The sequence below is a fragment of the Macaca nemestrina genome, chromosome 17, assembly GCF_043159975.1.
Source record: "Macaca nemestrina isolate mMacNem1 chromosome 17, mMacNem.hap1, whole genome shotgun sequence".
Taxonomy (NCBI): domain Eukaryota; kingdom Metazoa; phylum Chordata; class Mammalia; order Primates; family Cercopithecidae; genus Macaca; species Macaca nemestrina.
The window spans coordinates 38919947-38991200 of record NC_092141.1 but is presented as its reverse complement, the minus strand read 5'-3'; the positions used below and the strand labels follow the sequence as shown (position 1 = coordinate 38991200).

Genomic DNA, 71254 nt, shown 5'->3' with positions numbered 1-71254 from the left:
TAGCTAGAGGATCCTGTGGGGAAAGTGCCAGGCACACAGTAGGGCCTCACTCTATTCCAGACATGTTATCTAAAATCTGGTTCATCTGTCCTTCCTGCCAGGGCCTAGGGGATGCCAAATTCCAGGGTCCAGAAAGAGCTTGGGATAAAATGAAGCTTCAAGGGGTGAACTTTGACCTGGACTCAGTCTGCCTGTGCCATTCAAACGGAGTCTCAAGTCCCAAGATAGGGCGTCCAGATGCCTCAATGCAGGGACCTCTGATCGACAGCTGCTCCCCTGTACTCATTAGCAACCTCACCCACCCTACTCTCAAAGCACACTTGGCCCTCATATCTGGGAGCTCTGCATCTCTGGATTCAGCAACAGCAGATGGAAAATATTCAGAAAATAAATTGCATGGTTATGTCTCTACTGAACATGTGCAGACTTTGTTCTTGTCATCATTCCCTAAAGAATACAGTATCCCAACCATTTATGTAGCATCTGCATTGTATTACATATCACAAATTATCTGGTAATGGTCTAATGTCTACTGGAGGATGTGCATAGCTTTTATGTAAATACTAGGCCATGTTATATCAGGGACTTGAGCATCCATGGATTTTGGCATCCCCGGGACCCTAGAACTAATCCTCCATGGATACCAAGGGACAATTGTATAAACTCACTCAGGAAGGCTGCTCATTGGAGGAAGGGCCCAGGTCAGTACAGACAGGGACATCATCCCTGGACTACTGTCCATCCATCCATCCATCCATCCATTCATCCATTGCCACCACCCTCTAGTGCTGTCCCAGTGACAGCCCTAGCAAGTGGAGACATTTAAAAAGACCGGATCACGTTGTCCAGCTTTGAGGTCTTGGAAGAAGTTGCACCAGTGAGAGAATAGGGGGTCAGTTTCCTCCAGGATCCAAAGAGCGTATCAGGGCCCCTTGGGGTGAGGAAAGGAGCGTGGCCTCTCCAGCAGCCACACGGGCTGCGGTAGGATGGGGCTGTGACTGGCCCTGTTTATCACTTGGCCCTCATCAGGGGAACAGAAACACCAGGGGGCAGAGGAGGAGCATGGGGCAGCTGGTTGCCTAAGCAGAAGGCACCTCAGGGAAGGGGTTTTAGTTTGTTTTCACACTGCTGTAAAGAAATACTTGAGGCCGGGCGTGGTGGTTCACACCTGTAATCTCAGTACTTTGGGAGGCTGAGGCGGGTGGATCACCTGAGGTCAGGAGTTCAAGACCAGCCTGGCCACATGGTGAAACCCCGTCTCCACTAAAAATACAAAAAAAGTTAGCTGGGCGTGGTGGCGGGCGCCTGTCATCCCACCTACTTCGGGAGGGTGAGGCAGGAGAATCCCTTGAACCTGGGAGGCAGAGGTTGCAGTGAGCCTAGATGGTGCCATTGCACTCTAGCCTCGGTGACAAGATTGAAACTCTGTTTAAAAAAAAAAAAAAAAAGAAATACTTGAGACTGAGTAGTTTATAAAGGAAAGAGGTTTAATTGACTCACAGTTCAGGGAATTACAATTATGGCAGAAGGCGAAGGGGAAGCAGGCACCTTCTTCACAAGGCGGCAGGAGGGAGTGAGTGGAGAATGAGGAAGTGCCACACTTTGAAACCATCAGCTCTCCTGAGGACTCCCTCACTCTCAGGGGAGCAGCACGGGGGAAACTGCCTCCAGATCCAATCACCTCCCACCAGGTTCCTCCCTTGACACAGGAGGGATGAGTTTTGGGGGAGGACACAGATCCAAACCTATCAGGGTCTCAGCCTGTCTTGTAGCTCCCTGGGGCTGAGGCTGAGTACAGATCTGCTGGCCCTTCTCTACAGCACTGGGGGCTCTGCCTGTGCGTCCCCATCTGCTGCTTCCTGGGGTGGTGGCTGCTAGCTCAAGAGGAGGTTGGATCTGCTCTCCTACCTACCCGTCTCCAGAGCCTTGTGGTGCCCTGGCCACATCCTCCCAGGGAAAGGGCAGGAAACTGGGCTCCTTGCCCTTCTTGTTGCTTGGGTAACCATCCTGGGGTCATTCGTAGGCCCCATCACTGTTCCTCCTTCTAAATGGAGAGCATTTTGGCAAATCTTCCTAGTAGAGGCCGGGGGCTCATCCCTGTTATCTGTTCTAGCTTGGTAAAGCCAGGTGAAGACATCTGGGCAAGCAGAAAGTAGAGTGGCCCCCAGGAAGGGTGGGTGGAGGGTACTAGCCTTTGGGCTTGCCTGGACCAGCGTGTGAGGGGCAAGATTATCAGCAAGTAGGGTTGTCAGGGCTAACATCAGGAGGCAGTAATAATGCTGGTGGGGGGACGGCGGTGTGGCTGGCTTGGTGTGGGGCATGAGAGCCAAGGTTTGTCAGCTCGCAGAAAGGCGCCTGACCCATGGACTAGCAGCTGTGGAACCCAGTGGTTGCCCTTAGTTCCTGGATCCTGGGAGATTTCTGGAACCTGGGCCTGGGGCAGCCTAGGGGTGGAGGTGGTGGGTGACAGGTGTAGGGGTCTCTGCTTCTCTCTTTCAGTAAGAGGGAGAACCAAGAAAGGCACTGAAGCATGGTCTGCAGAGAAGGCACTTGTGCAATCACCAGGAGAATGAGGGGCCTGAGTTGTCTTCATTTCTCCTAAAAACATGCATTCTCTCCCAGGACACCCTGATGAGGGCATGAAGCACAGGGTATGTGTGTGCGTGTGTGTGCATGTGTGTGCATGCGTGTGTGTGTGTGTGCATGTGTGTGTGTTGCAGGGCTTTACAGTGGACAGGATGTGAGAAGGCAGCTGCAGTTCCAAGCTACAAGTCTTTCTGATAGAATGGTTAAGATTCCCTGGACCACAGAAAGAGTGTTTTCATTTGCACCCATTTTTATTAGCATTTAAATCTGCATTATTTGTAGCAGGTAAACCTTATGTTGCTTAACTATTTTTAGAAACATTTACACCAGCGGTCCCCAAACTTTTTGGCACCAGAGACCAGGTTTCTTGAAGACAACTCTTCCATGGACCCGGGAGAAGGGGAAGGGATGATGTGGAGATGATTCAAACCCATTACATTCATTGTGTGCTTTATTTCTATTATTATTTCACATATATTTCTATTATTATTTCATTCCGCCTCTCCACTATCTGTGGGCTAACAGGCTGCGTTAGTTTCCTAGGGCTGTTTTACAGGACCACAGACTGGGCACCCTCAACAACAGATCTTACTGTCTCGCAATCCTGGAGGCCATGAGTCCACCCCCAAGGTGTCAGCAGGGTGGGTCCCTCTGAGGCGGTGCAGGAAGGCTCTGTTCCAGGCCTGTCTCTTGGCATGTGGGTGGCTGTCTTCTCCCTGTGACTCTTGGTTAAGGGTGACTCTGGTGAGGGCTCAGAAGAGGAGAGCTGGACAGAATGTCGGTAGCATATGGAGGGGGTCAGGCCTGGTGTCTCATGCCTGGAATCTTAGCACTTTGGGAGGCCACGACGGGAGGATCACTTGAGGATGAGACTTCAAGACCAACCTGGCCAACATAGGGAGACTCAGTCTCTTAAAAAAATAAAAACATGGAAGGGAAAAATCATCCAGATGAAGTCTCAGATGGCAATGAAGAACATGTTATTGGAAACTGGAGGAAAGGTGACACTTGTCATAAAGTGACAAAGAACTTGGCTGCATTGTGCTCCTAGTGTTTTCTGGAAGGCAGAGCTTGCGAGTGATGAACCTGAAATTTGGCAGAAGAAATATCTAAGCAAAGTATTGAAGGAGCAGCTTCATTCTCTTGAATGTTTCTAGGAAAATGAAAGAAAAGAGGAATGATTTAGAGACAGAACTTATAATCAAAAGGGAAGTAGAACTTAAACATTTGGGAAATTTTTAGCCTTCTCAGCCTGTCCATATTGAACAGATAAGAAAGTGTGTTTGGGAGAGAACACGAGGGTGTGGGTCAGGAGGCCTGTGTGGATCAGGGCTGTGCTCTTCACCAGGACAATGGAAGAGAGACCTTGAAGGCAGTTTGTAGATCGCTCAGGCTGCACTCTCACCAGAGGACCATGGTGTCAGGGCACTGATGGCCTCCCAGAGTGCTGGGATTACAGGCATGAGCTACCACGCCTGGCCTATTTTTTGTATTTTTAGACAGAGTCTTGCCCTATCACCCAGGCTGGAGTGCGGTGGCCCTATCTCAGCTCACTGCAGTCTCTGCCTTCCAGGTTCAAGCAGTTCTCATGCCTCAGCCCCCTGAGTAGCTGGGATTACAGGGGTGTGCCACTGTATCTGGTTAATTTTTGTATTTTTAATAGAGATGGAGTTTCACTATGTTGGCTGGGCTGGTCTTGAATTCCTGGCCTCAAGAGATCCACCTACCTTGGCTTCCCGAAGTACTGGATTATACGTGTGGGCCATGGCACGTGGCCCAACTCTGCTGTTTGAGCGAAGCTCCCGTACCCTAGGTCATCAACGACTTCCCAGTTGCTGAATCCAGTTGTCTTTACTGAGTTCGTCCTTAATTTAACTTTCTTTTGCATTGAAGCTGCTGACCACAGCATTTTGAAACTCTGTTCCTTTTATTACTGTGATTCTACTTTACTTATTTTTCATCTTATCTCAGTCTGTGGCTTCTCAGACTTCCTCACGATGGATTGCTTATTTTAAAAACAAAAATTTAAACCTCCTGAGTAGTTCAAAAATTATATACCTTTGACATTTTTTAAACTTTTCAAATAGTTGCAAGAATAGTTCAGTGATCACCAGTTGTTACCATTTTGCCATATTTTGTTTGTCTGTGTGTCCCTCCCTTTCTACCTGTTCCCACATATATGTGTATCTATGAATATTCGTGTTTTTTAACTTTAATAAATTTTCTTCCTGTACAATTTGAGAGTTAACGGCAGATTTCACAGCATTTCACCCCTAATTTCTTCTATATATCTCCTAACAATAAGGGATTTTTTTTTTTTTTTTTTTTGAGAAGGAGTCTCAGTCTGTCGCCCAGGCTGGAGTGCAGTGGCGCAATCTTGGCTCACTGCAACCTCCATCTCCTGGGTTCAAGCAATTCTCCTGCCTCAGCCCCCCAAGTAGATGGAATTACAGGTGCCTGCTACCACGCCTGCCTAATTTTTGTAATCGTAGTAGAGATGGGGTTTTGCCATGTTGGCCAGACTGGTCTCAAACTCCTGACCTCAGGTGATCTGCCCTCCTTGACCTCCCAAAGTGTTGGGATTACAGAGGTGAGCCTCCATTCCTGGCCTCTTTTTCCTTTCGTAATTAACAAGCGATCTATAGAATGATAGAAACATTGTGAATATTCTGTTGCATAATAATCTTTACTTAATGGTTTCATCTGGATTGCTTCTTGCCCAAATCATATATTACTATAGTGATTATAAAATGGAGACTTTTCTACTTTTTCTGTATTTTTTCTATATTGTCATTCTTCTGTAAAGATTTTTTATACTCTTTTTTTTTTTTTTTTTTTTTTTTGAGATGAAGTCTTGTTTGTCGCCAGGCTGTAGTGCAGTGGTGTGATCTCAGCTCACTGCAACTTCTGCCTCCCGGGTTCAAGCAATCCTCCTGTCTCAGCCTCCAGAATAGCTGGGACTACAGGCATGTGCCACGGCGCCCAGCTAATTTTTTGTATTTTTAGTAGAGACGAAGTTTCACCATGTTGGCCAGGATGGTCTCGATCTCTTGACCCAGTGATCGGCCACCTTGGCCTCCCAAAGTGCTGGGATTACAGGCATGAGCCACTGTACCTGGCCCTATACTCCTTTTGTAATTTTTTTTTTTTTTTTTTGAGTTGGAGGTTCACTCACCCAGGCTGGAATGTAATGATACGGTCTTGGCTCACTGCAACCTCTGCCTCCCAGGTTTAAGCAATTCTCCTGCCTCAACCTCCTAAGTAGCTGAAATTACAGGTGTGTGCCACCACACCCGGCTGATTTTTGTATTTTTAGTAGAGATGGGATTTCACTATGTCAACCAGGCTGGTCTTGAACTCCTGACCTCATGATCTGCCCGCCTCAGCCTCCCAAAGTGCTGGGATTACGAGTGTGAGCCACTGCACCTTGCCCTTTGTTGTTTGAGACAAGGTCTTCCTCTGCTGCCCAGGCTTGAGTGCAGTGGTGTGATCATGGCTCATCACAGCATTGGACCCCAGGCTGCCTCAGTTCACTGCAACCTCTGCCTCCTGGGTTTCAGTGATTCTCATACCTCAGCCTCTGGAGTAACTTGGAGGACAGGTGTGCACCACCAAACCTGGATGATTCTTGTATTTTTAGTAGAGATGAGGTTTCACCATGTTGGGCAGGCTGGTCTCAAACTCCTGGCCAACATGGTGATCCGCCTGCCTTGGCTTCCCAAAGTGCTTCGTATTGTTAGCCCTAATTCTAGCCCAATTCCATAGCATTCGTCTTCTTTATTTTATTTTATTTTTTTTAATTTTTGAGACGGAGTCTCCATCTGTCCCCCAAGCTGGAGTGCAGTGGTGCGATCTCGGATCACTGCAGCCTCCACCTCCCGGGTTCAAGCAAGTCTCTCCCTCCGCCTCCTGAGGAGCTGGGATTACAGGTGCCTGCCACCATGCCCAGCTAATTTTTGTATTTTTAGTAGACATGGAGTTTCATCATCTTGGCCAGGCTGGTCTTGAACTCCTGACCTTGTGATCCACCCGCCTCGGCCTCCCAAAGTGCTGGGATTACAGGCGTGAACCACTGTACCGGCCACATTCTTCTTTCAGTTCATATTTGGATCTCCTTTTATTCTGCAGTGAGAACTCCAGTAACAACATAAATGAATGCCCTCATTTGTTCAGTTGTACAGTATATGCATAATGAAAATTTTAATACCAATAGTATTTCCAGCTACAAACCTACTAAGTTTGATTTAATATTTCTTTGCAATTTCTTGTGTGCTTACACATAGGCCACTAAGGGCGTGCAGTCTAAAATTACTTAAGCATCTTTTTCTCGCCAGGCACAGTGGCTCACACCCGTAATCCCAGCACTTTGGGAGGCCAAGGCGGGTGGATCATGAGGTCAAGAGTTCGAAACCAGCCTGGCCAACATGGTGAAACCCCGTCCCTACTAAATACACAAAAATTAGCCAGGGGCGGTGGTGGGCACCTGTAGTCCCAGCTACTTGGGAGGCTGAGGCAGGAGAATCACTTGAACCTGGGAGGCGGGGGTTGCAGTGAGCCAAGACCACGCCACTGCACTCTAGCCTGGGTGACAGAGTGAGACTTCATCTAAAAATATATATATCTTTTTCTCTTATGTATTTTTTCTCTTTCTCTTTCTGTGGTAAAGCTATTGGTGTAATAGTCAATTAAACTGATGTATTCCTACTGTATTTAGTTGTACTTCCCACCCTTCATCTTTGTTGATTTTATTTTATTTTTGGAATATATTAAACATTAATATGGTTCAAAAAGAAAAATCTACATTTTACAATTGCAGTAATATTTGATTTAGGAAAGAAAAAAGTGGATGATAAAATATTTTACCCAGAAGTCATACTCAAAAGTCTTATTTCTTGTCTTTCCCTTCCATTATCATTAGCTTTTAGTTTATCTTAGTTGTCTTCATTTTTGCAGGTATAAGCAGATACATATTTTATATATGTATTATATATTTTCTTTTCCCCTTTCTTGTACAAAAGATAGTGTAGTATCCATGCTGTTGTACTTTTAAATATTCTTTTGCATCTTGTTTTTATAGAGATGTTTCTGATTTTTATAGCTTTGTTACATGTTGTGTAGATTCCATAGGTTTTCAGCCAACATCCTGTGTCTGAGTATTTAGGCTGTTTCCAGTGTTTCACTTTCACAGATAATGTTGCAACCAATAACCTGTGTATTTGCTTTCCATGTTGCTTATGGAGATGTACCATTAGGGGAACTTCCTGGAACTTACACCTGGCATGTCTAAAACAGGGCATCGTCCTCCCAAAACTTTTTCACTTTCATTTGCCGATGTTGAGTGGCACCATTATCTATCTATTACTTACACAGAAATAAAGGGATCACCATTTCCTCTCATATGTAGTTTGTCGGCAAATGCAAATTATGCATTCTTAGCCTTTCGTTTTTTTCTACCTTCATTTTCTTACAGATCTTCTTAGTTGGTTTATTATAATAGTCTCCTAACTAGTCTCATTTCTTTCCTAATACTCCCTACTGCTACTAGATGTGTCTTTTGTAAAGCCAAAGGTTTGTTCATTTCACCCAGACCTTCCTTTGCCCAGACCTTCCATTTCCTGGCTTCTACCTACTTCTCTAGCCTCCTCTCTAACTACTTCTAACCATACTGAACTACTTGCATATTCCCCAGACATATCCTGTTCTATCAAGCCTCTTTTGCACTGGAATGCCTCTTTTTTACCTTCTACATTTCTTTCTTTCTTTGTTTCTTTCTTTTTTTTTAAACCATTTGTGTGGACAATGGAGTCATGCTTGCTACCAGGCAGATCTTGAACTCCTGGGCTCAAGCGATCCTCCTGCCTCTGCCCACCTAAGTGCTGGGATTACAGACATGAGCCACCACATCCAGGCCACATTTCATTTTAATAAGTTTCAAACAAGACTTTTTGCTAGGTCAGATGTAGTTCCCCTGTTTACCCTCACCATCCTGCGCTTACCTACATTGACTTGTCTTTTTTCCCCTGAGGCTTTGGGCTCCTATGGACTTTTGGGCTCCTATGGACAGGGCATTCCTTCTGTTCTGCTTTCTTGGCACAGCCTGGAGCATAGCAGACACTCAATAGTTTGTGAATATATGAATAAACTTGATCTGATTACAGATTTCTTTTTTTAAAAGTCTCTTTAGGTATTCATTTACATGTTCACTGCAAAAAATCCAAACTGCTCAGAGGCATATATAAAATGAACGTTTTCCATTACCCCATCTCACTCTCTAGTGGGAACTATGGTTAATAGTTCAATATTGGCAAGAAAAACACAAAATAGATTTTCCAGTTACTATAGAATAAAAGTATTCACTATTTTGTTCTTATAGATTATCTCTTTTCCTTTAGGCAATGATAGTAAGAAATGCCAAAGACAGAGCTCTCACAAAAACAGAATGGAATATTCTGGAGGAAGTAAAGTGAATTTAATATATGCCTTTGAGACTGGTGGAAAACTCTATCTCATCCTTGAGTATCTCAGTGGTCAGTACACAGAGTTTGGTGTAATTATTTGCATTGACTCCAGAAACTGGGTCAAAATGTTATTTTTCAATGGAAAAATACTTTTTCCCATTATGAGCAAATAGTGCTTAAAATTGATGAGTACACTGAAGGACAAAATTCAGATGTGACCACATGTTTCTATTGGCAGACAAATATGGAGGAAACTTAAGATTTTTTCTTTCATCTGTAAAATTTTATTTTAATTCCTTTATAATCATTCACTTAACAGAAAAACAAATACCTAAGTGATGCAGAGCCATCAAATTGTACTGGGGTAAGATACTGTAATTTAAATCATTGGGAGGATTATTTAACATACTGACTATTTTTGGAATTGGATCTTTAAACAAGACTTTTTAGTTTAATGTAGCCTTAGTGATGGGGTATATAGCTTACAATGGAGATCATCCACATTTCCCAGGGCCTACCACCTCGTAGGAACTTGTTACTTCCATATCATTTCTAGATCACAGGTATCTATTTCTTTTTTCCTTTCTTTTTACTTTTTTTTTTTTTTTTTTTGAGATGGAGTTTTGCTCTTGTTGCAAAAGCTGGAGTGCAATGGTGTGATCTTGGCTCACTGCAACCTCTGCCTCCCAGGTTCAAGCGATTCTTCTGCCTTAGCCTCCCATTTAGCTGGGACTACAGGTATGCGCCACCACACCGGGGTATTGTTTTATATTTTTAGTAGAGCTGGGCTTTCACCGTGTTGGCCAGGCTGGTCTTGAACTCCTGACCTCAGGTGATCTGCCCACCTTGGCCTTTCAAAGGGCTGGTATTACAGGTGTGAGCCACTGTGCCTGCCCGGAAAAACTTTATGTTGACATAATTTCATACTTAAACAGTTTCAAGAGTAGTATAAAGAATTCCTATGCCAGGCTCAGTGGCTCATGCCTATAATCCCAGCACTTTGGGAGGCCAAGGCGGGTGGATCATGAGGTCAGGAGTTTGAGACCAGTCTGGCCAACATAGTGAAACCCCGTCTCTACTAAAAATAGAAAAATTAGCCGAGCATGGTGGCCTGCTCCTGTAATCCCAGCTACTCGGGAGGCTGAGGCAGGAGAACTGCTTGAACCTGGGAGGTGGAGGTTGTGGTGAGCCGAGATGGAGACACTAAACTCCAACCTGGGCAACAGAGTGAGACTCAGTCACACACACAAAAAATAAAATAAAATAAATTCCTATATATTTCTCACCTGGATTCCCCAAATGTTGCCATTTCACCACATTTATTTTGTTTTATCCTTCTTTCTATATGTGTATATGTGTATACATATATATACGCATGCATACATAATTTTTTTTTTTTTGAGACAAAGTCTTGTACTGCCGCCCAGACTGGAGTAGGTGGCCCGATGTTGGCTCACTGCAAGCTCCACCTCCCAGGTTCATGCCATTCTCCTGCCTCAGCCTCCCAAGTAGGTGGGACTACAGGAGCACACCATCATGCCCAGCTAATTTTTTTGTATTTTTAGTAGAAATGGGGTTTCACCGTGTTAGCCAGGATGGTCTCGATCTCCTGACCTCGTGATCTGCCCACCTCGGCCTCCCAAAGTGCTGGGATAACAGGCATGAGCCACCATGCCTGGCCAATTTTTTTGAACTGTTTAAGAGTGTTACAGATATGATTTCCCTTTACCCCTAAAATTTCAGTGTATGTTTTCTTTCTTTCTTTCTTTCTTTTTTTTTTTTTTTCAGTTGGAGTCTCACTCTGTTGCCCAGACTGGAGTGCAGTGGCGCAATCTCGGGCTCACTACAACCTCTGCCTCCCGAGTAGCTGGGCTTACAGACACCCACCACCAGGCCCAGCTAAGTTTTGTATTTTTAGTAGAGATGGAGTTTCACCACATTGGCCAGGTTGGTCTCAAACTCCTGACCTTAGGCAATCAGCCCACCTCGGCCTCCCAAAGTGCTGAGATTACAGGCATGAGCCACTGTGCCTAGCCTATTCAGTGTATATTTTCTAAACTCAAGGACAGTATCTTACATAACTATACTAAAATAATCAGAAATAGGAAATTAACATTGATGCAATTATAACTCTCCTTAGTTTCCTTTAATCTGGAACATTTCCTCAGTTTTTCTTTAACTTTCATGATCTTGACGTTTTTGATTAGTACAGGCCAGTTCATTTGTAGAATGCTTTGAGTGTAGCTGATGTTTCCCTAGTACTAGATTCAGGTTATACAATTTTGGCAGGACCATTGAAGTGACATTGGTCTGCCCGCCTTAGCTTCCCAAATTGCTGGGATTACAGGCATAACTCACCTCCACCCCCCCACCAGAATCAGTTTATTCTTGCTGTTTATTTGCAACAACAAACATAAACATCAGAGAGACTGATAATCTATACAACTGCAGATCCAGCACAGTGAGCCTTGACTACAACCGCATGCTGCTACAGACAGCTCAATTTACGCTAATCTGGGCTGTGGGTAGACTTGGCAATTCACACCCCAGAGGAGCAACCAGCTGACCCAGGGTATCTAGAAGGTGGTAGCAGCTGCTAATCCTTAGATGTCTGCAGAATAATCCATGAGGTAGTTAATTGCTTCAAACTCTTAGAAAATGATGTATGAACAATCGAGGCTCATAGAAACATTCCAGATTATACTCCTCCACCCTTCTTTTTTTTTTTTTTAAGGAGAAATGATATACTTAACTAAATATATCATGGGAATCAGTGTCTCTTCCTTCCTCTCATCAACACCTTGTCACTCCCCAAAACCTGGATTCTGATCTGAATTCTAAGTCACAGGATAGAAAAGAGGAGCGATGGAATAGTTAACTTCTTCTTTGATTTATAAGGTTGAGTGTATCAGATGGTTCTGTGAAAATAAAGGCCATACTTCCTCTGTATCAGAGTGTAGTATATATTTACATTTGAATCAATATGTCATTGTGCCTTTTCTGTGAAATGAACCTCAAATACTAGAGTCCCTGAGGTTGTTGAACCACTTGTTATGACAGTCCAGTAAAGAAAGCTAAACTTGAACTGAAATGATCTTTGTATAAGGTGGTAAGTTTTTTACTTTCTGGGTCAGCGATGATTGATTCATACCGTCTGGCAATTTTATTTCTTTCCTCTAATCGGTAGCATTGGGCAGAATGAGTTACCTTGTTGTAGTGACTTTCTGAGACCATTTTCAGAACTCTTCACAGTTCACTGTGATAAAAGCTAGATATTTGAAGTACTATCCCACACCTTTGTTTAAAAGGTACAGAATATGTTTATTAGTGTCTGTGTACTTAAACTAGACTTCATAAAACAGTTTTCCCAGGATTTTTCTTTTTCAGGATGGTAGAGGATTCTGTGTATACTTAAAGCTAGAGCCTTAGACGGGTGATTTCACTTTTTTCTCTATCTTTATTTTCTCTTTACTAGATAGATTATATCATTGGCAAAAGGTGACTTCACCCTAACCTTAAACAGTTAGCGTCCCATTTCGTGGATGGTACCTTGTTCTTGACATCTGCGAGAAAAGTTTGAGGCAAGAAAAGTTAAATGAAAGGATAGATTAAGGTGTTATATGACATGTCCAAACAGTGCACGTACTTGGAATTCTGAGAATAATCGCGCTGTAATCTTTCACTGTAAGTCATGTGAAACTAACAGACTTCGGGCTATGCAAAGAATCTGTTCATGGTGGAACAGTCACACACGCATTTTGTGGAACAATAGAAGACATGTGAGCTGCATGTTAAACATAATTGGTTTGAAGGTAATAGCTAATTTTACCTGTTTTAAGGAATAGTATCTGTTTTCTGTACCCTCATTGACTCTGTATATTGTTTTTAGAATTCTAATTCAGATGATATGCAGATGGGTGAAGTTTTAAGCATATTATTTTTCTCGTTGTAGGGCCCCTGAAATCTTGATGAGAAGTGGAGCCACAATCGTGCTGTGGATTGGTGGAGTTTGGGAGCATTAATGTATGACATGCTGACTGGAGTCGTAGGTGCACAGTTAAAAGCTGCGTGTATTATGGTCTGTGCTGAGTCACTGTAGCAAGAGACCTGTCCTGTGCTTTCTGAAAATGTTACCAATGGAGTTTGCAAAGCCCAGAGATTTGTTATTAGCAGTTTAACACTAATAATGCTGTATGATTATATGGGATCCCATACTTTCAGAAACATTTTCATTTAAATGATCTATGTCATGGCAGGCCTGTGAAATAGATGTTGAACAGATAATGCCCTCATTTTATAAATGGAGAAATTGAAGCATAAAATCACATAGCTCACTTATCACACAGCAAGTTAATGGTGGAAACACAGGCTTCCTTCCAGGACACTGCTACTTCCTCTGTCCTGTTGCTTAAAAACTGCACGTCTGCCGGGCACAGTGGTGCGTGCCTGTAGCCCAAGCTACTCAGGAGGCTGAGGTGGGAGGATCACTTGAGCCAAGGATTATTAATAGAATCTAGCCTTGACAACATAGCGAGATCCTGTCTCTAAAACAAAATAAAGGTCTTTAGCAGTTAGCCCATTTGACAGCATACATTTCTGATCTCCATGCATAACGAATTCAGGAAATGGATAATATTATTATTTAAAATTTGCTTCTGATATGCTAATATTTTTCACTCCCTGCTAATATTTTTCACTTGTCTTCTACTCTTAGCGCCCATTCACTGGGGAGAATAGAAAGAAAACAACTGACAACATCCTCAAATGTAAACTCAATTTGCCTCCCTACCTCACACAAGAAGCCAGAGATCTGCTTAAAAAGGTAAGGTTCTTAAATGGTCACTGACACTGTAAGATTCAATGACTAGGATTTAACTGGATAAAATTTAATGCATATTTTGAATAGTATATATTGAACAAAAAAAGGCTTCAGTTTTTGAAGGTGAAGTACAGATTTGTTTAATGACTTTCTTTTCATATTCTTTTTTTTTAATTCTTTTTTTTTTTTGTGATGGATCTCACTCTGTCACCCAGGCTGGAGTACAGTGGCATGATCTTGGCTCACTGCAACCTCAGTCCCCCAGGTTCAAGCGATTCTCCTGCCTTAGCTTCTCGAGTAGCTGGGATTACAGGCCCCCGCCACCACGCCTGGCTAATTTTTCTATTTTTAATAGAGACAGGATTCCACCATGTTGGTCAGGCTGGTCTGGAACTCCTGACCTCAGGTGATCCACCTGCCTTGGCCTCCTAAAGTGCTGGGATTACAGACCCTTAAACAATTATTCAGTAGTAATTAGTGAGCTATCTCTTCTCTTCTCTTCTCTTCTCTTCTCTTCTCTTCTCTTCTCTTCTCTTCTCTTCTCTTCTCTTCTCTTCTTTTCTGAGATAGACCCTTGCTCTGTCGTCCAGGCTGTAGTGCAATGGCATGATCTTGGCTCACTGCAACCTCCGCCTCCCAGGTTCAAGTGATTCTCCTGCCTCAGTCTCCCTAGTAACTGGGATTACAGGCGTGCCCCACCACGCCAGGCTAATTTTTGTACTTTGAGTAGAGAAGTGGTTTCACCATGTTGGCCATGCTGGTCTTGAACTCCCAACCTCAGGTGTTCCACCTGCCTCAGCCTCCCAAAGTGCTGGGATTACAGGCATGAGCCACCGTGCCCAGCCAATAAACTATATTTTCTCAAGGCAAAGTAGACATGCAAAGTCTAAAAAGGAAAAAATCAGTTTGACTAAGGTTCTTTATCCAGGCTGTTTTTTTTATTTTTAATCACTTCCAAGCTGCTGAAAACAAATGCTGCTTCTCATCTGGGAGCTGGTCCTGGGGACGCTGGAGAAGTTCAAGTAGGGATTGGCATGTTTGGTGTTTTGTGGGGAAGATAATGTTAGTTTTATGTATTTCTGAGGGTTTTATGTAATTGCTTATAATTTTAGCTTATTTTGTGACTGTAACTTCAAAAAGGTGATTAATTTATCAATCCAGCAAAGTCTATTCTCCTCAACTTTTCTTTATATATATATATATTTTTTTTTTTCCTAGGCTCATCCATTCTTTAAACACATTAACTGGGAAGAACTTCTGGTTCGAAAGATGGAGCCCCCCTTCAAACATCTGTTGGTAAGTATACTTGAAAGTGTATAATTGGGTGCAGTGGCTCACGCCTGTAATCCTAAAACTTTAAAGGGCCGAGGTGGGAGGATTGTTTGAAGCCAGTAGTTCAGGACCACCATGGGCAACATAACAAGACTCCATCTCTACAAAACTGGGTGTGGTGGCATGTACCTGTAAGTCCCAGCTACTTGCAAGACTGAGGCAGGAAGATCGCTTGAGATTTTTTTAGAATAAGAAAAATCTGAGCAGACAGAAACATTATTTTTATTAGCAGTTCAAAGATCTCTGGTTTATCCTCTCTTCAGCATCTTTGTTTTTATTATTTATTTATTTTATTTTATTTTGAGGCGGGATCTCACTCTGTCACCCAGGATGGAGCGCAGTAGCACGATCACAGTTCAATGCAGCCTTGACCTCCCCAGGCTCAGGTGATTCTCCCACCTCAGCTTCCGGAATAGTGGCAACTACAGACACGTGTCACCATGCCTGGCTAATTTTTTGTAGAAACAGGGTTTCTCCATGTCGCCCAGGCTGGTCTTGAACTCCTGGGCTCAAGTGATCCACCGACCTCAACCTCTCAAAGTGCTGGGATTGCAGGTGTGAGCTTCTACACCCAGCCAAGCATCTTTTATTTTTGTACTATCTTTTAAAGAACTAAAGCCAGTGGCAGTTGACTGTATTAGCTATTTAGGTCAGTTTCCTAAGACAATTAAATATTTCAGGTAATTGGGACTTTTCTTTTTTTGGTTTGTTTTATTTTCCTTAATTTAACTATTTTAAATATGATTCTCTGGGAATTTTTTCTTCAAACTATAGAATAGATGTGCATTCGTTTGCTTGGGCTTGCTGCAACAAAGTACCACAAACCGGGTGGCTGAGACAACAGAAATGTATTATCTCTTAGATCTGGAGACTAGAAGTTCTACATCACGTTGTTAGAGTTGGTTTCTTTGGCGACTGTGAGGAACTGTATGTTCCCTGCCTCTCCCCTGGCTTCTAGTGGTTTGCTGGTAATCTCTGTCATTCTTTGGCCTGTAGGTGCATCACCCGGATCTCTGTCTTCATGTTCACATGATGTTCTACCTGTGTGCATATCTGTGGCCAAATTTCCCCTATTTATAAGGATACCAGGCATATTGGATTAGGGTTCCCCTCTACTCCAGTAGAACCTCATCTTCACTAATTACGTCTGCAATAACCCTTTCCAAATAAGGTCACATTCGAAGGAACTAGAAGTTAGAATTTCAACATATGAATTTTTTTGGGGGGCGGGTAAGGCACACACTTCAACCCATAGCAATATGTTTATGAGTAAATGAGTTAGTGTGTTAGTTATTATCTTTCTCCCACCTCAGAATCTGAGAAAATACCGTTTGTCTTTCCATTCCTTGGGATGTAGGTGGAGAAGGAGGAGGATGATAATGGTGATTATTTTTTGGTCATGGAGCATAATGTGACCCACTTTAAAAAACAACAGACTGTCATATACCTACCGCCCACCTTAAAAAATGATTAGGTCATCTTGTTTAAACATAACTGCCATCCCATCATCACACCTAAGAAGTTGACAGTTTCCCCAGTGTTTTCTTTTTTTCTTTATTCTTTTTCTTTTTTTGAGATAGGATATTTCTCTGTTGCCCAGGCTGGAGTGCGGTGGCATGATCATGGCTCATGGCAGCCTCAACCTCCCAGGCTCAAGGGATCCTCCGGTATAGCTGGGACCACACGGGTGTATCACCACACCCAGCTAGTTTTTTGAATTTTTCTAGAGATGAGATCTCCCTGTGTTGCCCCACCTAATTTTTTTTGTTGTTGTTCCATTCTTTATTTTTTTTCCTCCTGTTCGTAAGGATTTAATCAAGGCCTGTATCTACTTTGGTTACTATGTCTCTTAGGTCTCTTTTCATTTATAGAGTCCTCTCGTGATTTATTGAAGAAACTGGGTCATTTGTCCTGTACAATTCTCAAATTTTGATTTTGCTGATATTATCCCCATAGTTTCATTGATCATGTTCATCTGTTCCCCGAATTTCCAAAATCTGGTAGTTAAATTTAGGTGGTTGATCTGATTCAGATTAAACTCTCAGTATTGCATGCTTTGATCAGGAGGCATAATGTGTAGCTGTTTTTTTGTTTGTTTGTTTTGTTTTGTTTTTGTGATGTTAGTGGACACTGATCATTGCCTGTGTCAGCATTTCACCACCAGGGCAATTTGGCAATGTCTGGAGACACACTGATTGTCACAGCGTGGGGGAGGGAATGCCACAGGCACCTTCAGGGGTAAGAGTCAACACAGGACAGCCCTCTACAGCAAAGTATTAATAGGCCTAAAATGTCAGTAGCACTGAGGTTGAGAAACTCTGGCCTACTTTTGTAATTTCGTCAGGTGTTTGTGAAATGGTCTTATTCTAGCTATTATTTCTTCTTTCTTTGTTAGCTGGAATTCTTTCATAAAGAGAGTCTTTGATCAGTTAGTTACCCAAGGTATGGTTCATACAGGAAAGGCAGGATGTATGTTTGATTCTTTCCTAGTTTTCAAAATAATGAATTAGTTCCCTAGCATCTCCCAAAATTGACCAATGAACTTTGTGTGTGTGATTTTTTCTTTTTTAGTTTATTATGAACTTACACGTTTTAATGTATTTGTGTTTCATCTCATTGCAGTTATTTTTATTTTATTTTTATTTATTCATTTATTGTTTTGAGGCAGGGTCTTACTCTGTCACCCAAGCCGTAGTGCAATGGTGTAAATTCTGCCCACTGCAGCCTTGACTTCCCGGCCTCCAGCAATCCTCCCACCTCAGCCTCTTGAGTAGCGGGGACCACAGGTACACCACCATGCCCAGCTAATTTTTGTGTTTCTGGTAGAGACGGGGTTTTGCCATGTTCACCAGGCTGGTCTTCAACTCCTGGGCTCAAAAGCAATCCACTTGCCTCTGCCTCCCAAAGTGCTGGGATGATGGGCGTGAGCCCCCGCGCTGGCAGTTATTTTTATTGATGCTCAATTTTTCCCTTCGTTGAATGCTGGCTGCAGTGAACGCTGGGTGCGTCTTCATGTTGGTTTCTGAGTCTTTTGACTTGAGCACATGGGCCGGTGTTGTACCAGAGAGCAAAATAAGGAAACTGGTGTTCTGTGCTTATCTTGTGCATTTCCCCACACCTGGAATCAGCCGTTCCTCCAGGGAGTGAGGTTCACAGTATGGGCTCTGGGAGAATTATAAGGTCAGTGTGGTCACCTTTTACTATGAAGTCAGATATTCTAAACTATTATTTACTTCCTACATTTGGCCCAAGAGTCTAACCAGATATTTTGGGAAAGAGAGAAGGAATTACATAAATAAATCTCATGGTGATAACAATACTTTCACAAGGAAATATAACTTATAACCCATGCAGAATAGAGAATTATTTTTGCTCCTTTAGATTTCTAAAGGAATGAAATAATCTGTGGGAAGAAACTTTAACTGGAGCATCTTACCAGTTAAACACATGAATTAAAAAATTTGTTTTAACTCTGCTTCAGTAGTTTTTCAGGTTTATTACAAACCTGCAGTAGCCAACTGAACTAATTATCTCTACACAGGGATTTAGCCAGTGGACTAGGCACACTGAAGCTTTGTGAGAGGGGAAATTGGTATTCACATCTTTTCCAGCTTGTTTTGAGCTCGATATATTCACTTTTTGTTTTTTTTTTCAATTGAGGCAGACTCTCGCACTGTCGCCTGGGCTGGTGTGCAGTGGCACCATCTGTGCTTGCTGCAACCTCTGCCTCCCGGGTTCAAGCAATTCTCCTGTCTCAGTTTCCCGAGTAGCTAGGATCACAGGTGCCCACCACCACGCCTGGCTAATATTTTGTATTTTGAGCAGAGGCGGGGTTTCGCTATATTGGCCAGGCTGACCTCGAACTCCTGACCTCGTGATCTGGTAGCCTCAGCCTCCCAAAGTGCTGGGATTACAGGTGTGAGCCACCATGTCCAGTCGATATATTCACATTTTTAATAGGAATAACTGTATATTAAAATCTATTTGAGTGTATATTTAAGATTTGAAGATGTAATTTGACTCAGTACTTTTCACCTGCATTGTTTTCTTCATTCTGTGCCTGCTAAGACTATTCTAATACTTCATTGTAGTTAACCCCTGCGAAAAGAGCTCCCAGAGCTTACGGTGCATTTGATTGATGTCATATGGACTATTTATCATTTTCTAAATTATTTTGTTTGTATAAAGCAATCTGAAGAGGATGTAAGTCAGTCTGATTCCAAGTCTACACATCAGACACCTGTCGACAGCCCAGATGATTCAACTCTCAGTGAAAGTGCCAATCAGGTCTTTCCGGTAAGTGAAAGAATTTCCACGTAGTCATGGGAAATTGTAAGTATGAGGATGGGCTCTTGGATAAGAAAATTCAGTTTGCTTGCTTTGCAGTTCGTGTAGGTAACCTGGCCCACTATTTTTTTTTAAATAAGCCATGCTCTTATAACTTATTGATGCCTACAGAATTGATTTTCATAAAGCAACATTTTATTTTAGCAATTAGAGTGGGAAGGTACCATTCTTTGGAGAGTATGATTCCCTTCTTTGGTTGGGCCACAGACTTAAAATGACATCTGGCTTAGTATCTCAACCAAAAATTAGTCATAGCAGTGGGGAAGAAAAACCTCACTAACTGCATGTATTTTATTCCTGAAACAGCTGTAGATTTTTGGTACTTCTTTTTTTTGAGACAGGGTCTCACCTTGTAGCCCAGGCTGGGTGTAGGGTGTAGTGGTGTGATCACAGTTCTCTGCAGCCTTGACCTCCCAGGCTCAAGTGACCCACCCATTTCAGCCTCGTGAGTACCTGGACTACAGGTGTGTGCCACATCCAGCTAAGTTTTTATTATTTTGTAGAGACAGAGTCTCACTATTTTACTCCTGGACTCAAGCTGTCTTCCCTCCTCGGCTTCCCAAAGTGCCAAAATTATAGGGATGAGCCATCATTCCTGGCCCTATTTTTCGTACTCTTAACATAAGCAGGGTTTTTTTTTTTGTTTTGTTTTGTTTTTTTGTTTGTTTGTTTGTTTGTTTTGAGACGGAGTCTTGCTCTGTCACCAGGCTGGAGTGCAGTGGCACGATCTCAGCCCACTGCAACCTCCGCCTCCTGGGTTCAAGTGATTCTCCTGCCTCAGCCTCCTGAGTAGCTGGGATTACAGGCACGCACCATCACGCCTAGTTAATTTTTGCATTTTTAGTAGAGACAGGGTTTCACTGTGTTGGCCAGGATGGTCTCGATTTCTTGACCTCGTGATCCTCCCACCTTGGCCTCCCAAAGTGCTGGGATTACAGGCATGAGCTACCGCACCCAGCCTGTAGATTATTGTCTTTTAAGCTTCTACGTTTGGGGCAGTTGGCTTCATAACAAGATTAACTGATAGCCTAATGACCAAGTATATGGGGCAGGTAAGAGGAATAGTCTAAGACAAATCTTCATTTTTTAGCATGGATAGATGGATAAATCAATATTGGGAAGCTATATTAGAATAAGTAAATTGGTGGCATTACCAGATGAATAGGGAATTTTTTTGAAAGACCAAGTTTGGGCAGACATCAATAATTTGGGCTTGGAAATACTGAGTCTTAGGAGTTCCTGGGAAACATACAGGTAAAGATATCCAGTTGGCAATTTGATATAAGGATCTGGAGCTAGAAGATTTGAAGTAAAAACTGTGGCTTTGAATAACTTTGCCCATTTCTCATTCATGCGTTTTCAGAGTCTTTTTTTAATAGATTCTTTGTAGACAGTGTTGTCTACAAATAGAAACAGCTTCTTCCTTTCTGATGCCTATGCCTTTTATTTCTTGCTTGATTGTATTAACTGTAACTGCCAATATGATGTTATTAATACATTAAATGGGAATGGTGACAGTAGACATGTGTGCCGTGCTCCTGATTTTAAGGGGAATACATTTAGCCTTTTACCGTTAGGTATTTCAGTTCATTTGTTTGTTTCCTTTTTTTTTTTTTTTTGGTGAGTCGGAGTCTCACTCTGTCGTCCAGGCTGGAGTGCAGTCAGTAGTGCCATCTCAGCTCACAGCAACCTTTGCAACCTTCGTCCCCAGGGTTCTAGCAATTCTCCTGCCTCAGCCTCCCAAGTAGCTGGGATTACAGGCAGCTGCCACCACACTCTGCTATTTTTCTTTTTTGTATTTTTAGTAGAGACGGATTTCTCCATGTTGGCCAGGCTGGTCTCGAGCTCCTGACCTCAGGTGATCCACCCGCCTTGGCCTCCCAAAGTGCTGGGATTACAGGCGTGAGCCACTGCGCCTGGGCTGTTTCTTTTTTTTGAGATGGATTCTCACTCTGTCGCCCAGGCTAGAGTGCATTGGTGTGATCTCGGCTCACTGCAATTTCCACATCCCAGTTTCAAGCGATTGTCCTGCCTCAGCCTCCCCAGTAGCTGGGATTACAGGTGTCTGCAAGCACACCTGGCTAATTTTGTATTTTTAGTAGAGATGGGGTTTCACTATGTTGGCCAGGCTCGTCTTGAACTCCTGAGCTCAGGCGATCCACCCACCTTGGCCTCCCAGGCATGAGCCACCATACCTGGCCTGGACAATTTCTCTTGATCCATCTTCACTAACTCTTTGCTCTATTGGTAATCTTTATCCTATTATTGATACCATCTAGTAAAATTTTTTATTTCGGATATATTTTATCAGTTTACATTCTGTTTACATTGAATTTACATTACAGTTTATATTCTGTTCGGTTCTTTTTCATAGATTTTTCTTCTGTTGAGAACTTGTATCTTAACGTTTACTGCAGGCGTGCTCACTTTTATCTTATAGAGCATGATGATAATAGCTGTCTTAAAGTCTGGTAATTCCATCGTCTTGGCATTGGTATCTGTTGATTATCTTTTTCGCTTGAGAATGGTCACTTTTCCGCGACTCTGTGTGTGTTGAATAATACCAGTTTGTATGCTGAACAGTTGGAATATTCCTTTGTGACTCTCTGGTTCTATTAAAATCCTCCAGAGAACGCTGATTTTAGTTGTTGTTTTCAGCATTCGGTCATCCTGCTTGGATTCAGACTGCAAGGTCTGTCTCGCCTTCTTTTCTCCCTGTGGATTCCAATGTCACGACAGTTTTCAAAGCCTGTCCTGTGCTGCTGTAGATCATCCTACGTCTATCTGTGCCCTTTGGGGGTTAGACTTGGACTTGTGCCTTATGTCGTTGTTCGGTTTTCGAGGCTTTTGCTGTGCTGCTTTGGGGTATTCTGTGTCTATGCACCTCAGGAATGAGCCCTGGACAGATGCTTGTTCGTGCACAGAAGTAGGAGAACGCTTCTCTAGGTCTCCTCTCTGGGATTCTTCTCAACTTCCTGCCTGTCCTAGGGCCAGAATGATGGGGCTTCTCAAGGAGGGTTAGTTGCCCATGCCACTGCCACAGCAAGAGAGAGAGGGAATAAATGGACATTTCTCCCTTCCAGCTCTGAGACCCAGGGACTCACTTTCTGAGTTCCTCGATCTACACAGACAGGGCTTCTCTGGGAGTTTTAGCTGTCCACACTGCACTGCCACAGCTCACTGTGTGCCTATCCTCAGATCACACACACACACACGCACACGCACACACACACACACACGGAAGCTCACTCCCATGTGGACCCCTTTCTCCAAGTTTGATTCTGCATTTGTTTACTTTTCAGAGTGCACAGGTAGTTGCTTTTTGTATTTATTCCAGAGTGTTTAGTTATAACCAGCAATACAAATAAGCTATAGTGGACTACTCCATGTTGATTGGCACTGGAGTCTTAAAATAGTTATACTTCTTTTTCTTTTTTTGAGACAGGGTCTCACTCTTTTGCCCAGGTTGCAATGCAGTGGCACTGTCACTGCAGCCTCAATCTCCCAGGCTGAAGTGATCCTCTAACTTCAACCTCCTGAGTAGCTGAGACAACAGGTGCACACTACTGCATCCACTAATTTAGTTTTAGTTTTAGTTGATTTTTTTTTTTTTTTTTGAGATGGAATTTTGCTCTTGTTGCCCAGGTTAGAGTGCAATGTTGCGATCTCGGCTCACTGTAACCTCTGCCTCCTGGGTTCAAGCAATTCTCCTGCTTCAGCCTCCTGAGTAGCTGGGATTACAGGCCCCCACCAGCATGCCTGGCTAATTTTTTGTATTTTTAGTATAGACAGGGTTTCACCATGTTGGCCAGGCTGGTCTCAAACTCCTGACCTCAAGTGATCCACCAGCCTCGGCCTCCCAAAGTGCTGGGATTACAGGAGTGAGCCACCGTGCCTGGCCCACTAATTTATTTTTTATAGAGATGGGGTCTTGCTTTGTTGCCCAGGCTGCTCTTGAACTCCTGGCCTCAAGCTATCCCCTCATCTTGGCCTCCCAAAATGTTAGGATTACAGGTGTGAGCCAACACATCCAGCTTATTTCTTAAATGACTCATTAAATGTATGTCTCTTTCACTATACGAAATGTCAGCAGGGACAATTTTGATTTTGTTTATTTTATTTTGTTGTATTGTATTGCATTGTATTGTATTGTACGACGGTGTCTCACTCTGTCGCCTCGGCTGCAGTGCAGTGGCGTGATCTCAGCTTACTGCAACCTCCGCCTCCTTGGTTCAAGTGATTCCCCTGCCTCAGCCTCACGAGTAGCTGGGATTACAGGTGTGTGCCACCAAGCCCAGCTAATTTTTGTATTTTTAGTAGAGATGAGGTTTCTCCATGTTGGCCAGGCTGGTCTCAAACTCGTGGCCTCAAGTGATCTGCCTGCCTCAGCCTCCCAAAGTGCTGGGATTATAGGCATGAGCCATTGCACCCTGCCTATTTTATTTTATTTTTAAAACTCATTTATTTTATTTCATTTTATTTTATTTTTGAGATAGGGTCTTGCTCTGTCACCCAGGCTGCAGTGCAATGGTGCAATCTCAGCTCACTGCAACCTCCGCCTCCTGAGTTCAAGCAATTCTCCCACCTCAGCCTCCCTAGTGGCTGGGATTACAGGCACCTACCATCATGCCCTGCAAATTTTTGTATTTTTGTAGAGACGGGATTTCACCATGTTGACCAGGCTGGTCTTGAACTCCTGAGCTCAGGTGATCGCACCATGCACTTCAGCCTGGACGACAGAGCTAGATCCCTCTCAGAAAAAGAAAACAAAATGAAAATCCAATTACGATGCACACGCCTACATAATCAGACAATTCCCAGAGAGTCTACACAACATCCTGCATTCCGTGGAAGAGACTCAGTCATCTCTTCTGCTCATTTCCAAATTTTGGATATTATTTTCTTAATATTATTTTAAACTTTTATTATTACTATTACTATTACTATTATTATTATTATTGTTTTGAGACAGGGTCTCACTCTGTTGCCCAGGTTGGAGTGCAGTGGCATGATCATGGCTCACTGCAGACTCAACCTCCAGGGCTCAAGTGATCCTCCCACCTCAGCCTCCCAAGTAGCTGGGACCACAGGTGTGCACCACCACGCCTGGCTAATGTTTTCATTTTTTGTAGCTCGAGGTCTCCCTGTGTTGCCCAGGCTGGTTTCAAACTCCTGGGCTCACGTGATCCTCCTGCCTCGGCCTCCCAAAGTTCTAGGACTACAGGTGGGAACCACAGCACCTGGCCAGTTTTCGTAATATTCTTCACTCAGATAGGAAAATTTTACTTTCTCTTTTTTTGGTACTGGTCTCTCTTTCCTCATCGAATGTTTTTTCCTCTCTTCCTGCCCAGGTATGTCCCTCACTTTCTTTACATCTGGCCCCAGCTTCCTTCCTTTTAACACAAATTTCTGTTTCCTTCCTCTTCCATCCTTACATGAAACAGCTGATGGCCCAGGTATTCATTCCTGAAACATTTGAGGAGTAACTTGGAGTGTTCATTTTTCTTGTCTTTTCTTTTCTTTTTTTTGAGATGGAGTCTTGCTCTGTCACCCAGGCTGGAGTGCAGTGGCGTGATCTCTGCTCACTGCAACCTCCACCTCCCAGATTGAAGCGATTCTCCTGCCTCAGCCTCCCAAGTAGCTGGAATTACAGGCGCCTGGCACTATGCCCGGCTAATTTTTGCATTTTTGGTAGAGACAGGGTTACATCATGTTGGCCAGCCTGGTCTTCAACTCCTGACCTTATGATCCATCTGTCTCGGCCTCTCACAGTGCTGGGATTACAAGCATAAGCCACCCCGCCTGGCCTGAAGTGTTAATTTTTCATTTGGGGATAATAAAATGGTATTATTTTTATTAAAAATGTCCCTCATTAGTTTGGCTTTTTTCTCCCCAGTTCTCATTTGGTTTAAATGGTTTAGCATACTTGTATTATATTCCCAGTTTCATTCTAACTTCCATGAGGGAGAAAATAATTTTTTTTTTTTTTTGAGACGGAGTCTTACTCTATCATCAAGCTGGAGCGCAGTGGCATAATCTCAGCTCACTGCAACCTCCACCTCCCGGGTTCAAGCGATTCTTCTCCCTCAGCCTCCTGAGTAGCTGGGACTACAGGTGCACTCCACCACGCCCAGCTAATTTTTGTATTTTTAGTGGAGATGGGATTTCATCATGTTGGCCAGGATGGTCTTGTGATCCGCCTACCTCGACTTCCCAAAGTGCTTGGATTACAGGCGTGAGCCACCGTATCCGGCCAGTCTGTTACTTTTATTATTTATCCTGATGCTCAAATTGTCCCAGGTTTGGCTGGTGAAACCCCTTTAAAGTTTCTTCTGTGTACTTTTGATATGTCCCCATCCTTCCTCAGACATTTCTAGATGATTCATTTAGAACTGGATATATTTACAGGCTCATGTATTTGCCCTGCCCAGCCCATAGAATCCTTCATTTCTGTGAGGAGCCCTGGTTCCTCTTAGTGGAGGATGCTCTTTAGACTTACTTGGTACTTGGTTGGTAAACTTGTTGTATCACTGCTTCTAGGTCCTGTCACCTGACAAGGCATTTTAATTGCTAATGGCTATTACTGGACAGTATAGATGTAAAACCATCATTGCAAAAAAGGAAAAACAAGTTGCTAGAATTTAGGGGTTCAAAGTTTCACCTGCACATCTCTGCACAGTTGGTATTTGGCCTTCTGAGCAGGATGCAACTAGCTGGTGATAAGAGTGCCCGAAGATGCTAGTGTTGGAGCTCTGGATGGAAGAAGCCCTGCTGCTAGAAGGATGCTAACCTCTTCCCATTTTGTTCTCTCCCTGTGAAGCCTCTCATGGGCACAGTGTAAACCAGAAGCAAGCTGCTAAGGGATTCTGAATAAATGAGTCGGCACTTCCTAGACCATGGTTTCTCATCCTTGGCATCGTAGACATTTTGGGCCAGGGGGCCGTCCTGTGCTTTGTAGGATGTTTAGTAATATTCCTAGCCTCTACGAAATTGATGCCAGTAACCCTCCCTGTCCCACTAATAGAACTGAGAGTGTCTCCATGCATTGCTAAGTGACCCCTAGGGGGCAACATGGCACCTGGTTGAGACCCATTTCCTAGACCCAGCAGAGCAGGCTTGGAGCTGAGAAACGGTAGTACTAACCAACCATCAACCTACTTTACTTCAAATGTTCTTGAAATGTAGAGGAAGGGCAAAGGGATTATGTTTATGGGCCTGCGATGGTCCTGTAATGTAGAGAGATGATGCTTTTTCTTTTTTTCATTGACGGGGCAAGCAAAGATCAGGTAAGCAATCTCTTTATAGACAGGCAAGATTCAAATCCTGATGAAGTTGATATTTGTTTACATGCTCTTAAAGTGTGTTGTTGAATTTTCTGAGTTGGAGTTATTGCCATACTGTTTTTACATGAGTGAACTGTTTTTTGTGTATTGCATTTCAGTCATTCTTGATGCATTATTAACATGAATGCATTTTCTGGATGGTGCCCTGCTAGGGTCATACTGCTCAGGCTCATGGCTAGACATTGTAAGTGGAGGAAAGAAGAAATGAATATTAAAGCCAGTGTTTAAAAACTTTTAAATTTTGGTTGGGCACGGTGGCTCACGCCTATAATCCCAGCACTTTGGGAGGCTGAGGCGGGCGGATCACAAGGTCAGGAGATCGAGACCATTCTGGCTGACACAGTGAAACTAATTTTTTAGTCTCTACTAAAAAATACAAAAAATTAGCCAGGCGTGGTGGCGGGCGCCTGTAGTCCCAGCTACTCGGGAGGCTGAGGCAGGAGAATGGCGTGAACCCTGGAGGCGGAGCTTGCAGTGAGCTGAGATCGCGCCACTGCACGCCAGCCTGGGCGACAGAACGAGACTGTCTCAAAAAAAAAAAAAAAAACCTTTTACATTTTTTGTAATTATACTGTGTTTGTATACCTTGGTTTATTTGAGATTCACTTCAAACTGTATAAGCACTATCCATTTTTCTCATTTTATCTTTATGCTTAGTCCCTTCCTTCTTCCTTTTCCATACTACCATATATCACTCTTAGACATCCTCTCTCAGAGAAAGTCTCCCAAAGATCAGCTCATCCTAACCAACTGTTTATCTTTCAGCTTGCAAGTCTCATCACCTCAAACCAAGCATGTCTAAAATCAGACTTGCATGCCTCCTAAACTAGACATAAACCACATCTCTTTTCCCCCAGGACTAGGGTATTCTCTATACTTTGTATTAATTATTCCTACTCCTATCCAGAGTTTGATGTTTGTTGGAGGTCCCTTTATTTTAAAATCCCTGAAGAAACTGGCGCAGACATAAAGAAATGTAATTTAACAGTTGAAGGTAAGATTTTGGAGGACTTACTAACATTTTAAATTGGTTAGCCTGCAAAACGGGAAAGTGACTTAATTCATGTCTGTGGTGAGTTTTTGAGACTGGATTTAGAATAACTGCTCTGTATGTAGAGCACATTAGAACAAAGGGACCTGAAGTTGTATTTCAGTGTCTTATAGAGGACTTCAGGAACTGCTTGGTATGAAGAGTTGTGTCAGGGTGAGTCTGTTGTACTTCCCCAACTAAAACAAGTCATCTTTCATCATTTTCATATGTTTGGCTGTGTTTCTGTAGACCTCTATCCCTTAGTCTTCATACTGTTTTAAATGCTTATTTACTTATCCTTATTCCCCATTTAGGCTCTAAGCACTAAGTGGGTATTATAAGTGCTCAAAAATTTTGGTTGTTAGAAATAGTAATGTTAAGTCAATGAGAAATGGTCTTAAAATACAGATCCAGGGCAGATCTTTTCCTGCCTCAATACAAGGAGCTGTCATGTGCCTTACTTGACTGGGAATCTGTCACAATTACATGTGCAGACATTTCTAGTTTAGATAACATTAAAAAAAATTTAGCAAACAGTATGTTTTCTGCTCCCTCCTTATACATCTTGTGGTACATTAAGGATTTCCAGTTCTCCTTTCCCTCAAACAGTTGCAGAAAGTCAGTATAAGAGTGTTTAGGCCGGGTGCAGTGGCTCATGCTTATAATCCCAGCACTTTGGGAGGCCGAGGTGGGCGGATCTCGAGGCCAGGAGTTCCAGACCAGCCTAGCCAGCATGGTGAAACCCCGTCTCTACTAAAAATACAAAAATTAGCCAGGCATGGTGGCCTGCGCTTGTAATCCCAGCTACTCAGGAGGCTGAGGTAGGAGAATCACTTGACCCCTGGAGGCAGAAGTTGCAGTGAGCCGAGATCGCGCCACTGTACTCCAGCCTGGGCGACAGAGCAAGTGGGGTGGGGGAGGGGAGACATTAAATGTGTTTCCCCCCTTTCATTGTTTGAAATGACATTATTCTCTTACATGTAGCGTGTCTTTTCAGGCCAGAGGTCACCTGTTGCTGTGCATACATTATTAGCCAAGTATATGATGGGAAGGCTTTCTAAACAATTCTTAGACTCTGTTTTCGACGCCCAGTAGTACATAGTCTTTTGCATTGCCTGTAAGTTGTATCTGTAATTTTCAAAAAGTTGAGAAAACACTACATTAGAGTAAGAACTTAAAATAGTGACTTTAAGTAGAGCTTTGTTTGGTGATAAACCTCTGAAAATAAATATCTATAAGCACCTGCCTCAAGAGTAATTCCTCAATTTCAGGATTTCATTCCAGAGAAGTTAGGTAATTGGTAGAATCTTCTTAAAAAATAAGTCAAGGGAAAAACAATAAACAAGGCATGAAATATATATCTCCATATCGTAATAAATACAGTTCTGAAGGCATCTACTTCTGGGGAAAAAAAGATTATTATCAAAAGATATGCTTCAGTAGGCAACCCTTAATCATCGGTTTGCCACTTAATGACTCTGCCTTTGGAGCAAATTACTTAGTGCCTGTGTGCCTCCGTTTATCCATCTGTAAAAGAATCAACAGTTCAGTGACTAAGTCTTTAGCAGATTAAAAATCATCACCTTCCCTTAAAAGAGCTCTTTTTTGGGGAAAGTTGGAGCCTAAACCAAGCTCTCTCTGCCTTGCTCCCACAGACCTGTCTGCAGACTTTTCAAAACAGAGCAGTTTCTATCTAGTGTGCATTGTTTAAAGCAACTAAACTGAATTGCAAATGTATATGGAAATACTGGGGTGTGTGTGTGTGTGTGTGTTTAAAATAGAGATGAGGTCTCGCTATGTTGCCCAGGCTGGTCTCAAACTCCTGGGCTCAAGCAGTCCTCCCGCCTCAGCCTCCCAAAGTGTTGAGATTACAGACATGAGCTACCTCACCCGGCGTTATTTTTGGTTTTTACATATAAACTTTTTATCACAAAACCATGGCTGACAGGATTCATTTCTTCAAAACCTGTTTCCCACTAACCACCTGTTAAAACTTGCGACCTAGTTCTCCTGGGCTGTTGTTGCCACCTGGTGGCTTACTCCTGGAGGTATTTGGTATAGCATTTTTATCTACTTAATTGTTTTTTCTGCTATAGAAAACAAGTACTTGTTCAGGGCCTTCTTTTTCCCCCTCTACTTTCATTATTCAGTAGTTCTTACATCACGAAGTCTGTTATAGAGGTTGCAGTGAGCCAAGATAGCGCCACTGCACTCCAGCCTGGGCGACAGAGTGAGACTCCATCTCCAAAAAAAAAAGTCTGTTATAGACACACATTAATCCCCTCCCCCTTTCCCTTCTCTCTTTTTGAGCTCTTATCTAATTACCCTAGGAAAACATCCCCTTCTTTTCATTTACTTCATTCATTCAATAGATATTATTGAATTCCCACATTGTCCCAGGCACTGTTTACCCTCTTCCTTCATTTTATGAGTCAGAAAACAGCTCTAATCATGGCAGAGTATAATAGTAGATTGAGTAATATAGAAGCTTCTCTATTTCCAGATAAGAGACTCTGAAAGGCTGTTCCTAAGCTCACTCATGAGCAAGTCCATTGTTGCTAAGATAAGTTTCTGTTTTCAAAACAGGGATGCATTTCTACGAACAAATAAAAGAGTGTAGATCAGTTCTTTAAAATCAGGCAAACCAATCAGTTATTCCAGAGAGGACCAAGTTCCTCTATACTGAAAACTTTTAGAAATGAATTAATCTTCTGTCTTTCACAAAGTTCATAAAGAACTCTTTAAATACAGTATTTCACCCATGTTTCTATTCACTTTGTTGGGCAGATTTGAACCAGCTTTAAATCAGCTATAGCCACAAAAGAAGTTTTATCACTTTCCACCTACCTCACGACTTTGTGAAGATTGGCAAAGTAATATATGTAAGTCATTAGGTACATAATTAAAAGTGAAGGAACTTGCTATTAAACCACTAGAAGGAACTCCGTGTGGCAAGAATTTTTATACACTGTTGTATCCTCAGCAAATATTTTTGTTCACTGCTGTATCTTGGCATATAATAGATAATAAATAATGAAAGGATGGGTGGATTCTCCTTGTTGTTACGTATCACAGAACTCGCAGAATTCCACCTGGAAAAAAAAAAAGTAGAAAAGCCAATTTCCAGTAAGAAAGGGTTGTTTTAAATGTTTTAAATGCTGAATGAACATATAGTTCATTCAAGTAAGACTACTGTGTGAGGAGTACACATGGCAAAACCTACTTACTGAGCTTCCTGGTTCTCTTTCTTCTGGATCTTGCTTCTGGATCATGCTCTCCCCGTTTTTCATTTCTCTTTCTCTGCTGTGGAATCTCTTTAGCTATAGGTTTACTCTTGAAGAGTCTGTTTGAATGGGTCTCAATACCCCATTTCTCCTCTTGAGTCTGTCCCTTAAACACAGGGCATAGGTTTTAAAAAATACGCATATATAGAGTTATATGTATGTTTAATATACCTTTTTATTCTCTTCCTATTTCTAAAAATAACTAAGGAAAGCTCTTAAAAAAAAACACACAGACAAATCGGAGAGTTTCTTTTTGTTTTGGCAAGGGATGATTTATATTTCCTCTGTGATTCTTAAGTAGAAGATGAAAAAACTCTCCATTCTTGACGTAGGCTCCCAGTTTATGAAGCATTATAAACTTTGTCTTAGATTTCCTTCCTCCAGCAGTTTCACATCTGGAAGTATCCTTTGACCATTTTCTTTAAGCAAAATAATTCTGGTTACTTCTACTTTTAATTGAGTTACTTATACTATAGTTTGTCTTTTTTTTTTTTTTTTTGAGACAGAGTCTTACTCTTTCACCCAGGCTGGAGCACACTGGCACAATTTTGGCTCACTGCAACCTCCACCTCCCGGGTTCAAGGAATTCTCCTGCCTCAGCCTCCCAAGTAACTGGGATTACAGGCACCCGCCACTACACCCAGCTAATTTTTTGTATCTTTAGTAGAGACGGGGTTTCACAATGTTGGCCAGGCTGGTCTCGAACTCCTGACCTTACGTGATCCTCCCACCTCAGCCTCCCAAAGTGCTGAGATTACAGGCATGAGCCACTGTGCCCAGCCTAGTTCATCTTTTTTACTTGGTTTTGTGTTCATCTGAGATCCTCTTCTAAGGGTTGCACAATTTTTCAACTGCTTAAATGCAGAGTCTCTTCTTGGAGATGGTCTATCATTTAATAGTATTGTTCTTTGTGCAGTTCTCAGTGTCAAAATGGTACAGCCTATATGATACATACCCTTTTTTCAAAAAGTCACACTTGGAGAGATGCATGGGCCTTGAAAAGACAATACACAGACATTTCACAGAAGTAGAAAAGAGGCCTTCCCTCTCTCCACCACCCCCGCCCCATCACGTGGTAGCTAGAAGTCAAAATTGGCTGTCAATGGCAAGTACTGTGTAATCCAAGGCCTTCAAATTCCAGATGAGGTCGACTTCCTGTTGTATTCTTTTTTCCCTGTGTTTCTTGAAGGTAACTTGCCCTTTGTTGACCCTTTCTTTCCCATCAACTCTCTATTCCTTAGCTAAAAACTAATTTTATTAAAAAGTAAAAGGTATACCAACCTGAGATTTTTCTCCTTTAAAAAGCTGTAAACGAATATTAGAAACCTTTTTTTTTCTTTTAAATAAGAAAGAAAAGACTACATATTATTTCAGTGGCTTTTTAAAAATGTGTTCCCAGGCAGGGCGCGGTGGCTCAAGCCTGTAATCCCAGCACTTTGGGAGGCCGAGACGGGCCAATCCCGAGGTCCAGAGATCGAGACCATCCTGGCTAACACGGTGAAACCCTGTCTCTACTAAAAAATATATTAAAAAAAAAAAACTAACTGGGCGAGGTGTCGAGCGCCTGTAGTCCCAGCTACTCCGGAGGCTGAGGCAGGAGAATGGCATAAACCCGGGAGGCGGAGCTTGCAGTGAACTGAGATTGGGCCACTGCACTCCAGCCTGGGCGACAGAGGGAGACTCCCTCTCAAAAAAAAAAAAAAAAAAAAAAAAAAAAAAAGTGTTCCCACTAGAAGGCATCCTTTTCTCCTTAAAATTTTAGTTCATAGCTTTCGTTTGTTTTCCAGAACTTCTAAATATACAAAACAATGAGAAAGGATGGGGGATCACAAATATAACACCTTAACCTTATAATGTAGCTTGTCCAAGTTACCATTTTACAAACTAGTGATTTCTCAACTTCTTTATGACACAGTATGACTAAGCTAGATTTTTTTTTTTTTTTTTGGAGATGGAGTGCCGCTCTGTTACCAGGCTGGAGTGCAGTGGCACAATCTCAGCTCACTGCAACCTCTGCCTCCCGGGTTCAAATGATTCTTTTTCCTCAGCCTCCCGAGTACCTGGGATTACAGGCACGCACCACCAGGCCCGGCTAATTTTTGTATATTTAGCAGAGATGGGGTTTCGCTGGGTTGGCCAGGCTGGTCAGGAACTCCTGACCTCAGGTGATCTGCCCTCCTCGGCCTCCCAAAGCCCTGGGATTACAGGCGTGAGCCCCCGTGCCCAGCCGTGACTAAGCTAGATTATGCAGTAATGGGTTGCACATGTTATTATTTGGTTAACTCAGTTTTTGCAGAATATGTGTAGTGTAAGGTAAATGAAACCTAAATGTTTTTTAATGTAATGGATATCAGTGCTATCTAGACAACTAGTGGTTATTCAGCTTTGCCTCTCAAGACATTATTTTACAATATTTGAACTCTTGTTTCTGTTATAATACTTTTCAGAACTTTGATTTGATTTTTTTTAAAAACGGAGTCTTGCTCTGTCGCCCAGGCCAGAGTGCAGTGGTGTGATCTTGGCTCACTGCAGCCTCCACCTCCCAGCTAATTTTTGTATTTTTAGTAGAGATGGGGTTTCATCATGTTGACCAGGCTGGTCTTGAACTCCTGACCTCAGGTGATCCACCCGCCTCGGCCTCCCAAAGTTCTGGGATCACAGGCGTGAGCCACCACGTCCAGCCAGAACTTTGAGTTTTTAATATCTTAAATACAGTGTACTGATACCTCATCAGAAGCAACTTCATTCTTCCTGTGAAGGAACTGATAGTTTTACCTATGCCGTGTATCTGTTCTGTTTCAGATTTCTCCGACTTCCTGATACCAGGTAGAATCACTATTGTTAACCAAGGGACTGCAGCAAAGAGCTAGCTTATTTCCTCCCATAGGAACGTTCGATTACCTGTAGTTGACAGTAGCGGAGCAGGTTTTGTTCATCTGTGTCATAAAATGATACAAATTCTGACAGATATACTTAGGAGGTCCTCTGTATTGAGTGAGAGTCATTCTAAGGCGGACAATGGGCTACTATTGAGAAACTGAAAAAGTCTGTGCTTGTATACTTTTATTTAGAGACTTAGGTGGTATGGAATGTTCTATCAAATTAAATAGTAACTTCAACAAGTTTATGACAACAGAAGGAATTAAAGGACAGAGTTTTCGTACACAAAACAATGAGAAAGGATGATAGCAGACTATATGGAAAAACTGTATGTTATAAAACATTTTTACTTACCTCAACTTCTTATTCATAGTATGCTAATCACCAAAAAACCCTCTGCAGCATGCCTGCCACAGAGATTTTTTTTTTTTTTTTTTTTTTTTTTTTTTTTTTTTTTTTTTGAGACAGAGTCTGGCTCTGTCACCCAGGCTGGAGTGCAGTGGCCAGATCTCAGCTCACTGCAAGCTCCGCCTCCCGGGTTCATGCCATTCTCCTGCTTCAGCCTCCCGAGTAGCTGGGACTACAGGCACCCGCCACCTCGCCCGGCTAGTTTTTTGTATTTTTTTTTTTTTTAGTAGAGACGGGGTTTCACCGTGTTAGCCAGGATGGTCTCTATCTCCTGACCTCATGATCCCCCCGTCTCAGCCTCCCAAAGTGCTGGGATTACAGACTTGAGCCACCACGCCCGGCCGCCACAGAGATTATTAATAAAGTGAATCTTATGTTGTAAGAAACCCTGCTGTAAACTTAACTAAAGTTTGACTTAAATATTTTATAAATATGTATGATGTATCTGTATTTGAAATACTGATCTTGAATCATAAAAGGCCTTTCAGTATTTGAGAAGCTAAACAATATATATTACAGAAATGATTTCATCGCAAATAGACAGTAAATTTAAACAAACAAACCCTGTTTCCTTTTTAAAGGGCTTACAGTTACGGAACTCTAGCTGGGTTTAAGTGAAGCCTGAGGCTACCACCCCCTATCCCTTATGTGAACCATTTAGGTAGCTTTGAATTAAATCGCAAGAGTAGAGTGAGCAAGGGATAAGTATCAGCATCTTTTTACTGAAAGATACAGTGTTTATCAATATCACCATGCACAGTTGCCTTAAGCTTTGTTCATCTATACTTGCCAGGAGGCATCCCCACCTAGAAAGAGAAGGCAGGCCTACAGAATAATGTCAGGCTACACACCAAAAAGTTCAGAGCTGGGTTTACCTTCCTGGCACCTAAATTCACAGTACAATTGTTTGTCAATATTATTATACCATCATACCATCATATTAAACTTTCATTTGTGAACCTAAATAGGTATCATAGGTATTCCCCCCCCCACCGCATTCATTATTTTCAGTGTTGTGCTTAAAGCATCATCATGCATGAAAGCTATTTTGTTTTTGTTTGAGATAGGGTCTCACTCTGGCACCCAGGCTGGAGCGCAGTGGCACAATCTCCACTCACTGCAGCCTCAACCTCCTAGGCTCAAGTGATCCTCCTACCTCAGTCTGAGTAGTAGGGACTACAGGCGCTCACCACCACACCTGGCTAATTTTTGTATGTTTTTTGTAGAGACGGGGTTTCTCCATGTCTCCCAGGCTGGTCTCAAACTCCTGCACTCAAACAATCTGCCCGCCTTGGTTTCCCAAAGTGTTGGTATTGATGACAGGCCTGAGCTGCTGCGCCTGGCCTGGAAGCTATTTTGAATAAGCAAATTTTTAAGTATTCCCTCTCTTTGCTCAAGTATCTTTTTTAGTAATACTTTCTTTGCCCACGCTGTCCTTCACTGGTTTATGTTTCTCCATAGCACTTACTTCCACCATGTTCTGCAACATTTTTTCTTTTTTTGGAGTCAGGGTTTACTCTGTCTGCAGGCTACAGTGCAGTTGCATGATCATAGCTCACAGCAGCCTCGACCTCCTGGGCTGAAGCAATTCTCCCACCTCAGCCTCCTGAGAAGCTGGGTCTACAGGCACGCACCACCACACTTAGCCAACTTTTATTTTTATGCTTGTCTTCACGCACTAAATGTTAGTTTCTTGGGGGCAGGGCTTTGTTTTGTTCATTGCTATATCCTCAGCATCTAAAACATATTACATATTAGATAATCAATATTTGTTGAATTTGCTGAAAAATTGCCACCATGATGCCATCATTTGGCTGCCATTGTAAGTTGATCAGGGAGTCTCACTGCAGCTTTTGAGATCAAGGATCTCGAAGGATATTTTGAAAACTAATTTACAAGGTTTTGTATAGTACTGAGATCAAATTGTATTCTAGGAAAGTAATAAAATCATCTTATAGCTCACACCTGTAATCCCAGCACTTTGGGAGGCCGAAGTGGGCGGATCATGAGGTCAGGAGATCAAGAACATCCTGGCCAATGTGATGAAACCCTCTCTCTACTAAAAGTACAAAAATTAGCCGGGCGAGGTGGCAGGTGCCTGTAGTCCCAGCTACTCGGGAGGCTGAGGCAGGAGAATGGCGTGAACCCGGGAGGTGGAGCTTGCAGTGAGCCGAGATCGTGCCACTGTACTCCAGCCTGGGCGACAGAGCGAGACTCTGTCTCAAAAAAAAAAAATCTTACTGCATCTGAATAAGTTAATATTACCACTTTAGAATTTAGGACTTTCATATATTTTAATCCTCATTTGATTCTCGTAGCAAACTTCATAGATGAAGAAAGATTGAGCAGAGAACATTAAGTGATTTGTCTAAGTGGTTATTGTTAATGGCTAAGTAATAACAGGGAATTCCATTTTTTTTGTTTCGGTTTTTTGTTTGTTTGTTTGTTTGTTTTTTGAGACGGAGTCTTGCTCTGTCACCCAGACTGGAGTGCAGTGGCCGGATCTCGGCTCACTGCAAGCTCCGCCTCCCGGGTTCCCGCCATTCTCCTGCCTCAGCCTCCTGAGTAGCTGGGACTACAGGCGCCCGCCACCATGCCCGGCTAGTTTTTTGTATTTTTTAGTAGAGACGGGGTTTCACCGTGTTGGCCAGGATGGTCTTGATCTCCTGACCTCGTGATCCGCCCGTCTCGGCCTACCAAAGTGCTGGGACTACAGGCTTGAGACACCGCACCCGGCCTTTTGTTTCGGTTTTTTTTGGTGGTTGCTTTTGTTTTTTTTTTAGGAGAAGTCTCGCTCTTGTGCCCCAGGCTGGAGTGCGATGGCGCGATCTCGGCTCACTGCAACCTCTGCCTCCCAGATTCAAGCAATTCTCCTGCCTCAGCCTCTCGAGTAGCTGGGATGTGGCTGCCACCACGCCCAGCTAATTTTTGTATTTTTAGTAGAGATGGGGTTTCACCATGTTGGCCAGGCTGGTCTTGAACTCCTGACCTTGTGATCTGCCTGTCTCAGCCTCCCAAAGTGCTGGGATTACAGACGTGAGCCACTGTGCCTGGCCTGATTTTTTTTTTTTTTTTTGGTGTTTTTTGTTTTTTAATAAAAACATTCAACAAACATTAAGAATCTATAACCTAGGCCAGTCTCAGTGGCTCATGCCTGTAATCCTAATACTTTGGGAGGCTGACACAGGCAGATTGCTTGAGTCCAGGAGTTCGAGACCATCCTGACAAAAATTATGCGGGCATGGTGGCACACACCAGTGGTCTCAGCTACTCAGGAGGCTGAGGTAGAAGGATTGCTTAAACCCAGGAGGTCGAGGCTGTAGTGAGCCGAGATTATGCAACTGCATTCCAGGCAGGGTGACAGTGAGACCTTGTCTCAAAAAAAATCTACAGTCTGCCAAAACTATGTTAGTTTTCCGGTTTTCCACCTTGAACTGACAGCCCAAAGGTTGTTGTAAACAATTCCAGCTTTGCTTTATGTTTTTGTTTTTTGTTTTTTTGTTTGTTTGGAAGGAAGGAAAGAACTTTTAAAAATAAAATATTAGTTGGATATATGAGAATTTTCATAAAATAAATGCAAAGGAGAAGAATGGTACTACAGATCCTCTTGGCCAGATGTAAAAATGTTACATTTCAAGATCCCTAAAAGCTTCACACACTCATCTCCTCATCCCCTTAACCCCCAGAGGGAACCACTGACCAAAATTTTATCATTCCCTCATTTTCCTTTTATAGTTTTACTACATGTTTGATTTCCTAAACTAGATACTGGTTTTCAACTTTATACTATATGTATTCTTTGAGACTTTTTTTCATTCATCTGAGGCAGATGTTCTTACCTGTTGCTTTGATTCATTCTTTTTCCAATACATTCTGTGCATATTGAACTGTTGAGCTTTTGAGTCTGAATAGTCTTTTTTTTTTTTTTTTTTTTGAGACGGAGTCTCGCACTTTTTGCTCAGGCTGGAGTGCAGTGGCGTGATCTCGGCTCACTGCAAGCTCCGCCTCCCGGGTTCCCGCCATTCTCCTGCCTCAGCCTCCCGAGTAGCTGGGACTACAGGCGCCCGCCACCATGCCCAGCTAATTTTTCTTTGTATTTTTAGTAGAAACGAGGTTTCACCATGTTAGCCAGGATGGTCTCAATCTCCTGACCTCATGATCCGCCCGCTCGGCCTCCCGAAGTGCTGGGATTACAGGCATGAGCCACCACGCCCGGTCCCTGAGTCGCCTTTTTAAAATTCAGTTACAAAAACTGCCGTCAACATTCTTCTATATTCTCTAGGGGCACACAGACAAAAGATTCCCCCTGGGAACGTATTTAAGAGTGAAATTACCATATCATAGGAGGTATATGTGTTTAACTTGACTAAAATATGAAGAAATTTTTCAAAGTGGTTGTGCTGACGTACACTCCCACCAGCAGGGTATAAGCACTTCTGCTGCCCTTTATCTTCATTAACACTTGACATCATGAAACTTATAGTTTCTTACCAGTTTGGTAAATGTAAAATGCTAGCTCATGATGTTAATCATGCACTTCTTTGATGACTAATGAGACTGAGCGTCTTTTCATATGTTTACTGGCCATTTATGTTTGTTGTTCTTTGAGTGCCCTTTGACAGGTTTCTCCATTTTTCTATTGAGCGTTCATCATTTACTTACTGATATGTAAGAGTTCAGAATGCATTCTGAATACCAAACTTTTTGTCTGTCATGTGTATTGTACATATCACCAGTTTCTGAGCCTTGTATTTCCAATCAGTGTAGGCTGTTAAAAGACCAAGACAAACTCTTAACATAGTTGGATTTATCTCTTACTTTTTGATTTGGAGTGTGTGTGTGTGTGTTTGAGAAAGAGAAAGAAAGATTTAAGAAATTGTTTTCTACTTTAGGCTGATAAAAATATTGTATATGGTCTTCTAGAGATATTTTTCATTGTTCTTTTGAATCTGTCTTTAAACCATGTGGAATTGATTTTTTGTGTGTACGGGATATGGGGAAGAGATCTAATTCTGTTTTCCCCACATGTAGATAATCACCTGTTCAGCACTATTTATTGTCCACTCCCTTCTTTTCTCAGTGTTCTTTAGTGACCTTGCTGTGGTAAAACAGATTTCAACCTCTGCTTCTGGGCTTTCCATTCTATTCCATAGGCCAGTTTGTCTCTATGCTGGTGCCATTCCTTCTTATTATAGTTATTATAGCTTTATAATTTGTTATTGTATTACTTATTATTTATTAGTGTAGCTCTATATATATATATAAAACAAGTCCCTCTATCTCGTTTTTCTTGGGAGCATCTTGCCTGTCCATCAGCGTTTGAGTCAGCTTACCATGTCCCACAAAAAAATTCTTTTTAAATTTTAGTTATAATTGTATTGAATCTACAAATCAGTTGACATTTTATTATGAACCTTCCAGTCCATGAAGTTGGTATCTGTATTTTTTAAAGTCCTTTAGTGTCTTTGAATACATTTTTACTCATTTGCTTCATAAAAGGCTACCTATCTTTGGTTAGATTTATTCAGAGGCACTTTTTAAAAATGCTGTTGCAAATGGCATATTTTTTTATTACAGTAAAATATACATAGCATAAAATTTATTTTAAGCCCTTTTAGGTGTACAATTCAGTAGCATTAAGTATATTCACATTCTTGGAACCATCACCACTGTCCATCTCCAGAATTCTTCCATTATCCCAGACTTCAAAACTCCCTACCCGCTAAACTGTGACTCCCCATTCTCCCGTTCCTCCAGCTTCTGGTCGCTAGGGCTGCAGGCACAGGCCACAATGCCCAGCTAATTTTTAAATGTTTTTGTAGACAGGATCTCTCTATGTTGCCCAGGCTGGTCTTGAACTCCTGGCCTCAAGCCATCCCTCTGCCTTGCCTTGCCAAAGTGCTTGGGATTACAGGTGTTAGGCACAACACCCGGTTATTTCTTTTAACAGGTTAAGAATTATTTGATATCCAGTTCTGATACGAACTCGGGACTGATTCTGCTGCTCCTGTTAGTTCTTTCTGATGGTGCTTTGCTTTTCTGTATTTTATGATTTAAATTATGAACTTATTCCTTGGATGTTAATATATGCCAGATGCTTGCTGTCAATTCTAATTTAAGACCACTTAAAATTCTTCCCAAGGTCTTTGGAACCATTTGATAGAATTTGGGCTATAAACCCATGAGGACTGGTTTGTGGTTATGGCTTTTTGTTGTTATTTTGTGCCCCCAGGGCTGGGGGCTTTCACTAGGGTAATTTTTGTAATCCCCTAGGGAGGATTTCTAGCCCACCCATGCATTGTGAGAGTATATTAGGATCTTGGTTTTATGAGGAATCTTCTGTTAATTATCCCACCTTTAGTAGGCCTTTGTCCTATAATGCTGTAGAACTTAAACTTAGATTTTTACCTGCTTTGGCAAATACCCTCATTGTGAAAAGCCCTCTTTAGTGCTTCCAGTCAGTCACCAGTCCCTCTTCATCTTGGTTTTTACCTTCTTGCTGGCTTATCAAATTTTTTTTTTTTTGAGATGGAGTCTCACTCTGTTGCCCAGGCTGGAGTGCAGTGGCTTGGTCTCGGCTCACTGCAACCTCCACCTCCTGGGTTCAAGCGATTCTCCTCCCTCAACCTCTGGAGTAGCTAGGATTACAGGTGTTTGCCACCAAGCCCGGCTAATTTTTTGTATTTTTTTTTTTTTTAGTAGAGACGGTGTTTCACCATGTTATCCAGGATGGTCTCCATCTCCTGACCTCATGATCCGCCCACCTCGGCCTCCCAAAGTCCTGGGATTACAGGCCTGAGCCACCATGCCTGGCCTATATCAAGGCATTTTTTAAGGGGGGAAAAGGGTGATTACATTGTGTCAGTCATTTTACTTTATTTAATTTTAAGTGGTTTTTTGTTTGCTTTTAGTTTTGGTTTTGGTTTTGGTTTTTTTTTTTTTTTGGAGACAAAGTCTTGCTCTGTTGCCCAGGCTGGAGTGCAGTGGCGCGATCTCAGCTCACTGCAACCCCACCTCCTGGGTTTAAGCAATTCTTGTGCCTCAGCCTCCCAAGTAGTTGGGATTACAGGCACCCGCCACCAAGCCCAGCTAATTTTTGCATTTTTAGTAGAGACGGGGTTTCAACATGTTGACCAAGGCTGGTCTTGGAATTCTGACCCCAAGTGATCCACCCGCCTTGGCCCGCCAAAGTACTGGGATTACATGCGTGAGCCACCGTGCCCAGCCTGTATCAGTCATTTTAAATTATTTTCATCTGGAGTATATAAATCAGAGTAATGAATCCAGCACATGGCTAAAAATTCCCATATCATTTTACTAAGTCATTTCTAGTCATTTTGGAAAGGATATGTGGGGTTAAATGAACACCTGAAACATTCATAAAAATGAAATCAAGAGTGGCCTTTATAACTGGTAACGAAAGATATTTCTTTTTTTTATAGGTGTCAGCTGTGATGCATGTTTAAAAGGAAATTTTCGAGGTCGCAGATATAAGTGTTTAATTTGCTACGATTACGATCTTTGTGCGTCTTGTTATGAAAGTGGTGCAACAACAACAAGGCATACAACTGACCACCCAATGCGGTGCATATTAACAAGGGTAGATTTTGGTAAGTAATTAAAAATTTAATGAATTACATCATTTAGAATTGTATGTACGTGTGAAGAAGGAAAGGCGAAGTATTCTAAAACTCCCCAGCAGCATACCATGAGGCCCCAGATTCATCAAACATGAAATAAATCTTATCTTTTTTTTTTGGGAGATGGAGTCTCACTCTGTCACCCTGGCTGGAATACAGTGGCGCAACCTTGGCTCACTGCAACCTCCACCTCCCTGGTTCAAGCAATTCCCCTGCCTCAGCCACCCAAGTAGCTGGGATTACAGGCGCACACCACCACGCCTGGCTGATTTGTTTGTATTTTAGTAGAGACAGAGTTTTACCATGTTGAACAGACCCGGTCTCGAACTTCTGGCCTTAGGCTGTCCACCCGCCTCAAACTCCCAAAGTGCTGGGATTACAGGCGTGAGCCACCATGCCCGGCTTTTTTTTTTTTTTTTTTGAGATGGAGTCTTGCCCTGTCTCCTAGGCTGGAGTGCAATGGCCCTACCTCAGCTCACTGCAACGTCCACCTCCCAGGTTCAAGCGATTCTCCTGCCTCAGCCTCCCGAGGAGCTGGGATTATAGGCGTGCACCACCGTGCCCGGCTAATTTTTTGTATCTTTAATAGAGACGGGGTTTCACCATGTTAGCCACGCTGGTCTTGAACTCCTAACCTCATGATCCACCTGCCTCGGCCTCCAAAGTGCTAGGATTACAGGCATAAGCCACTGCACCCAGCCTTACTTTTATATACCAAGTAATTCTGTCTGTTCGTCTTAATCATAGTTTACTTGTTTAAAAAAACCATTCAGAAATACACACCACTGACAAGGTATGAAATAGAAGAGTGCTTCAGTAAAGAAGAAATATGGTCTGTCTTTTGTTCTTGCTATTAACACACAAATAATACCTTTTTTTTTTTTTTTTTTAAGTCAGAGTTTCACTTTGTCACCTAGGCTGAAATACAGTGGCCAGATCTCAGCTCACTGCAGCATCTGCCTCCTGGGTTCAAGCAATTCTCGTGCCTCAGCCTCTTGAGTAGCTGAGACTACAGGTGTGTGCCACTGTGCCCAGCTAATTGTTTTGTATTTTTAGTAGAGGTGAAGTTTCACCTTGTTGGCCAGGCTGGTCTTGAACTCCTGACCTCAAGTTATCCATCTGCCTTGGCCTCCCAAAGTGCTGGGATTATAGATGTGAGCCACCATGCCTGGCAGTAATAACTTTTGTAATGACCAGAAAGCAGATTGTTGGCTGGGTGTGGTGGCTCACACCTGTAATCCCAACATTTTGGGAGGCTTAGATGGGCAGATCACTTGAGTCCAGGAGTTTGAGACGAGCCTGGGCAACGTGGCGAAAACTGTCTCTGCACCTACCCCTCAAAAATACAATAAATTAGCTGGATGTAGTGGCACACATACATCTGTAGTCCTAGCTACATGGGAGGCTGAGATGGGAGGATCACTTGAGCCCACGTGGTTGAGGCTACAGTGAACCCTGATTGTGTCACTACACTCCAGCCTAGGCAATAAAGCAAGACACTATCTCAAAAAAAAAAAAAAAAAGGTTGTTTCCACAGTTGATTAGAAGACATTGTAAGAAAATATATAAATGTTTCATGCTATAATCTTTTTTAATTTATTTATTTTTTGAGACAGAGTTTCACTCTTCTCGCCTAGGCTGAAGTGCAATGGCGCCATCTCGGCTTACTGTAACCTCCACCTCCTGGGTTCAAGCGATTCTCCTGCCTCAGCCTCCTGAGTAGCTGGGATTACAGGTGCCTGCCACCATGCCCAGAAAATTTTTGTATTCTTGGTAGAGACAGGGTTTCACCATGTTGGCCAGGCTGGTCTTGAACTCTCGATCTCAGGTAATCCACTTGCGGGCCTCCCAGGGTGCTGAGATAACAGACATGAGCCACCACACCTGGCTTCATGCTATAATTTCTTACCTAGCCCCACACTTTTTGTCCTTTTTATTTCGGCCATCCTAGTAGGTGTAAAGTAGTGTCTCAGGTGGTTTTGATTTATATTTATCTGAAATATAAATTATGAGCATATTTTCTTATGCTTATGGGCCATTTGTATATCTACTGTGAAGAAATACCTAGATCCTTTGCCCATTTTTTAATTGGATAATATGTCTTTGTTATTGAATTGTAATAGTTTTTTATTCCATAGATAAGTGTTTTTATCTGATAGATGATTTGCAAAAATGTTCTCCCATTCTGTGGGTTGTGTTTTCACTTTCTTGGTGGTGTGCTTTGAAGCACAAAAGTTCTAATTCTGATAATGTCCCATTTATGTATTTTTTCATTTGTTGTGCATTTGGTGCTGTATCTAGAAAATCACTGCCTAATTCAAAGTCACGAAGATTTAAACCTATGTGTTCTTCTAAGAGTTTTATAGTTTTAGCTCTTATATTTAGATATATGACCCATTTAGAATTAATTTTTATATATGGAATGAGGTAAAGCGCCAACTTTATTCTTTTGCATGTGAATATTCAGTTGTCCCAATATCTTTTGTTGGAAAGACTATTCTTTATCTAATGCAATGTCTTGGCACTCTTGTTAAAGATAGGTTGACTGTAAATGAGGGTTTATTTCTAGACTCTCAGTCTATTCCATTGATCTATATGCCTGGTGTTTTTGTCTGTATTTTGACACAGAGTCTCACTCTGTCACCCAGGCTGGAGTGCAGTGGTGTGATCTTGGCTCACTGCATCCTCTGCTTCCCAGGCTCAGGCAATCCTCCACCTTCAGCCTTCCAAGTAATTGGGATCACAGGTGGAAGCCACCACGCCTAGCTGATTTTTTAATTTTTTGTGGAAATGGGGTTTCGCCACATTGCCCAGGCTGGTGTCAAACTCCTGAGCTCAACGTGATCTGCCCGCCTCAGCCTCCCAAAGTGCTGGGATTACAGGCGTGAGCCACCGTGCCAAGCCTATATGTCTGTCTTTATGCCAGTACTACACTGTCTTGATTTCTGTAGCTTCATAGTAAGCTTTGAAATCAAGAAGACTAAGTCTTCCACCTTTGTTCTTTTCAAGATTATTTTGGGTATTTTGTGTCTCTTTCATTTCTGTATTTTAGATTCAGCTTGTCAGTTTCTACAAAGAAGCCAACTAGGATTTTGAATGGAATTATGTCAAATCTGTAGATTAGTTTGGAGAGTACTGCCATCTTAATAATACTAAATCTGCTGATCCATGAACATGGGATATGTTTCCATTTATGTAGGTCTTTAATTTCTTTTGACACACTTCTGCAGTTATCACAGTATGAGTTTTGCACTTCCATTGAATTTATTCCTAAGAATAGATGGTCCCCAGTTTATGATGGTTCAGCTTATGATTTTTTAATCTTGTAGTGCAAAAGCAATATATGTTCAGTAGAAACAGAACTTTAAAGACATACAACCATGCTGTTTTCATTTTCAGTGCAGTCTTCAATAAATTCATAAAATAGGCTTCATTTTAGGTGATTTTGCCCAACTGTAGGCTTACATGAGTGTTCTGAGCACATTTAATGTAGACTAGGCTAAGCTATGACGTTTGGTAGGTTAGGTGTATTAAATGCATTTTCAACTTAAAATAGGTTCATCAAGTTTTAGGATATAACCCCATTGTAAGTCAAGGAGCATCTGTATTCTTTTACTGTCTTAAATGGAATTTTTAGCTTATGTATTTATTTTGAAATGGGTTCTCATTGTGTCACCTAGGCTGGAGTGCAGTGGTGCCATCATGGCTCATTGCAGCCTCAATCTCTCAGGCTCCAGTGATCTTCCCATCTCAGCTTTCCAAGTAGCTGGGACCACATGCACATGCCACCACAACAGACTGAAGTTTTAATTTTTTGTAGAGGTGAAACCTTGTTACGTTGCAAAGGCTTGTCTCAAACTCCTGGGCTCAAGTGGTTCCTGCCTCTACCTCCAAAAGCATTGGGATTACAGGCATGAGCCACCATGCTCGGCTGTTTTCTAATTTTATTTTTGAATTGGTCATTGCAACCATATAGACAAACAATTGATTTTTTTCCTATAGATCTCGTATCCCACAGTGCTGCTGAACCTCTTTATTTGTTCCAAGAGGGTTTTGTTTGTTTGTTTGTTTGTTTATTTTCTTTGAGACGGAGTCTCCCTCTGTTGCCCAGGCTGGAGTGCAGTGGTGCCATCTCGGCTCACTGCAACTTCCGCCTCCTGGATTCAAGCGATTCTCCTGCCTCAGCCTCCTAAGTAGCTGAGACCACAGGCATGCACCACGATGTCTGGCTAATTTTTATATTTTTATTTTATTTTATTTTGAGACAGAGTTTTACTCTTGTTCCCCAGGCTGGAGTGTAGTGGCACGATCTCAGCTCACTGCAACCTCCGCCTCCTGGGTTCAAGTGATTCTCCTGCCTCAGCCTCCTGAGTAGCTGAGACTTCAGGTGTGCACCACCACGCCCAGCTAATTTTTGTATTTTTAGTAGAGACGGGGTTTCACCATGTTGGCTAGGCTGGTCATGAGCTCCCGACATCAGGTGATCCACCGCCTTGGTCTCCCAAAGTGCTGGGATTACAGACATGAGCCCCCACGCCCAGCCTAATTTTTGTATTTTTAATAGAGATGGGGTTTTCCTAGTTGGCCAGGCTGGTCTCAGACTCCTGACCTGAAGTGATTCACCTGCTTCGCCTCCCAAAGTGCTACGATTATAGGCGTGAGCCACAGCACCCAGCGCCAAGAGTTTTTTTTTAGTGGATTCCTTAGGACTTTCTGTACACAAGGTCATGTCATCTGCAAATAAAAATCATTTTATTTCTTCCTGTCTGGATACCTTTCATTTACTCTGGATAGATCCTCCAGTAAAATACTAAATAGAAGTGGCAAGAGTGGACACACTTGTCTTGTTCTGATCTTAGGGGAAAGCATCCAGTCTTTCACCAGTAAATGATGTTTGCTGAGTTTTTGGTAGATGCCCTTTATCAGATGAGGAAGTTCTATTCTTCTTAATATATTTATCCGCACTTACTCCAAATCCACCTGATAAGTCTTGTACACCTAATAAATGGTCAATATATACATGATACCTAAAACTTTTATGATCATTTAAATCTCCCTAAAAGTGAATATGAACAAATCTATCATGTAATGAACACTTTCTTCCATTTTCTTTTCTTACAAAAGCTCTCTTAAATTTGGTGTTTGTTTTATGCTAAATAATTAAATAATTCCTTGTGGTGGCATAACATACTGAATATACTTCCATCTTATTTGATGTTTCTGTCTCTCTGTTTTCTCTTAGTATAAGAAAATCCTTGAAATTAGATAATTTCTAAAGGAAAGGGGTCTATTTAGCTCACAATTCTGGAGGCTAACGGGGCCAAGATGGTTCATCTGCATCTGGTGGACTTCAGGTGAGGGCTCAGTTGTGTCATAACATGGCAGAGAAGCAGAAGGGGCAGTGGGCATGTGTAAAGAGACCAAACAGTTGTGAGTGACAGACAGCCTCACTTTAAAGTAACTCACTCTCAAGGGAACTGATTCAGTCCTGAGAGAGCGAGAATTCACTCCTGAGAAAGGCATTAATAGCTCTTAACAACCTTATCATCTCCTAAAGACACCACCTTCCAACACCACCACATTGGAGACGAAGCCACAGCATGAGCTTTGGCGGGGACAAACCATATTCAAACCATAGCAATTACCTAATGGAAAAAATAGGTTTATTCCTTGAGATAAACTTATGAGGTGAACAAATTATTCCCACAGACTACTGGTTAGTTTTCCAGTAAACCAGTTGGGCGAAATATTTTGTGACAGGCCAGGCGTGGTGGCTCATGCCTGTAGTCCCAGCACTTTGGAAGGTGGAGGTGGGAGGACTGGGAGTTCAAAACCAGCCTAGGCAACATGGTGGGACACCATCTCTGCCAAAAAAAATTTTTTTTTAATTAACCGGGTGTGATGGCACACACCTGTAGTTCAGTTATGTCTGAGGCTGAGGCAGGAGGATCCTTTGAGCCCAGATATTGAGTCTGCAGTGAGCTGTGATCATGCCACTGTGCTCCAGCCTGGGCGACAGAGTAAGACCTTGTCTCAAAAAAAACCTTTTTAATGTTGTTGGTAGTATCTTAAGTTAGCATTATCCTCCATGCTCTGAGAGCAGTGTGTTCTATAGACAGCTAACTACATCTGGCAGTTCTCGTATCGATCATGGTTGTCTGTCTTTCCCTCTGAGCACATTTGTCCTTGTTTCTTGGTAGACCCTCCTGATTTTTTCTGTTGATATCAGTGTTGCCACAGAGTATACAGATAAGGAAAAAATAAATTACGATAAAATTAGAGCCAGATGTAAAATGACCAATGTTTCAAATAAGTGAAGGAGGATGGAGTTGTTTGCTTCGTTCTCTCTTAAGGCTATATATATAGTAGCTATCTGGGGAAGGAATTTTGGAGGAATAACATGGAGTCCTCATGGGAATCAGGATATTACAAATGTAAATAGGTACCTAAGCATTCCTTGACCACGTGAGGTTGTCGAATATTTTAGGCACACTTTCTTTTGGAGTGCAATGGTAGGATCTTGGCTCACTGCAACCTCCGCCTTCCAAGTTCAAGCAATTCTCCTGGCTCAGCCTCCAGACCAGCTGAGATTACAAGCACCTGCCACCATGCCTGGCTAATTTTTGTATTTTTAGTAGACACGAGGTTTTACCATGTTGGCCAGGCTGGTCTCGAACTTCTGACCTCAAGTGATACACCTGCCTTGTCCTTCCAACGTGCTGGGATTACAGGCAGGAACCACTGCTCCTGGCCCACACTTTCTTTATTACATTTTTATGTGTTTAAAGACTAATATTCCTCAATGCAATTCTACTTTATTTTTCAGATTTATACTATGGTGGGGAAGCTTTCTCTGTAGAGCAGCCACAGTCTTTTACTTGTCCCTATTGTGGAAAAATGGGCTGTACGGAGACATCTCTTCAAGAACATGTTACTTCTGAACATGCAGAAACATCAACAGAAGTGGTAAGTGAAGCAGCAGCCTTATGACTAAAATGATGTTGTAAAGTACATTATTTCTAACATGAATAAAGCTAGGTCACTGTCATCTACTTCCTGCTCAGTGTAATGATACCATTTGCATAGTTATTAAAATCATCTTTTAACAGCAAATTTTATACATCATGGGAGGCTGCATTTTTGCATCTTACTGTTCACACTGGGTTTCTTAACCTGTAGCTAAAACCACAGCATGGAGTCTTGACCAAATTCAGGAGCCCTTTATTCAATGCATTGTGAAAGGTTAAAAGGACGGCAACCTGCAGTGCATCTCTTGTTACAGTATCCTTGCTCTCTGCTTAACTTTTCCTCTACCAGGAACTTCACAAGGAAATTTAAAAACCTTTGGTAGTATCATAATAATCCATTGTCACATCTCATTGTAGCATATCTCTGATCTTACCTGGTTTTCATCAGATCACATCTCTTGCCTCCTAGGTCAAGCTCTGGGGTCCCTAGAAGTTCTTCCTATCCTCATCTTTCCAGTGGCTAAAGGCCATGGACCCAGAATAATACACAAAGAAAGTCTTACCTTGAAAGCTTGTTTGGCTTTTTTACTTGACATCTGAGTCAGCATGCATCCACCTTCAAGAAATGATAAAGTACACCTAAGAGTCTCTCCCCCACCTCTTTACCATTGATAATAATAGGTAAAGTGAAGGCTTTATATGGAACTATAGATACTGAATTGGGAGAATTTTGGCACAAGTAATTGCATATTGCATCAACTAATAAACCCCTAAATGTACTCAAAACAAATTAATTGAAACCCAGAGAAATAAAGTAGCATGCTCAAGGACATTCAGCTTAGTAAGGGGCAGGGGTAGGGGCAGGTGTTTGGACTCAGCTAGTGTCCCTCTGGGTTCCAGAGTCTCTACTTAACTCTGCTACAGCTATGCATATAATATAGGGTTACTTTTATTCCCACTGACACTGCTAGTTTGATGCTTGAAGTTGTTATAACATGTATCAAGCAGTAGGTAAATTTATTTTGTATAGACATCAAGCCAAATTTTACCGTCTTAACAGCTCAGAAATGCTCTGATCTTGCACCTAGGAGAGCCTCAGACTACTGTTGTCACATTTTATTACTATTCTTAGTTTGTTCTTTTTATTCTGTAAAGTGACTTTGCTTCCTTTTGGTACAGTCCCACATACCCGTATGAAGAATCCTGACTCAGTTGCATCTCCATGCTGGTTGTTGTGGAAAACTTGGAATCATTTTTCTTTGATTTAATTTCTGTTAAGTTTGGGTCCTTTACCTAAATACAATAAGATAAACATGGAGTTCTTATTGTAATTTAGGCATCCTTAAAATCATTATCAGACTGTGCACAGTGACTCATGCCTGTAATCCCAACACTGGGGAGGCTGAGGCGGGAGCATTGCTTGAGCCCAGAAGTTTGAGATTGGCCTGAGCAACAAAGTGGGGCCTTGTCTCCACAAAATTTAAAAATTAGCTGGACGTGGTGGCACATGCCTGTGGTCCCATCTACTTGGGAGGCTGAGGTGGGAGAATTGCTTGAGCTCAGGAGGTTGAGGCTGCAGTGAGCCATGATTGTGCCACTGCGTGGCACTGCAGCCTGGGTGACCGAACAAGACCCTGTCTCCAAAAAAAATTATGTATTATTATATATATTATATGTAATATATAAATAGCATTATATTATCATTAATAAATATATATAATGATATATAACAAGTAATAATAGATATTATTATTATCATCAGCCAGTAGTCCCTAGTATAGTATTCTCATCTCCCCACAAGGCAAGACAACCCAGTTTTCCATAACCTTGCCTCCGTGCCTCCGGTTGGTTTGCTCCCCAACCCCCACCCCTCGGAAAGTAAATACTCAAAATTGGTTGCTTACACTCTGGCATACCTGATACATAGTTTGAAAATTAAATACCCACCACCTGCAAATGGTTTCATGGTCTGTTTCTTGTGAGTTGTGTTTATGCCTTCATTAAGTTTCCAGGCTTTTGGTACATAGCCCAAGGCAGTTGTCACTCTATTTTCATATGGGCTTTTGTGGAATATTTTAAGGATTTATCTCTCCTCATTAGCCCTTAATCTTCGCATGAATGCTATATCTACCTCTCTTTCCACCCATATGCCCAGACATTTCAAAGTGAAAAATGGCAGGCAGATAAGAATCTTTAATATAAAAGTACAAGATTCCTTCAGGTCATGTGGGTCAAGTCCTAGAGGCAGGGCTGGCATTCAGCAGGTGCAGTCAAGTGTAGCATGCTGACTAGTGTCCATTCTGAAGGATTGGTGCCTATGCCATGCCAGTTGTTAAGTGTTTTGAATGCCTCTCTGTATATATGTGAAACATATTATCAACTCCAGTGTGCTACAGTTACATGTAATTGTCCAGGTGATAAGACTGTGTGTCCTCTCTCACCCCTCAATGTTTTGCATTTTTGAATTAGGGAATTCAAGAGTGATTTACATCATTTTGGTTTGGGGGATTATATCTACACAACAATTTGCTATATCTCCTTTTCTATTCCTCTTAACATGTTCCTTTCTGAATGCTCTGTTTGCTGTCTTGCTTTGCCCCACGTTACCTGCATGTGTCCTCTAGACCAGGGTTCCCCAACCCCTGGGCCACAGACGGGACCCGACTAACACCCGTCTATGACCTGTTTGGAACCGAGCCACAGAGCAGGACGTGAGCGGTGGGCCAGCGGGCATCACCGCCTGAACTCCACTTCCTGTCAGATCAGCTACATGGTTAGATTCTCACAGGAGCGCAAGCCCTTTTGTGAGCTGCTTTCTGATTTCTTGGGAATTATTTTTCAGTATAGCTAAATTATATTAATACTCTTTCAAGTTTTGTGAATTCCCAAGATGTCGTCATGCACATAAATTTTTGTACAAGAACCATGTTTAAATGTAAAACATAATTGCTTTTTAGGACTTCCTAAATTACATGTAGATGCTGCTCTTTAGAAGCCAGTGATGGCCGGGCGCGGTGGCTCAAGCCTGTAATCCCAGCACTTTGGGAGGCCGAGACGGGCGGATCACGAGGTCAGGAGATTGAGACCATCCTGGCTAACACGGTGAAACCCCGTCTCTACTAAAAAATACAAAAAACTAGCCGGGCGAGGTGGCGGGCGCCTGTAGTCCCGGCTACTCGGGAGGCTGAGGCAGGAGAATGGTGTAAAAACCCGGGAGGCAGAGCTTGCAGTGAGCTGAGATCCGGCCACTGCACTCCAGCCTGGGCGACACAGCGAGACTCCGTCTCAAAAAAAAAAAAAAAAAAAAAGAAAGAAGCCAGTGACAAATCTAACTTTTCAGCATTATGGGAGAATGGAATTGAGAGGGAAAATCATTTAATATGAAGTAATTCACAATTGTAAGTTAATTTCACTTATAATTGAACACTTATTAACTGTTCACTGCAGCAGCAGAAAATTAGATTGTAATCTAGTTGAACAGTGCGCTCACTCAACTCTTGAAAGGACCTTTATTTATATTGGCAAAATGGATGGCCAAGGTGCAGGTAGCTACAAGCTAGACGGTTCTACAAGGCCCAAAAGGAGTTTCTTGACCATGTAGCATAGATCATCCACTAGTCCTTTATGTATATTCTCAAAGCAAAACTTCAGTTTCTGTCTTGTATTCATTGTATCTGCAGATTTTGTAGGATAAACTAATACTTTTAATTGGGAAGGAGATCCAAAAGCCTGAAGTTGTCATTGGCCGTGGCAGTTAGTTAGCTCAATAGAATGTCTGTCTTCTCTTTTTTTTTTTTTTTTTTTTGTATAAGCACTAAAGTATAACACGTGTCAACAGGTTTTGTGTGTTGGCTTTAAATTCAGATGACTCTTTTTGGGTCATTACTCTTCTGTGGAGAAAGTGTTTTAAACCCCATTCCCCCCATTGCGTTGCAGGTGATCAGAAAATCTCTTGGCATAATAAGCCTGGGTGTTGCTGTAGCTGAGTTCTAAGAGCCGCTCAAAAGCAGAGACATGAATTGTACCCCAGTTTGAAGAAATAATGAAAAATATACACCGATTTTTAAAAAAAAATTTTTGGTAGAGACTGCGTCTCACTGGGTGGCCCAGGCTGGTCTCAAACTCTTGTCTGCAAGTGATCCCCCTGCCTCATTCTCCCAAAGTGTTAGGGTTACAAGTATAAGCCACTGTGCCCTGCCCCAATTTTGGCCCCAGTTTTTAAAAAGAGATGAAATTCATATGAACTTTTAATATTGGCAGGAACTATGCTCATTTCTTGATAATGTTTTAACCTAAAGTGTTAAGTTAGTTCTGATTTGGGACTCAGTAAATGCTTAATGGATTAGTCCATGGTAACAAAATTATACAATTTAACAGTCAGAACTTTAACTTTACCAGTTTACCTGGATTTCATAGCATAGATCCTTGAACAAGAAATAGGAAGGTGGTTATAAAGAATAGTTTTTAAAGCTGTGCATAGTACCCAGAGAGAGAATGCTGTCTGATGTGGTTGTATTAGTTCAAGAGAGAGGCGAGAGGAAATCCAAACTTGCTTTAGAATGGTTGATAACTGTATGGGGAAGAATGTGTGGAACTGTTGTTTAAAAAAAAAATCACGCATGCTGACTTCAGGTGCTTTCACAGAGGAGAAGTTCTGTGCATTCAGCAGTGACTCGGTGTTTATATGTGGAGTAACGACTTCAGAAGGTATGTTTTAAAGACATTGGCAACTGTGCTATATAATGTGCCCTAACTGGTTGCTGGCTGGCAGTCATGCCCTGGAACCACATGGAAAAATGGAGACTCTGTATGTTCTTGGAATGGGACCTTATCTCAATTGGTAAAGGCTTCCAAAGGGGCTACAGATAAAAAGCAAGATTGATGGTGACCCTCAGTGGCATGGTGAAGGAGAAGAGGAAACTCAAGCAATAGCAGAGACGACACTGAGAATGGCAAGGACATTTGTGAATCCAAATTTTTTTGTTATGTTAGGTAACAATAACATTTGGTGTTTTCGTATAACAGAGTAAATACAGTTTTTGAATATCATCGCTGTATTTGCCAAACTTACGTAGTTTGTTAATAATCAACCAGGACCTTTGTCAAAATAGATTGTTAAATCCCTCTCTTTCCAGAACTAGGAAACTGTATTTTTAACAATTGCTCCAGATGATTTATATTCTTTTTTTTTTTTTTTTTTTTTTTTTTTTGAGACGGAGTCTTGCTCTGTCACCCAGGCTGGAATCCAGTGGCTCCATCTTGACTCACTGCAACCTCCACCTCCCTGGTTCAAACAATTCCCCTGCCTCAGCCTCCTGAGTAGCTAGGATTACAGGCGCACGGCCACCATGCCCAGCTAATTTTTTGTGTTTTTATTAGAGACGGGGTTTCACCATGTTGGCCAGACTGGTCTCAAACTCCTAACCTCAGGCAATCCACCTGCCTCGGCCTCCCAACGTGCTGGGATTATAGGCGTCAGCCACTGCGCCTGGCCCTGATAATTTATATTCTTTTTTTTTTTTTTTTTTTTTTTTGAGACGCGCCTAGACTGGAGTGCAGTGGCGCAATCTCGGCTCACTGCAAGCTCCGCCTCCCGAGTTCACGCCATTCTCCTGCCTCAGCCTCCCGAGTAGCTGGGACTACAGGCGCCCGCCACCGCGCCCGGCTAGTTTTTTGTGTTTTTAGTAGAGACGGAGTTTCACTGTGTTGTCCAGGATGGTCTTAGTCTCCTGACCTGGTGATCCACCTGCCTCGGCCTCCCAAAGTGCTGGGATTACAGGCGTGAGCCACCGCGCCCCGCGATGATTTATATTCTTAGCCAAATTAAAGAAATACTGACTTAAGCCAGTTAAGTAAATCTTAATTGATAAGTTGTTACAATTTTAAGCTTGTGTGTTATATGGAATTTTCCTGTACGAATAATAGATAGTACTCTATCATGTGGCAGTGGAAGTATGATAAATATTAATGTTGACAAGCTGTCATAATTTTAGGGTCAGTACCCTAAAATTACCCTTGTGTTGAGTTTTCCTGTGCTGTAAGAGATATTCGGCACCATGATGTGGAAAGAAAGACACACTCAAAACTAAGAAGTGTTTGTGGCCATGAGTGGCACAGTGGCTTGCTTCCTCCCACTCCCCACCACCTCTTTTCCATTTCTCCTGCCTCGCTTTGCTCTCCTTTTTCTTTCTTCTTCTTGTTCCCTTCATTTCCTTTCAGAAAACACAGTCTTAAGAACAAGCGTTTTTGTCTTAAAGCGTGAGTTAGCTTGCTAAATATAAAATGTAAAACCTAAAAGATGACCAGGCCTCTGAGGTCACATCAGCATCTGAGCTTAGTTTTCCTTTCCAAGTCCTCATCTGAGTTCACTTTATGTGACCCAAGTGTGGCAACATCTTCCACTTGGTTCTAAACCTAGTATCTTGATTTTCTTTTTTCCGTTTTTTTTTTTTTTTTGAGATGGAGTCTCTGTTGCTCAGGCTGGAGTGCAGTGGTGCAATCTTGGCTCACTGCAACCTCCACCTCCTGGGTTCAAGTGATTCTCCTGCCTCAGCCTCCTGAGTAGCTGGGATTACAGGCATGTGCCACCACGCCCAGCTCATTTTTGTATTTTTTAGTAGAGATGGGGTTTCACCATGTTGGTCAGGCTGGTCTTGAACTCCTGACCTCGTGATCCACCCGCCTCAGCCTCCCAAAGTGTTGGGATTACAGGCATGAGCCACCACGCCTTGCCTAGCCTCTTGATTTTCTATGCTAGCTGTCAACCTGGGTGATCCTCCCACCACAGTAATTTCTTATCCTCAGTAATTCTTTATCCCTAGACGTTATGGAAGTTTGGTTGGTTGATTGGTTGGTTTTATATTATTTCTCTATGAATGAAGCAGTTCTGAATACCTTCATCCTGCCATCTTAACATAGTTACTCCAGTGAAATAAAAAAGATTGTGAGTATAGAACCAAAGTCAATACACAATAAGGAAAGATCTTGGCTTTATTTTATATCCTCCTCTCAAAGGTACTTTTCTACTTGTTAAATTATCTATCTTATTAGGACATTCTTAGTACATTTGGTATCTCTGCTTCCCATTCTGTTTTCCTTCTAGGAATTTATATCCTTGTGGAGACTTTTCTCATCTACCAACATTTTTATGTCCCCTCAAGTACTGAAGCCTCTGCAGCAATCTCTGGATAGCTCAAGTTGTTTATAGATTTTACCCGAAGGCCAATATAAAGGAAGGTATCTTAGAAGAAAGATGCCTTTTCCTTTTGGTGGTTATTTTCTCTTTAAATAAAAATCTTATAGAGACTTATAATATTGTAATAAGACTATAACCCAGCACTTGTTAACTTTTTCAAAATGATGAGTCTCTAAGGTAGCTTGTTTTATTTTTAAATAACTGGAACATGTTTTCTGTTTCTCTAAACCTTGCTGGTCTTTTTTTTTTTTTTTTTTTTTTTTTTTTTAAAGCAAATCTGTCTGGAGTTTAAAACCAAAGACAAATCATACTGTGCTGCATCTCTCAAAGAGTTTACAGTTTAGCTAGGTAAGACCAGAAGCACATGAAAAGTAAAATAGGTATATCAGACATAACCAGGTAATGTCAGAGTACAGGAATGGTACAGATAGCAGAAGTTAAATTCCTAGTAAAGAGAGAGTGGATAATCTGTAAACTTGTGACACATACAGCTACTTTACTGACAGAGGAAAGAATCTGACCACCTTCCTTGGCATCTTTTAAGAAAGGCATAGACAGGTCTATCTACTTCTTTTTCTCATTTGCCTCATCACATTCCATTGTGACCTCTCTAGTTCTTTTGCAAACTGTCATGCTTAAATGTTATTTCTCATGAACATATTTAGGTTTTCCTGAGGATATTTCTCAGACTCATGAGTCACATAATCAGGACAGCTGATTAGGCATAAGAGAGACTGATACCAAATCAGAGTTGAACTCTCAGGGGACTTCTGCTGTCTGGTTGTTAGATGATGGGAAGTTATGTTTGTTTGGGCTCCAGGAATCAGAGCAGTTTGTTTTCCCTCCATACCCCAGGATTGTCCTTGCAAGTCTCACCCCTCCCATCTCCCCTCATGTCTAGCACTACCACCTACTCCCAATGTGCAGTCAGCAGATAATAAGGCTGACCAATTGCCTAGATTTTGCCTAGGTGAAAGAATTTTGGCTCAAGTACTAGCAAGATGAATCACATATCCTGTCTTTAACCTTCTTATTTATTTATAAAGACAAAAGTCTACCACTTGAACTGTGCACTTCCTGGGGCTCCCTTTGGTCATGCCCCTTGCTTCAGACCTTTCTTCTTGGCCCTGTTCTTTAAGATTGAAATTGTTCATACTTCAAGTCTTGGCTACCATTATTAGAACATTATCTGCCCATTTGAATTTCGGAAGAGAAAGGGCCTTTCCTCTTTAAAAAGCTCCTCATTCTTTCTATCCTTCCCCTCTCCTTCCCTGTTTCACCAATTCTGTTAACTATAAACACCGCCTTCCCAACCTGTCACCGACTCCCCGAACCGTGACTGTGTACACATCATTTTATTCCTACTTTCTCCTGTCTCTTGCCAAAAGGCCCATGGAAAGTTGAGCTTCTACTCCTTGAGCCTGGCCTGGTTACAAGCTTATGGCTTACCACCCATTTCTTTGGGAAATAAGGTTAAAAAATGGACTTCCATACAATATGCCCCTTGGAAGTCACATTCATAAATTTATAGACCATATTTGCATATTATCAGTAATCATAATCTGTCTTACATTCAACATATCTATTGAATGTATGCACAGTTGCATTTAATCAGACCTCTGCTGTCTTATTTGGGAATTGTCTCTCAAGTATAGCTTACTTTGGAGAAGTGTGCCCTAGGCTTGTATCTGTCTTTACCATTCAAGACTGGACTTAAACATAAATGTGCACTGAATAGCATATTTTTAAAGTTTTTTTAATGGAAACTATTTTGCTAGGCCATACGAATGAATCAGGCAGGCTGTTAGAAGGCCCTGCCAGAGATCAAGTTTGGTGTGTCTGAAACTGTTGTGTTTGACCCTGAGGGACCTTGTGTGAACCGTTCTTGCTTAGGCTTCTACTGGTTTTCACTAATTCAGGATCTGCTGAGTTTTTTATTGGTTAAAACTTGATAATAGTGAAACAACAGAATCCTCGTCCGGAAAGGTGTCTTCTTGACATTCATTTGTTAAGCTGCTTTCTTTACTTCCATTGCAGATTTGTCCAATACGTGCAGCGTTACCTGGAGGCGATCCTAATCATGTCACGGATGACTGTGCAGCTCATCTTACACGTGAACACAGAGCCCCTAGAGATTGAATCTCCTTCTAAGAGATGACAAGGAAAAGAGTTGTTTGCAACGTTTGTCATTTTGATTTTTTGTTTTGGAGACAGGATCTCGCTGTGTCGACCTGGCTGGTCTCAAACTCCTGAGCTCAAGTGATCGTCCTGCTTCAGCCTCTTGAGTAGCTGGGACTATAGGCACACAAGTGCCACTGCATCCAGCTTGTCATTTTGATTATTTTTAAGGATAATATCCCCCAAAAGAGGAAAACTAATCTCCAAATTATTTTTACTTATTTGAACTTTTCCTAAAAGTGACTCAGTGTTGAGATGCAATTGATTTCTCTTTTTATATATTATCACTGTTGCATGAACCATTTTCACTAAGTGAAAGTTGACTTGTCCTTCATCTTTAGTTCACTATAATTAGATTTTTTTTAAGGCAGTTTGACCAGATTATGTCTTCCAGGATGGAAAGCGGAAAAATGTTAATCCAAATTAAAATTTAATTAGTTAAATATCAAGAGGCATTATTTGCTTTCCCTCTCTGTTGCTCTGCTGCCTTACCCTGTTGTGGGTGTGGCGTGGTGAGATGGTGGGGGCAGGTGTGCGTCTTAGTGTTCCTTTCCTTTTTGGGGTCTCCTTCTCCAAAAAGAGCCATTTCCTGCCCAGTTCCTGAGTAGGATAGCGTAAGGTCAGCTCCAGCTTTACATTTCCTTTCCTGCTTTTCTTTTTTTTTTTTTTTTTTGAGTCTGAGTCTCACTCTGTCGGCCAGGCTGGAGTGCAATGGCACGATCTTCAGCTCATTGCAACTTCCACCTCCTGGGTTCAAGCAATTCTCCTGCCTCGGCCTCCCAAGTAGCTGAGATTACAGGTGCCCGCCACCATGCCCAGCTAATTTTTGTATTTTTAGTAGAGATGGGGTTTCACCATATTGGCCATGCCGGTCTCTTGGCCAATCTGGTCTCGAACTCCTGACCGCCCGCCTTGGCTTCCCAAAGTTCTGGGATTACAGGCATGAGCCACTGCGCCTGGCCAGTTTTTGTATTTTTTTTTAGTAGAGATGGGGTTTCACCATATGGGCCAGGCCGGTCTTGAACTCCGGACCTCAGTGATCCGCCCGCCTCGGCCTCCCAAAGTGTTGGGATTATAGGTGTGAGCCACCACGCCCAGCTCCTGATTTTATTTCTTCATTCCCTTCCTTATCTCTCAACAGTTGCTGGCATTGTTCCCTGAGATTACTGGCCTACCAGAGTGATTAATTTTGTGGTCTTTGCTTCTGGTTTCAGGTTATGAATTGTTCGTCTAAAACTGTCACCAGCTGGGTACAGTGCCTCATGCCTACACTCCCAGCACTTTGAAAGGCCAAGGTGGGAGGATCACTTGAGCCTAGAAGTTCGAAACCAGCCCGGACAACATAGGAAGACCCCATCTGTACCAAAATAATGAGCTGGCCATGGTGGCACACACCTGTGGTCCCAGCTACTCAAGAGGCTGAAGTAGAAGGATGGCTTGAGCCCATGAGCTCAAGGCTGCCGTAAGCTATGGTTGTACCACTGCACTTCAGCCTGGCAACAAAGTGAGACCCTGTCTCAAAATACATATATATATATAAAATCATAATATATAAATTATCAAATATATAAATATGATCGCATCACTTTCTCTAAAACCCAAACCATCCTCATTAATATGATGGAACACTGCATGTACGGTGACGCCTGAAGGCCTCCTGGAGCTACCCATCTGGTGGTCCTTTAAATAACTCCAGAACCATCAGCTGAAAAACTGAGAAGCCAGCAAAAAAATGAATCTGCATTATAAAGCTGGTCTGTTTGGTGCTTTAAAGGAAAAATCTCTTCTATATGATCTGGCCTCCCCCACCTCTCATTTGCCTTTGTGGAAACGTAGGGTTGTCTTCATGAGTTTTGACAGCTATTTGCGACTCAGGACCTTTTTCAGTTTGACTCAAACTCAGCTATGTAAGATGGTTGAGGCTGCTGGGAATTTGACTTCGTGATAAATGTCATGTTAATCTGTCTGTGTGTCTTACACAAGAAATGCAAATCTGTTTTCTGCTTAGCAGCAGCATTGGAAAGAAGCTTGAAAACAGATTAAAACTAGTAATCCAAAAGAAATCTTTGATCTGCTGAATATAAATTCAATATTGTTCCTTTTTCATTATAGGTGGTATTTGAGATTTCATGAGCTATATAGAGAAGCTTTCTTACCTCACACAGCCAATACACACACACACACTCACATGTTGCCTTATATTTGAGTGTTTTTTTTTAGGGTTAATAGCCCTCCCTCATAGATAGAGTTGGGACATTTGCACTTTAAGTTAAATGTGCTGTTTTTAAATGCTTACAATTCAGGAAGTCTTTATATCTGTCTAGCAAGGGCTCAAGTGATTTTTTTTTTCTTTCTGTGAAATATTTTCATTTTTTTCTTAACTTTTGGGTTATGATGAATCGAGTGGTGTTCGACATGTACGTAGAATGTTTCTCCCTGGCCGGGGATTAGGAGGTCCTCGTGCTCATAGATCAAACATGCACTTTACTAGCAGTTCTACTGGTGGACTTTCTTCTTCTCAGAGTTCATATTCTCCAAGCAATAGGGAAGCCATGGCTCCTATAGCTGGTAAGTTAGTTTCACATTCATAAGGGAAATGGCAGGGGAAGGAGGAGCTCCTTTTAAAACTTTTTGTGATGCCAGGTGCGGTGGCTCACTCTGGGAGGCGGGAGCGGGTGGATCACTTGAGGCCGGGAATTCAAGACCAACCTGGCCAACATGGTGAAACTCCATCTCTACTAAAAATATAAAAATCAGCCAGATGTGGTGGTGGGCGCCTGTAATCGCAGCTACTCAGGAGGCTGAGGCATGAGAATCACTCAAGCCTGGGAGGTGGAGGTTCCAGGGAGCCGAGCTCGCACCACTGCACTCCAGCCTAGGTGATGGAGTGAGACCCTGTCTCAAAAAAAAAAAAAAAAAAAAATTGTGAGATTTGTGTTCTTAGCCTCACCTCTCTGATCGTAAGCCATGTTCCTTCACAAAATTGCCAAATACTTTAAAAGTGTAAAATGTGTTCAAAGCCGATACTTAACATAAAGTAATTCATACTCTTCTGGCATCGCTTAAGTCCAGTAGTCCCCCTCTCATATGTGGTTTTGCTTTCCCGGGTTTCAGTTACCCACAACCAACTACAGTCAAAAAATCGGTGAGTACAGGACAGTAAGATACTTTGAGAGGGAGAGAGACCACATCACATAACTTTCATGGTCTATTTTTAGATTTGCTCTATTTTGTTGTGAATCTCGTACTGTGCCTAATTTATAAATTAAACTTTAGCACAACAGATAAGTATATATAGGAAAAAACATATAAGGTTCTGTGTTATCCAGATGCCCATTTCAGCCATTCACTGGGGGTCTTGGAACATGTCTCCTGCAGGTAAAGGGAGTGGGAGACTCCTGTTCTTAGAGACATAAGATGATAAAAAATGGTTTTATGTTGTATTTGTGGCCTCTATTGAAGCCCAAGGAAATCATAAAAGATTTCAGTTTGAATACCTCCAAAATTTCATGGTTAAACCTCCATAAGTACACATAACAAATGTCCAAAGCACATTTGAAATTAAGGTTTTATAAGGTATAGCTAACATTTTTAAGAACATGTTATGTGTAAAATTCTATCACAGATTTATGCCTATCTCAGGTGTTGTGCAGGGCGCCTCATGGCTTCCAGGTACACATTCCACCACATGGACACATTGCAGAACTGTTATCTATAGCTAATTGACAAGACTAAAAAATTAAGCTCTTCTCATGGAAGAAAGGAAAGTAAGACTTAATGTCCTGATCTTGATTTGAGAACTGTATTTTGGTAGAACATACTGAAAGGTACATGTTTAATAGCTTGGGGAAAATGTTAAAAAAAAAAACAAAAAACAAAAAAACATAGTTTTTGAACCTGGCCATGTCACTGGGTCTAGTACATGACAAACCTGGGAAGTTGGTAGCAGAACACAGGGTCAGAATAAAATATAAGAAATCACTGTAGCCTGACAATCTGCAAGACACACCAAGCAGACAAGTGGTAAGACTGTGGGACGTGTGCACACATTTAAAGCAACAGTTCTGAAATGTGTCCATGTGGTGAAGTGTGCACCTACCTGGAAGCCATGAGGTGCCCTGCAGAACACCTGACACACTGGTAAGTGTAAATCTGTAATAGAAACTGAGAACATCGGAGCTAAATGACAACTTAGGAACACAAAGGAGGAGACAGCAGACACTGGGGAAGGGTGGGAAGAGAGAGAGGAGCAGAAAGATAACTGTTAGGTACTGGACTTAATTGGGTACTGCGTGATGTAATAATATGTACGACAAACCCCCGTGATGTGTTTAACTGTGTAACAGACCTTCACATGTACCCCCAAATCTAAAATAAAAATTTAAAAAAGAAAAAAAACCTAAGAATAATGTGACACCTATCATGTTATTAAAAAGTTAGATATACCATATACAATTTTAATTCCAAATGTGCTTTGAACATTTGGGTGTGCAACAACAAAAACAAGCCTAACAAACTGAGTTTGGGGGATTTAAAAAATATTTCTTCATCCAAAGGGAATATTTACCTGCTATTTTGGTGGCAGACACTAAAAATTAAAGTAGTTTCTGGGCGCAAAATTCAAATTTGAGAAATTTTCATTTGTTTTTTTTCTGTCAGTGAAAATTAGTTTATTTTAGTGATAGACTGTATATTCCATGAAAGAGTGGTATAAGAGTGCTATCAAAAGCCTGGGATAAAGCAACAGTGAACAAGAAAACAGAAACTGTTAATGAGTTTTAATGATAAAGAGTTTTTGCTGGCCTAAGAGTGTCTGCAAGGCAATCATCGGTTCCCTATAAGCGAGGTAGACCCTCCACTTGGAAGAAGGCATTTCACTGCACCTTACGTAGATGAGGGTGCAGGGACAAAGGCTTACACCTCTTAATGAGTACAGCCTTATGGACACAAGACAGTCTGGATCATAACAGGCCACTAAGTACGCTGTACAGTCAGATGCAACAGGTTCTCAGGAGCCAGTCAGCCTTGCTGAGCACTGCTAGTGGTACCTACTGCAGTGGTACTCTGAAACAGCAGTACCAGAAGGTACTAGAGGGAGAAGCCAGAGGCGAGTGTTCAAGGGCCACTATCAGAAATGATCCAGGCCTCTTGGGCTACATCCTAATAATTCATTCAGTCATTCAGTAAATGTTTGAATTCCTGCTATATCAGGCCCTGTTCTGAGAGCTGGGAATATAGTCAACAGTAGACCTCATCCCTGCTTCCATGAAACACATATTGAGAAAGCTTATATTATAATTGGGCCCGCAGATAAACCACTTCATTAAATACTAAGAGAAAGCTTAACTAAATCAGTCTATTATGCAGATAATTTTAAAGACAATTTAAGTTTTACTGAAAGCAAACATAGTTGGGTCTGGGTTGATATTCGTATGCATTTGCGTTCTCTGTACACAGTAACTCCTGCCTCCAGGAGGCATTCTAGAAGGTATTCAGCTCTTCACTGAAACTGTATGCTGCTGTGGTTACCTACCTGTTCACAATGCTTTTGATGTTGTTCCAGTCAAAGAGTGATCTGTAGCGTTTTGTTTTCCTCAGTATTAAGCAGACATTAATTGTCTTCATTTCCATTGGCAGAGCTTTTATCTCAGTTATCAGGAGTGAGACGTTCTGCAGGAGGACAGCTTAATTCCTCTGGCCCTTCCGCTTCTCAGTTACAACAACTGCAGATGCAGCTGCAGCTAGAACGGCGGCATGCCCAGGCAGCACGGCAACAACTGGAGACCGCACGCGACGCAACCCGGCGTACTAACGCAAGCAGTGTCACCACTGCAATCACACAATCCACAGCAACAACCAACATAGCTAATACAGAAAGCAGTCAGCAGACTCTCCAGAATTCCCAGTTTCTTTTAACAAGGTAGCTCATTTGTTGATAGAATTTTGTTTGGGAAGTAGTATTTTATTGCCACTACAATCTGGAATTATCTTTTCTCTTTTGTGCATATATATTTCTTTAAAATTCTGTGTTTGATTAAAACTCACAAATCTCTGATTAAAACTGCATATTCAGTATTTCCCCAAGAATGTGAAACATAGTAATTCTTTTAAATAAATTAAGAATACTGGGCCAGACTCAGTGGCTCACACCTCTAATCCCAGCACTTTGGGAGGCCAAGGCAAGCATATTGCCAGAGCCCAGGAGTTCCAAACCACCCTGGGCAACATGGTGAAATCTTCTCTCTACAAAAATTAGCCAGGTGTGATGGTGCGCACCTGTGGTCCCTGCTACTCAGGAGGCTGAGGCGGGAGGATTGTTTGAGCCCTGCAGGCAGAGGTTGCAGTAGCCAAGATTATGCCATTCATTCCAGCCTGGGTGACAGAGTGAGACCCTGTCTCTAAAATAAAATAACTGGTCTTCTTGTTCTCAAGATATATATCATCATATAACATGAATTGTTTTGCCATAGTGCCCATAAAACATTAAACACTATATCATTATATATATATGGTTCATGTTAGGTGCATTTATCATAATTAACATTGCTTTTTATTGCCAGTTTTAATCTACTGTGAAATATTAAAAGGTATAAGAAGGATTTCATAATACAGTGACAGTTTTCTCCTATGAATTTCTAAAAAAGCTAGATTTAAACTTTTATGGTTGGCACACAAAAGTAACTGTTAAAAAAAATGACTTCCCATGGTATAAATAATATTCAGTACAACAGTAAACTGCTCTACTGGATGGAGTTCCTGTTCGCTTCTGAAACTGTTAGCAGCTGTATGTATTTGTCTGCCAGAACTTCATAGGCATTTTATGTGACTTTCAGGAACATAAAGAATTTTAAAAAGAGCAATGATGAGTGGAGACTTAGCCTCAACAGATAATGAACCTGGATTATTATCTCCATTATCTCCAAAATGCAGTGTGTATGACAATTCATTGGGAGGTTAGAAGAAAATATTATAATTTCTACTTATATTTCTTTTATCTCATCCTCTGTTAATCCAGTGGTGCATGTGTATAGTTATAAATAACATAGTGTGGGTGCAGAATAAAAAATGCTTGAAAATCCCTGGACTAGAGCCCCAGCTTTGCCACTTGCAAGTTTTGGACCTCAGGCAAGTCATTTCACTCCTCCAAACCTCAATTTTATCATCAGTATCCCAGAAGTTTTGCCTCTAGAGAGAGAATTATTTTGAGGATGAAATGGAATACTGATACGTATGTGTATGGTCTGGCTCAGTGTCTGCCCTATAGTAAAGGCCCAATTAATGGTATTCATTATTATTTGTTATGAAACCAAGAAAAAACATGTAAATGGGTAATTTACCTTTGAATGACCTCTGCTAGGTCAGTAACTGTGCCTGGTTATTAGCAGATAATGCTGCTTTAATGTAAGAGAACCACAGGGCCACAGATGGAGCTACCTGCTGCCATGTAGCCTTACCGATAGGTACTGACCAGCAGCAGGTCCGTAGCATACCACATCTAAGTTCCTGCCTCAAAAAGGAGATCTACTAGTGTGCATTTCTACTGAGAGTTCACAGAACTGTGGGTGGAACGTCTTGCCAGTGCCCTTTGGAAAAGACACCTTCCTGTCCACCCTTGCCCTATCCTTTTTTTTTTTTTTTTTTAAGACCCAAACTACTCAGTGAGCTTGTCTGTGCATTTATTCCACACCCAACTCTCAGAGCATGGTATGAGTGATCTCTGAGTGCTCTCCCTGAATTCTGGTTGTAGCTTCTTGAAATTCCCCTTCTGTCATCTGATACTGTACATTGTATGGTACCATGTAATTTACAAACCACTTTCCACATATTTTATTGTATCATATGATTTATTTAAGGCAATATTTCCCCAGAAATACTCTCTTAACTTCATATATTCTAAGGAATATATGTAATTATGTTATTCCATCCCCAATTAATAAGGTCAGAGAAAGCAAAGTAAGAAGAATAAAGAGATTATTTACTGTTGGGCTTCTCAGAACTTCAAATGTATTAACATGCATTGTGAATTTTCAAGGCAAGGAGAACGGCTGCAGTGTATTCAGGAGAGATCCTGGTCTCTGGTCACTCAGCTCTTATGTGATATATATAGGGCCCAAGCCTTATTTTTGGTCTTTTCTTTGACCAGGGGCAGTTCCTATTGATGTTGCCCTGGAACTGATGGTAAGGTCACAGTTTCTTTGGAGTCCAAGATAGTTGACCTTTTAGAAAGTGATTGTTGGAGTGTGTAAGTCAGATCGGTCTTTTTTTGAGGCAGAGTTTCGCTCTTGTTGCCCAGGCTGCACTGCAACCTCCACCTCCCAGGTTTAAGTGATTCTCCTGCCTCAGCCTCCCAAGTAGCTGGAATTACAGGCACACACCTCCACACCCGGCTAATGTTTTGTATTTTTAGTAGAAATGGGGTTTCACCATGTTGGTCAGTCTGGTCTCAACTCCTGACCTCGTGATCCGCGCGTCTCGGCCTCCCAGAGTGCTGGGATTACAGCTTTGGAGCCACCGTGCCTGGCCAGATCTCATCTTTTGACAATGGGACCAGCTCATTTTGCTAACCCCAACTTGAAGATCCTCGCAAGCCTTGCAGTTTCATTTATATCCTAAATTTTATATTTCATCAGGAAGTCAAGACCTAGTACCAGTACCTCATATGCAGACTTTACCTGCCTCTCAGGAATGAGGTATCTTCTCAGTTATTTCCCTGAAAAACAAACAGTAATATTGTTACTGCATGTTCTCTCGAGGACTGAAGGCCACAGGCTGTATGTTTTTAGTTCGCCTCGTTGTTACGTGGGTAGTCCTCTTTACGTTCTTTATCTTTCTGTTACAAGGTTTAACTTCTCTAAAATTTTTTTTTCTTTACCAAAGACCTTTTCCAAAGAACATGGAATGACTTCAGTTCGTAATATTTTTATAGCTTTGGGTTGAAAACGTGTAGTCTACTCAATCTTCTATTCCATTAGATACTCTCTTATGATAGCCTTAATTTTTTTTTAACCATAAATGTAATCAGTCATTTCCTTTCAATGTGGATTTTATGGCTTTTCTGTAATTACCTTTCAGATATTTTTGCATTCTTTCAGTTCTGAAATTTGATCTTTTGTTTTCTGAGTCATAGATACCTAATTATTTAGTGGTTTTGAACTTAGCACCTATGAGATTTTGTGCAAATTACTTAACCTTTGCTTCAGTTTCCTCTTCCTGTAAAATGTTGATAATAATAGTCCCTAACTCAGAGAGTTAAATGAGCTAATGCACTCAAAGAGCACTCAGAGCCTGACCCGCCGTTAGTGTCGTCCGTGGTGGCATGGGCCTTGCAGTGCTGGGAGAACAGCAGGGAGCAGGTGCCAGGCAGTAGGGCAGCATAGAATAGATCTGTCTCTGGGCTCAGGGTGCTGCCTCTGGGTACTCAGGGAGAAGACCTGTCATGTATGCCTGCCGGGCCTCCTTTCAGTGTCCCCATATTCTCCCTCTTTGTTCCTTTTGCTGCCCCGTTGCTTCTGCTCGTTTCCCTTTCTTTGCCACTGAAAGTGTAGAGAAAACCAGTACTGAAACTAAGCAGAATTTTATATCATTTTTTGTTGGAGATTGACCTTTTTTTTTTTTTTTTTGAGACAGAGTCTCACTCTGCTGCCCAGGCTGGAGTGAAGTGGCACGATCTTGGCTCACTGTAACCTCCGGCTCCCGGGTTTAAGCAATTCTCGTGCCTCAGCCTCCCAAGTAGCTTGGATTACAGGCATGCACCACCATGCCCTGCTAATTTTTGTATTTTTAGTAGAGAAGGGGCTTCACCATGATGGCCGGGCTGGACATGAACTCCTGACCTCAGGTGATCCACCCATTTCAGCCTCCCAAAGTGCTGGGATTACAGGTGTGAGCCACTGCACCCGGCCAGAGACTGACATTTTAAAGTAATTTAACAAGTTTAGTAACAAGTGATAATTAGAATTTTCAGCTCTTAACATCTGTCCAGTCTCTGTGCATATGAGCCGGGTTTCCCAGCATAGCCCAGATCTCATAAGTACATGCGTCAGGGGAGCAAGTCAGGCAAGTAGACCTTGCGTCTGCCCTGCTACACGGTAGGTCTTGGTAGAAGAAATGCAGGAGGCTGTATGTGTTTTCTTGCCCTCTCTAGCTTCTGCATATACCAGGAAGAATTAAATAGAGTAATAGAGAACAGTCAGAGGAAATTTTCGGATATTTTTCAGTTGAATATTCTGTTCACTGCAGATTTTGTTTTTGTGTTTTATTTTCCTGTATTTACCCCCAGATGAAATTCTGGTTAGACACTTTCCCAAGCGTCTAATCTGTAAGAAATCCTGTTTTCCTTAGAAATTTTTCACCTAGCTTTCTCTGGAGTGGAAAAAGTCTAAATGTATTTTTTTTTTCTCATTGAGTCTAATTAAAGCATAGATTTGCACCTCCAGGTAACAGTATTGCAACAAATGTGGGGAATTCGTCTCAACACAATTAAGGATAAATTAGAGCCAGATATTCCAGCAATGTCTCATTCTGAATTTTGCCAACTGTAAAACTTGCACAGTGGAGAGCACTGTAGAAATTGGCCATGCCATTGTTCATTGACTTTTTAACAATAAGGTCTTTTCTTTTTAACTTACACAGGTTGAATGATCCTAAAATGTCTGAAACGGAGCGCCAGTCCATGGAAAGAGAGCGTGCAGACCGCAGCCTGTTTGTCCAAGAGCTCCTTCTGTCCACTTTAGTGTGTGAAGAGAGCTCATCCTCAGACGAGGATGATCGGGGGGAGATGGCAGATTTTGGTGCTATGGGCTGTGTAGATATTATGCCTTTAGATGTTGCTTTAGAAAACCTACATTTAAAAGAGAGTAATAAAGGAAATGAGCTCCACCACCTCCTCTTTGATGACATCCCAATTCTCAGACAATGTCCTCTGTGCTGTATTTGCCAATGAAAGTGGACAACAACTATCTTGGGTTTGTTTGGTGATTGTAATTTCAGGTCTGTCACTCTTGTTACATTGTGTACCTTCAAAAGGAAGAGAGAAAATATATATGATAATCATTTCCACTTAACTAATTTTTACTTCTAGCAGGTAAATGTAGGTAGCAGTGCAGGGGTCATCTCTGCTTCCTGTACCTTGACCTGCAAAAGGCTCTCCTGATACTCCACATTCAAACTGAAGAGGAAAATTGAAATCTCTAATGAAGCTGCTGTGTGTATTTATGAATATTAGTGAATAAAAACTGCTTGGATGGTTTACCTTAACTACTCACTGCATGAGGTATTTTGCAGCGTGCATGAGTTTTAGTGACCTTGTTATTTAAAAAATTAAATATAAGGAGTAAAACTTAAAAAAAAAAAATACAAAGCCCAAAGCTTTCCCAAACATTATTCAACGGTTATACTACGAAGTAGCTTTTGAATAACGTCTGCCTGAATCACCTTTCTTTGTGTGCCTCCTACGCACAAAGCCAGCTCTGCAGTGGAATCTGGGGATGGTAGCCGGGTGTGGCACTCCGCCCTGTGTGACTGTCCTGTCTCCCTGTTAGTCATCTTGCCTGTGTGGGGCTCAGCCTGTCTCTTTAAATCATCTGTAGAAGACACAGCAGTAAAGCTACCGTTGGAAGCTGCTGCAGGGGCCTTTGTGTGCCCTAAAAACAAATCCTGTTCATGTTTGTTTAAAGTTTTTACTTTTTGTGGTTGTTTAAAATTTTTTCAATTGTTAAGTATGTTTTATTCAGGTGTAGATGAATTTCATTTATTGACTGTTCAACAGAGTTAACCTGAATTATGTTGTCTTTGTTTTTAAAAATCTCACATTCTCAATCATATTTTGCGTTATTTATGTATTTGCTTTGTAGTTGGCTGAGACAGATCAGTATCAGGGGAGCTTTGAGGATTTGCCTTCCCAGATTTGTCAATAGATTACAACCAAATTCTTAATGCTAATTTTAGCACCTTTTATTTATTGGGTTTTTTTTCTGGCATAAAAAGTAAAGCCTTTCAATTGAATCATGCCACCTATATGCCTATATTATCAATCCTATGTGTAAAAAAAAGTACAGCTTTTTTTGGGTTTGTTTTGGGGTTTGGAAGGGCTGGGTTATTTTTGATTTCCTGTTTCGGTTTTTGTGCATAGACTTTCACAATAGCTCCAAGGCAGGGACAGCGGGTTTGGGGGTTGGGAGGGCAGTTTTTGGAATGTAAATTTAGGACTTTTAAAAAGGTGTGCACAGCTTCTGATAAATTTATAACCAGACTTAACCTAATCCTGTCTCATTCTAGTTCTGTTTTCTCTGAGCCCTTTTCTTAGTCTCCTCTCTTTCTCCTGTCATCCTTTTCCTTTCCTGTCCGTGTATCTCCATTTCTTCAACATGACAAGCATACAGACTTGAACACCTTTCCGCTGTTCTTCCGAGAACTGTGAAGTCCATGTTCATCCAAATGTAACTGAAAAAGACGTCACCCTACATGTCTGAAAAACTGTTGCTTCTCCTCTGAAACTTCAAACTCCAATCATAGCTTTGTTTTCTTTAGTTTCTGTAATGGAAAATGTTTAAAGGAAAACTTCACACCAGGCTTCTGGTTACACTAGAAGTCAAGCCCAGTAGGGATTTTCATTTTTTTTTCGATTGGTTGTTGAGAAGTTTCAAAAACCAGTTTTCAAGCTGTGGTCTTTCAAACACATCTGCACTGAGTCACACATTTCAATAAAGCATTTTCAAGACTGTTGACCACTTGAATTTCTTTGGTGTTGGTGGATTAACCTAACCATTACTCAGAGATTTTATATCT

General features: G+C 41.9%; 1 protein-coding gene across 1 annotated transcript; it reads left to right on the top strand.

The window, feature by feature from the left end:
- The first annotated feature begins 36284 nt into the window (after nt 1-36284).
- Nucleotides 36285-69724, top strand: LOC139359293 (E3 ubiquitin-protein ligase KCMF1-like). The gene is given in 8 exon segments (XM_071081917.1): nt 36285-36309; nt 41930-42097; nt 48954-49093; nt 58328-58425; nt 60858-61036; nt 64106-64388; nt 69101-69339; nt 69342-69724. Coding segments are annotated over 8 exon segments (1152 nt in total). The 3' UTR covers nt 69362-69724.
- The last annotated feature ends 1530 nt before the right edge of the window (nt 69725-71254 follow it).